We start from the raw sequence: 60,948 nt of genomic DNA, 5'->3' as shown, positions 1-60,948 counted from the left end.
TCGTATATCAGGGCATGATTCGGGTGGTTTTGAATGAGAAAGCTTGCATTAAACCCCCATAGTTCCCCTGGTGGAGTTACAACAGTGGACCTTACATTAGGAAACCACAGAAAGTGAGTGGCTGGTAAAGCAAACAGCATGTTTCAGGTTTCTTTGAGCTGTATTAACTCAGTAGAAACGTCCTATTGCACAATGTCCTGACTTCAATGAGTCACTTGGCACGTTTTACAGTAACATCCCCCAAACCAAGCCCAGCATGGGATACCACTGGGGCTGGGCAATTGTGAAGTACCGGTATCAGACCAGTGTGAAATTGATGATCCATGCCTAAACCATGGAGGTAGACTGAGTCCATCCGACCGTGCGCCCCAGCGATTGTCCTCATAAACTACTTAGAGAGAACTTTCACAGGGCAAAACGGCCACGTGCCCACATTTTTCTGAGGGCAAGGGAATTCTACGAGACGGGCATCGGGAGTGTCCATTTTGTGAATGCGTCCTTGCTCTAGGGTTGATGCAAGAACTATTGAAACACACCTTCGACGTCTGTGCAAATCTTGCAGAGTCTGCCACAATCGGTTTACTCACAACTTCTATTCCCAACTTATGACAGTTATGGTCTAACAATCCCTCCACTGTTTTTTCCACCTCATCGTATAAAATTGTTTTCGTTTTAGGTGGAATGAAATTATTTTCCCCCGTCAAAGATCCTTACAGATACTTGGAGGTTTTAAAAAAAAAGCTTGTATACTACATCCAACAAGAAGCCCGATAGAGAGAAAAAAAGGAGAACAAAATCGATGTGAACGCCATCTGCACGGTGGAAAAATTGCTAGTCGCATGAACGAGTGAAATAGATGCTTTGTACGTACTGGGCCACAGTGGTGAACGGTAACAATGCGACCAGCTTGCCCAACAATCACCCCGGCCCAGTACAACATTCACCCCGATGCTTGGTCCCTTCTCGTATCAATACCATGAGAGGCGCAATCAATATTTTTTTTACAAGCATGCAACTGAGATATACAGGATCGAGCACAATATGTGCGAGGTATAGTGCATTATAGAATCAAAAATCTTTATAAACTGTTGCCCCGGGCGTAGCTTAGTTTCGAGTATTCAATCCGCCACACGCTCTCAAACGTCTTATTTTTTTCACACACACTCACTCACACATTTGGTGAAAATTGAAAAGGGATTGGCAAGATGGACGACCGAGGGCTTTAGGTGCACTATATATTAAGAGATAAATTTCCAAAGAGGTCCGTGTGCCAACTGAAGTCTTCACACCTTCGTCAAGGTTATGTATACACAGCATACATCAAAGGTAAATTTTCTCTCCATCATCAATGGGTCGAGTTATTGAAATCCCATAATGCTTCATCAGTGCGTAATCCCAAAACGGCAGACGACAGGGGCAAGTTTTATAAAGCCAGTAAGCACAAAAACCTGCATAGCACAGGAAAATAGTGCTTAGCGAAAACAGGGGCCAGGCAACATTTCACAAGGTTTAGTTTGTTGTGACTGGTGCCCGACTTAATTTTCACCTAGCAAATAAATTTGTTAAGTAAATTTTCTGTTTAACAGCTTTATGAAATTTGGTCCAGGTGTAAAACGAGACACATGTCCCTCCCCGTGTAAAGAAATGCCCTTGAGGTGACACTGCTACTTTGTGTTCACTTTTTTGGGGGGCACTGTGTATGCCAACGAATATAGGAAGGCTGTACAGCAGGCAGTCAGATGTAGACATACCTTAAAGGAACACGTTGCCTTGGACAGGTCGAGTTGGTCTTTGAAAATCGTTTGTAACCGGTTGTTATGAAATGCATATAATTAGAAAGATATTTTAAAAGTAGAATATAAAGATCCACGCAAATATCACTCGAAATTGCGTGGTTTTCCTTTTACCTCGTCGACAAACACGGTCGATCATTTATGGGAGTCAAGTTTTTGACTCCCATAAATGGCAGACCGTGTTGGTTCGCAAAGTAAAAGGTAAATTACGCAACTTCGAGGTAAATGTGTGTTGATCACAACATTCTACTTTTAAAATATATTTTCTAATCATATGCATTTTATAACAAACGGTTACAAACGCTTTTCAAAGACCAACTCGACCGATCCAAGGCAACGCGTTCCTTTAAGGTTTTGATTGTTGATTTATAGTATTTGTTTTCGTTTGACTATAATCTGTTTCAGATTTGGTGGGACCTTGGCCATCAATCATCCTTCACCTCAGCAAAAGTACCCATCTGATTGTCAGTGAATTACAATTTAAAAATAAATAAATAAATAAATAAATAAATAATAAAATATAAATAAAACATCGACCAAATAAATCTGGTCCCGTTTCAGTGATTGCACATAATCATAACTTCGTACGCAGGAAACTAGACACAGATCCTCTTATTGTTTGCATTAGATCTAGAATGAACACGAAACAGAAAATAACTGCATTTTGGATGGTGCATTTTAAAACACGCCAGTCGCCACAAAGAGCAAGTTATATTTCCGATAGGTCATGCAAATAATGTGGTTAAAACACCAACCATGTCAGAAACACTGTTAGTGTATAACTGCATAGTTTTGCGGGCATCCTTTAACCCAAAACATGTCCATGACCCTGATAATTTTCGAGGAGACATTCCCGATTTCAGCAGTGACATTTCAGAATAATATTGAACTCTTATGGTGTTTTTAGTGTTCACTAAAGCCGTGACTTTAAACATTAACAATAGCTATCATGCAGGTGGTATGGTATACCTAAATAATACCCCACAACAAAAGAACAAACAACATCGACACAAAGCTTCATGCGTGACTTCATCAAGAAAAAAATATTGTTTAATATAATTTAAGTACTTTTTTTAACATTAAAAGTTTGACTTGCCTTGGGTCTACATAGTAACAAAAACTGGTCGTCATTTATTAATATTATTTGTAAAATAAAACCAAAATCCTATAATAATATATGCAAATACAAAATAATGTCTTTTGTAGGCCTATATAACAACTTTTAATACAATCAATTGTAACATTGCAAAATTACAATAATCGTTTTTTGTTGTAAGAATATGGAAATGGGTCATTAAAAAAGACCCGTCTTACAAAAAAGGCACCTTCTTAAGAACATTGGAAGCAAAATATATTGACAATCTCTTGTCAATTCGGAAAGTTTTGTAGGTCTATCAACATTTGGTCATTAATTAATTCACCAAAAATATACAGATAAATTTTGCCGTAATTTCATCATTTCAAAACCTCACTCACAAATTCATAAACTTTTCTATTAGTTATTTGGAAATTTGAGCCAAAAATATTGAATAACAAATATTTTGCAATAGAGCAAATCTACATTTGCTTTGAATTAAATATCCGAGTGTTCTTCCCAGATATTGTGAATATTTTAACACAATTATTTGATCGGAAGTATAGAAAGCTGAAAATGATGTGTGACACCACTTGGGAATTGAATACGAATAATTTCTAACTGAGAATTCGAATGACAAAACCCCATGATTCAACAATTGCCTTTTGAATCACCTTTAAATATTCAAATTCAATCACCATAACCCTGACATCATGTTTGAAATTTATGTGCATGCTCAATCCATGCTTCCTGCGAATGCTTCGTGTCGAAGCGAATTTTATTGCGTCACAGTTTGAAAAAAAAAAAAAAAAACGCGTACCGATTACTGCGTCACGCACAAAAACTCGCATTCGCATGAAGTATGAACCGAGCTTTTAAATGCTCAAAATGGATCGCATGTTTTTTCTCTCTCTCTCTCTCTCTCTCTAAGCGATCACCTACTTTACTTATGTATCCCCTCTTCGATTGAAAAGTAAACACAATCAGTATGGGGTAGACAAGGCCAACCGATTGTGTGTATGACATTACATGTTTATAAAGCCATTCACCAAACCACCAACTGGTCAAACACAAACACAGTCTTACATTCTGACCTAACTTTGTCTACAACATGGAGAAAGGGTTCCAGGAATTATCGTCACTGCTTATGGTTTCAGAAATTTGATATAAAATCCAGACAGAATTATGGAATTATTCGATATCGATACAACATGCATAAAGGGTTCCAGGAATTATCGTCACTGCTTATGGTAGCAGAAAGTTGATATAAAACCCAGACAAAATTATGGAAATATTTGATATTAATACACAATAAAAAATAGGTTCCAGGAATTATCGTCACTGCCAATGGTTTTAGAAAGTTGATATAAAACCCAGACAGAATTATGGAAATATTTGATATTAATACACAATAAAAAATAGGTTCCAAGAATTATCGTCACTGCCAATGGTTTTAGAAAGTTGATATAAAACCCAGACAGAATTATGGAATTATTTGATATTGATACAACATGGAATAATGATTACAGGTACTTTGTTACTGCCAATGATTTAAGAAATTTGATACAAAACCCCTGGCAGAATTATGGAAATATTTGCTCTTCAATTTTATTTTACTGCATAGTGACCTTTGTACGGTGTTTTGTTGAAAAAGCTAGACTGGATGTCTCAGGGTAACTGTCATAACTTGTTTAGCGTTTAGAGACTGTGATTATAAAACGAATTACAAAGTACATATAAAATCATTTAATACGATGTTTTCATGTTATGTGTGTAAAAAATACCTTGTCAATTCAACCAGGGTACATTTGAGCATTGGTTCAACTAGCCTGCAGAGATGGATTTTGTTTTCTTCAACAATTTTGAAAAATAAAAATCTCACACAGTTATTCAGCAATACAACTTGCTTGAATGTGTAAATAAATATAAAAATAACTAACAATTGTATCATACACCTTTTTGCATTTCGTTCATGAGACGTGAAATGGAGGGGGGGGGGGGTGGGGGTTATGCAGAATTATGATATAATAACTACAGGAAAAAGGGAGATCATCCTCTAAATATACGACGTTATGTATTCATAACTTAGTCCCAAGATATTCTTTTTTATACTAAAAAACCAGTGTGGACACTGTTATTTTAGATATCTTTCATACTATTTAAAATTATTAAAAAGTTTCAAAATTTTGAGAGAATAATTGCTGATTAAAAAAAACAAACCTAAGTTTATGCCATCTTTTAAACTGACAATTGTCGTCAATGAGTGCAGATAAGTGGTTGGGGTGACTACAAGTTGCAGGGTATTTTATGAACCATCTTTGTTAAAACCATGGAAGACATTTAAAAAAAAAAATCAATTAATGATAGGCTATTATAATATTCAGAACGGGAAATATTCATTGATACAAAACAATGTATAGGCCTAGACGTATATACATCCAAAAGTCATTATCTATAAAGAAGGACCCTGATCTTGGTGGTATGTTAGAGAACAAATCAGGGATAACAAATTAATCAATAAAAAAGGGGATATTCAAATAATTCGATTAAATTAAAAAATATAATTTGTCGTTTAAATACTGATTGTTAGATTCCGTGGCGACTGACTTATCACTGGTTATAATACGATGAATACAACATATACACATGATATAATTAATACAAGGTTATGTACAACAAAAATGGACACCACTTCTCTGTGAGTACTGTGGCGTTTCAAAGTCAAAACAACAACCACAACTTGTTTTAAACTTCGGATACATGTGAATTCATCCTACAGCATGCCTGTATGCTTCGTTTTAGGGAGGGCAGGGGCGCCTTCGAACCTTGGGAGGAAATTGTGAAATATCTACTGCCAGAGCATTTCAAGGACACCAAGGCAATGGCTCGTGGGCATGGGGGTAATCGCCTTCATTGCCTCCGTGAAGTATTAGGCCTGCTTACAGTGCATTGTTCAAACGGTTGCTCCTTTCAATAAATTGTCCAAGGTAACAAACGGTCCCCATTCACAACGACGAGAAAACAACAAACTGTCAGTTCGTAGGAACATCGAAAGTGAACAAGAAACAAAATGGCGTCGCATCTCTAGTTACAACCAAAAGTTCGGCGTTTGTACAAGCGTGGCGGGTAACAGACAGCGATTATTATACATGCAATATATAAAAAGGCCAGTGAGTCTGGTAGACGGAAGAAACCTTACACTCCTCTCTGTACAGTGTACATTGCCGTGGTGATGCGCATGCGCAGTTGGTGTCACTTGAGCTTCGTGTGGCCGTGAACTTGGCGACTTCCAGCATGGATGGATCTATACAGCTACAACCGTGGAGGAGGGTTCGTTTGCCTTTATAATTATTCTTTTTTCCTTCATTATAAAACTTTATACACAATGTCCAGTCATCATGTCCTCAAATGGCAGTGTTATGTTACAAGACAGGAGAAAAAAACAAACATCAAATCATCCGCCCATACTTTGTCAATTTTGTATAGTAATTGACAACGAATACACTTTGCTGTTCGCCAGAAATAAAATAATAAAAAAACCTTTATATACAAAGTAGATTAGTAGTTTTCATCGTGCTGTTTGATTTGACTGCAGTCATCACAGATTGTTTTGTTTTGTGGGCTGTACACAAGCTAACCATCTGATGATCCATGCAAACAAGGGTGGTAGAAAGTACGTTGAGGTACTGGGTGCGAACTCACAGTAGAAGTGCATCAATGTTTAGTAGCCTCATCGTGTCATGGCTTAGACTGCCACACAACGCGTCAATATCGCTAGGAAGATTCTTGTATCTGGTTTCAAGTGGGTGGTTTCAAAGACGAAACACACAATCACAAACACTACTCAGGGTGTGTATCTAAAGTACGTGTGGTCTTTCTTCATCAGATTGTAAGAACTGGCAGGGTATATAACCATAACCCAGCACTGTGCTGGTAACCTGCCGAGAGTTTTAGTGCATGTGGTGCGACTACAGTTTTTATGTGGTTCTTCACTGGTGGTGGCCAAAGGGTAGTCCGTTCTGGGGGGCGGGGCGATGGTCCACAATGAGGGCAGTAGAGTGCCGGCTTGGCCGACTTAAAAAAAAAAGTTTATTTATATATTTATAATATAGACACATAAAAAAAAAATGTCTGTGAGAAGAGTTTATTTCGAGATTGTGCTGTGGTCCAACTCTTTTTGTTTTTCTTCAGCGACTCACTTGTCTCTATCCCGGTTGCTTCTCTCGCTTCTCTCGTTATCTTTTTGCTGTTGCCTGTTCCTCCGCCTATCTTCCTTGGTGAGTGGCTCCACGTTCGCGTTCTCATTGGCATTGTTCAACCTTGACTCATTTTGCCGCTTATTGAACCTCTTGCACCTGCAACTCTTGACGGTACTAATGCGGTAAGTTCGCCGTTCGCCTGTCTCGCACACGAGGTGCACCCTTCTCTGGCGGACCACATCGTTCACGCATCGCCATTCCTTCGTCTTGCTGCGTGACCAGATTTTGGTAAAGTCGGCCCCCCATTCCAGCAGCTGATTAGGCACGCACTCCCCAACGCAGATAACCTCTGCAACTGGCTTGGGACTGGTACAAAATCCATCCGAGATATATCGCTTGGAGCGCAGCTCTCTACACGAAAGATCTTCTGTTGGGTTATAACACAAGAAGAAGAAGAATAAACAATCGATATATACATTTGAAGAGCAATGTACGTCGGGGTCACGTGATACTGGGAGAGGTCATTAAAAATGTTCTGGGACAAAACAAAAACTCAACTCAATGCATGGTTTTAACGGCAAACGATATTTAGGGCTGAAACATCAAACGTTAACTAGGTTTGAACAATTCCGCTTCACATACGTCAGTTTGGAGACGTCACTCTAAAAAAAGGCTCCCACCAAAATGACCTCCCTTTTTGCAATAACATTATAACACATACGTCTGCAGTACTAAAGGCCACTGTGATACGGCCAACACCTTTTCGAAATCAAGGCTTCGGCTTTGGATTCAGGCTTTGGATATGTCCTGTTTGAATGAAGCTATCTTGAGGAACCTAAACCGGAAGCCAGCCCAAGCCGTGGTTTTGAAAAGAGCCGTGGTTTTGAAAAGGTGGGGTGACAGTTTAACCCAAAGTGGATCTGAAATAATAAAAAAACATTGTGTGAAATTTCCCGAATAATAAATCAGAAATTGTAAACTTCATGCCTAAAAACACACGAATCGCCAACCAGTCTAATAATAACCTTGTACCGGGTTAGCTTGGCCATGTAAATCTGGCCAAGAAATGGATTGAGCCCAATAAATTGTAGCAGGACTTGCCGTAGGGGATTTTTAGCATATATTATAGAGCAAGGCCCTTGGTTTTCAGAAAAAAGGTCGTCAGGCTTCATATGCAACCCTTTGAGCATCTTCACAGAGGACTGAGTAGCCGCCATGCCACCATGCACACAGCAGGTCCACCAGCCTGGACACAACCTTATAAAGCCCATCGGCACATACTTCTCGCCTTAACGCGACGTTGGCACACTAAGCACTCGAATATACCTTGATCCTATTTTAAATTTGATGTACATGTACACCCTTATTCAAGTGCTCCTCGTAGAGCAAATAGATTTAAAAAAGAAAAAAAGAAAAAAAAGTTTGCGGCTGGTTTGGGATGTTTATTCATGAGCTCTGTGTGCGGCCATGGAGGGCCCCCCTCCAAACCTCTCTTGTAGTGTCGGTTTGGCGGTGCTGAGCTTTGAAACTTATACCATCGAAGATTGGTGACTGCTTAAAGGCACTGTACACATTTGGTAATTGTCAAAGACTGATATTCTCACTTGGTGCATCCCAACATAATTTATGCATATAAAATAAGAAACATGTTATTTTCTTTGCTCAACTGAAGTTGCAAGAGAATAATGACAGAAAAACACCCTTGTTGCACTACTTTGTATGCTTTCAAATGCGTAATAAAAGGATTCAGTTGAAGTCAATATTATTTGTTGGGTGATAAATTACCGCTTTCTCAAAAAACTATGTTACTTCAGAGGGAGCCGTTTCTCACAATGTCTTGTATACAGCTCATCGTCCATTGCTCGAACGTCACCAAGTAAGTTTTTATTTTAACAACTATTTTGAGTAATTACCAATAGTGTCCAGTGCCTCTTTAAGCACACCATGGTATGGCAATGGTATGTACAGAAGGTTTGTATCAGTTGACTCATGTTTTGGTATCATAACCCCGTACCCATGACCTTTTGCAGTTTGTTTTTAACCGTGTATGAAGGGAATGGCCTGGGTTCTCAGAGTTTTGTTTAAACATCACACAGGAACAAAGTTTGGTTTACGATTTCGTCGTGCACACACAAAACATAAACACACACTGTTGCACTTCCCCTGTGTTCAATATGGCGAACTTTCTCAGACAGAGCTGAGCAGGAATTTATAAAAACACAACTTTACGTCCAGTATAATAGCAGAGAGACATGGTCTTGTGTGTTTAATTTTTGGCATGACGGACAAAATGGGGGAAAGTCACCAGTTAAAAAAAACAAACCAATTTTTATTTCGAGCTTTAGTTTTTTTTACTTGATTACCATGGAGTTAATATGACACAAGGTTAAAGAGTCGTCATGGCTATGAAAAATGTACGAACGTAAATAAAATACTTGTACTGCCAAGCAAAAATGTGTGCAACCGACTTGTCATAGCTTCTCTGTTCTCTGTAGTTTTTGTTTACCTTCTTGCATAGCATTCGATCAACAACAAAATGTTTTCAAACATTTAACCTCCAATGCTTTTTCCCCCCAAGTCAGATAAGTTTGCCACAATATTAATGTTTGATGAAGTATTAGAACGAATCATTGTGTAGCCCCCCCCCCCTCCGATCACAGACCGCAATGTTTATGTGGGCCTTGTTAACTTCAGTTATTTGTCTTAGCACGCTCATTACGAAGCAATTACTGTAATCGTAAAACAAGCAAGAGCCGGTGCATAATATATGGACGAGAAAAAAAAGTGGCTTTAAACTGATAGCGGGCGTTTAACTCCTGTGTCCAAGAGCGCGCGAACACTTTCAGTGCGAAATGAACACGTGCAGCCCAGCCAAAACCTGTTAAAATGTACAGCCTGCCTAGAGTGAGACTCGGTGCAGTTTTGTCCCCCTCGTCATTCTCTCTTCTACTCTGATGGCATTCCACCCGGGCTTTGGGCTCTCTACAGTTTATATAATAATAAAGAGTGAGTGGAAAAAAAAGAGAGACCCGGGCACTGGATACGGGAGAGTGATTCCAAACACCACAGTTCTATGCTGCTGAGCAATACACGGATTTTTGTTCGGGCAGTGAATGGCGATTGTGTTGGAACACAATGGCACCGGGTATACAAGCCTGTGAGCTGCCCAGTATGAATAATTATGAATCAAATACAGTTCCTGTATTGTTGTTGAATTGCTACGCGTTCTATACCATTTCCCTCTTGGCAATTTTCTGGAACCGTGAGACTTTAAACTCTCTGGCACCTATCATGGCATGGTTTCATACGATCACGTATTACACACACGGGGACGTATACAACAAGTAGTGCGAGAATAACATCAGATCTATGGTTCACGTTTCTTGGCCAACTGTTTTTAGATTCAGTTTGCTTCTGACACTAGTTCTGATATCGAAGAGAGGCCGTAGCATTTCTTCACTTAGGTGAAATTTATGCAATTTCACGACATCAGCGCTGTGCGGTGACCACAGAATGAAGAGTGTTTGTGATTTTGAATGAAAACGACCGCAGTCCAACTAACAAGGCCTCCACCACGCCATGGGCATACGATGAGGGAACACGTTCGGCTAAAAAGTTCGCATGAAAGAACATTCTTTTGAAAGGCCAGAATATTGAATAAGCCCTTTGCCTGTATGGCCAATGGACTGCTATTGTTTACATGCCCATAGGGTGTGTGGCATGGACCATATAGCCTGTTTAGCACAAGCAGTGCATTCAAGCCTACCCTTTTTCTGTGTGTACATCATGGTTTCAAAAGAATTGGGTCCATATACCCGTATGGCAGCCTCCTTGCAACGGGCAGAGGCGTTGCTTTCGCCACCTTTCCATCAACCTACCTGGGTTGTAGGCTTCTTCATCCGTCTCAGTTGTCTGATCTACACCCCGTATAGGTCCTCCGATTGATGACCCACCATTAACATTCTGTCTCCTCTCGTTTACAATCGCCAAATCAGGCAGAGTTTCTGGTAACATTTCAGAGTGTTCATCGTCTGTGTTCACCACTAGTCCACTCGTGCTGCACAAAACCGTACTCCACAAAATCGCCGCTCCAAGCCATAACCTCCTCACCGTGATCCACATTTTGTTTCCTGCCGGAGAACTTGCGCTGACTACGGCCGGCGACTTCTGGGCTCTGTGGGTAAAGTTTCACATTAAGAAAAACTCGTCAAAAGCGCGGGAATGGACGATCATAAGCAGTGTGTTCTCAACTACAACTACATGACAATAGAAACAGAAAATACGTCTACGGGATAGATGTACTACCACTGAACACGTACTCCGTGCCCGTTTGACGATGTTGGTGCAGGGGGCGGAGCTACGTCTGTCAATTATTCAAGTGGTTAGAGTCCACCGTGACGTAGGGCTAAGTCACTTACTACATGTCACGTACCTCATTAGTCGGGGATCATGGCTGTGACAGTTTAACAAAAGGCACATAATACAAGTGGGCGGAGCGTAGATATGTCACAGTAAAATGACAAGTGACCAGCTTTTACTGAAATATTAAAAATACTCTACTTTAAAGTGGAAACACACACGCTTCAGTTTGTTTTCAAATAGGGACTCGAAGACCGAACACTACAGCCAAAAGCCTCTAAAGAAATGCAAACCATAGGTTTGCAATCGATCGCGTTTTGCACCTAAATGACATTCAAGGTATATAGATAGTTGAGACATTTTTTGCACCCCCAATCGGAACCTCAATGCAGTAGCGACACCTCCAGGTAGCAGGGTGCAAGTCGGCGGATAAGTCCTAATTAGTTGCACTGAGCTCGGGGAGGGTGACAGCTTGAATTTAACGGTAAACGCGTGGGCTTGAGAGTAAAAAAGGGCTTGATACTTTTGGTTATTTGCATTTTGGCGTTGGTGTTGGTGGGGGGGGGGGGGGGATCTCGGACCACGGGACCAGTGTTTCATTCCACTTAATTTATTAGTTCCGGTTGTCTCAACAAAATGCAAACTTAAAAGAACCCACTGAAAAGAATACCAAAAAGGAAATTTCAGCTTTTAGAATGTAAATGGGGAAAACCCCAGAGAATATGTCCAGGGAAAACTCTTGCATTCAGGTGTTTCAGGGACTGGAAACCAACTCCACAATAGTGCCACCGGTGTGATTCGAACCGGGGTTCGACAGGAGGAGGGAAAGGTAAAATACCACTACACCCAACGCAAACAACCCTTGTTTTGGAGCGTGAGGAATGGATGGGCAATGGTTGGTAGAGCCATGGCGTGAGGAATGGATGGGCATTGGATGGTACAGCCGTGGAACGGGTTTTGGTTGGGTCATGCTTGCCCATGGATCAACTGATGGAAATAAGAAAAAAAAATCACAGTTCCACCAAAATGTGAGAACTTCATGGTTGGAAACGAACTACTGGTTGATGGATCAGTGTTGGACCACTGGTTTGACCATGGTCCAACCATAATTGGAAATAGTAAGACCATGGTTTAATATTATGGATCAAGGTTCGACCACTGGTTCGACCATAGTTCGACCACGGTTTGACTATGGTTGATATGGTGACAACTATGGTTCGACCATCGGTAAACAGGGATCTTAGTTTGATCTTTTGATCCGGATTCGACCATAGTTCGACATAGGAATTGGTTGGATCTAGGTTGGAGACAGGTTCGACCATCGTTCAACCATGGTTTAAACACGATTGGGAAAAGTATGACCATGTTTCAGTTGAATCAAAGTTCGACCATTGTTCGCAAAGAAGTATTGCTTAATATGCGACCACTGGTTTTACCACGGTTCGACCACTGATTCAATCATGATTTGAATACAATTATGTCAATGGTCTGATTATTTGACAATTGATCGACATGGAGCATTGGTTGGGTCAACGTTTGACCACTGGTTTGACCATGGTTCGACATGGAGTATTGGTTGGGTAAAAGTTTGACCACTGGTTTGACCATGGTTCGACATGGAGCATTGGTTGGGTCAACGTTTGACCACTGGTTTGATGATGGTTCGACATGGAGTATTGGTTGGGTAAAAGTTTGACCACTGGTTTGACCATGGTTCGACATGGAGCATTGGTTGGGTCAACGTTTGACCACTGGTTTGATCATGGTTCGACATGGAGTATTGGTTTGGTAAAAGTTTCAACATGGTTCGACATGGAGCATTGGTTGAATTGTTAAATCGGGGTAAGCCTGAACACAAAAATGGGTCAGACTCCCTGGGATGGTGGATCGATGTCAATTCTGACCTCGTATAGGTTTTTACAGAGTGTGTTAATTGGGTTCACGGCATTGGTGCACGGTTCGACCACGGTTAGGCCATGGTCGAACCGTGCAGCAACAGTTGTACATTGGTTAGACCACGGTTCGACCATTCATTGTCCATGATGGATCAATGAAGGTCATCGCGTTCAGCTAGTTGAAGCGGGGTAAGGGCCATAGACCTTTTCGCAAATACTGGGGCGCGCGCGAAAAGCTTGGTGCATTGTGGTCTAGCTGGTATCCAAATTTGATCCACATCTATCCCACAATGCACCTCATTCAACAGTCTGCGCTTGCGCAATGGTATTTGCGAAAAGGTCTATGGTAACTTGATAAAATTATTTTACTCGACGTGGTCGCACGGGCTTGCTGGTGGGGGGGGGGGGGGGTGCTAGGGAGATGTCACTGGTAAAACCTGTTTTTTTTTCAGGCACTCTGCACAGTGCAGTAACATGCCACTAAACCGTCTGTTGAAACTAAACCTCCCCGATATATTTCCTTCCTCCATGCTTCTATATACCACAACTAGCGCATTTTAAGAAAAGGTTGTATATTTACGAGAGGAGATGCCCAAACTGCTTAAATGTGTAGCACCTTCAGAATACGCCATTACACATGTACTTGAAACTCCGTTTTACGGTGCTTGGGGGGGGGGGGAAGGGGTCAGGTGCGAAGTGCACCTGTGTAAATGACACAAGTAACTGCTACATTACCCCCCTCGATGCCGGTTCGTACATACATACATACAGCGTGTGTATTTATAGGTTTTTGAATCACCCCCAGATTGACCACATACACACGCAGGGTCAACAAGTCATTACGGAGTAAATGGGCTTATAATATTTAGGATTAATCATTTAGTACATTCCAATGCAAGCGGATGCTACCTGTCGTTATCTTTAGTACACATATCACATCCCACCCACACAAAATATCAGTTCAAAAGCAATCAGATCAATATTTATTCGTCATGAACAAGTTATGCATATTATAAAAGCACAACAAGTACCTAAACGCAACCTTACCAGAACAGGGTACGATGTCACATGTACAACTAGACTTGTGGTAAAGTCGTTAATGGTCACACGCGGTGGGATAGTCGAATTGTGGCGGTGCTCCCGCGAGATCTCTGCTCTTGCGCGAACTGCTGGTTGCCGACTTTATGTTCAACCGTTAACTAGTCACGAGAGCTGCAGTAGTCTCGCGGGGCCAGCAGTCTCGCGAGAATATCTCGTGAATCGCGGGGAGAGTCGGAACGCTATCACGCGACATACATTTAACGACTTGTACACAAGTCTGATGTTCAACTTGTGACTGCATCCTGCTCATTTCTGCTGAGCATTTAATTTTTAAGTAGCAAGTTCTGCTTATGCAGCTCTATTGAAATTAAGGTTAAAGGTATGCACTCTCCACAGCCATCGGGAAAAACGCAGTGTTGTGATATTCGTCAAACTCCTATTCCCCCCACCCCCACCCCCCACTTCATTTCCTCCGAATTTGTCGTGCGTCTGCCTATAGTCCGGTGCTTTTTTATAGGTTGTTGTTACTCGGTATAATAGGCTAAACGCATACAGGATGTTAGCATTAGGCACAAATACTAACCGTTCAAAAATAAACATAATTAGTTTAGGAGTGCATTTACTGAAGTATACCTGATGGTCGGGGGGGGGGGGGGGTCCGGGGGTAGACAAAAGTCAAATGCAAATCTCTTTGTTTTAACTTAAACTTCACTCTTGAATGGGCATTTTTCATCAGGTAAGGGGCACGTTTATGTCAAGTAAACCCAATGTCTTTGAAATTGTTTTCTAACCTTGAAAAAAAACATCATTTATCAGCACAACTCATTCTTCAGTGTTTTTATTTTTGTTACAATAGATGGGATATTCCCCGCCTCTCCCCTACCTATACCACACGCTTCGTTTTCCATTTGTGTACTCAACTTGTGTCAACACCAAAATTATCGTAAAAATAAATCCCTGCATCTGTGCATATCTAAATGATAAATAACTAAGCCTATATAACAAACAGTTTAAATTTCAATGACAATGTTGATATATGACATGCTGGTGATGTAAGTTATTGTGTACGATATGCGAATTTTTGTGTTTAAAGGTAGTGGACACTTTATTGGTACATGTAAAACTACTCAAGCAAATGGACAGCTGTTTATAGTGTATTGTCTCATATGGGATGAGGTACAAGTTTAAAAATGAGCAGCGCACTGGTAGGGCTGCAGTAAGGGTTGTTTTATTTACTAAAGGCCTATACCATCATGGCAAAATTTCGTAGATCTGCTTACGCAAAAAGTAGCTAAGCAAAACAAAATTATGCTTACCATTTTAAGGTGTTCAGCTAATATAGAATGTGACTTTCGGACTGGGCCCTATCCTGCTCATCTTTGCTAAGCAGAAAATGTGTAAGCAAATATAGTTTATTTGAATGGCGTCGATGAGCGAACGGGTGGTACGGGCCTTTCTTACACTAACCCCCCCCCCCCCCCATGTAAGCGGAAGTGCATATTATTTAGGGATGAAAAATGGTTACATGACACAGAGTCTTAAACATTCTATAATCTTTAAATCCCACGCCCCTGTCGATGACTAGTGAATGAGGGGGACCAAACGGTTCCCCAAAATGGTGACCGTGTCGCATAGTATTTAAAAGCAGAGTCACTCATTTTTGGAAATTATATAATAATATCCCAAATTGTTCGTGAAATATTGAATAAACGCACACAAAACACAGGTAAAACTATACTAGACTGAAAATTTGATCGTAAAATATAGAAAAATGAATAAACGCACACACAACACAAGTAAAAACTAATATTGACCTTTGCACCACAACTACATACAAAATATTGGACAATTGATTTTCTTTGAAAATGTAACAAAACCATTTTCAAAGGAGCGAAGGGCCCTGGCCTAAAAAATATATTATATTCCATAAAATGGAGCCTTGCCAAAAGAAAACACACAACACAAATCAATGGTTGTATTAGAAAATGGAATGACCTAGTTTTGTGTGTAGCAGTCAGCGTGACAACAAGCACAGCGATGTGTGTGTAGTAAATCGCTTACCGTGTGTTCAACCCACCACAGGTCGACTTGACATGTAGTTTGGTTGGGGTTCCTCCTCACCACGCACGATCCTGAAAGTTTTTGAAAACACCGTGGAATAGTTCTGACTTCTGTCTCAAAAGATCCAGCTACCAAACTAAAGTCAGGACTACATGCCTATTAATAATGGTATGTGACACCTCCGCTCTCTGCTCAGTTGCCACCGAACGAAGAGGGTGCAGACACGACACATTGGAAGGCAAACTGCATGAGATGGACTTGAAGTTTTTGTTGTACCACTGGTGTCACGGAGTTTCGACCCTTGTCTTTCACATAACACCTTGAGAATGTCACTGAAGAATGATCCATATACCAACCAATCCCTTGTTTTAATTAACACCAATGAAGAATATTGATGTCGTTTTTATACAATGGGGACAGATCAAAGCGTCATTCGTCAATGTACGTTGAAACACACACACAGACTGTCCGTATTGTGAGTGCAGCCGCCAGAAAGTAACAACATAGGAAAATTACTACACAATGTTTTGAAACAATACACACGTGCCTCTAGTCTGGTCTCCCACGTCCAGTGTCAATGCTCGATAATGGGTATACAGGCAGGGACAAGTCTTGTTTTATGTGATCATGACGTACACGTGCAATCTTATGGTCTACACTGCTTGCGTATAATACCTGTACAGTTCACACACCTGCGCAGAATGTGAAGTGAACCTTTGCACCTGGAGCATGATTGGGGGGGGGGGGGGGGGGGGGGGGGGCGGGGTGTGGGACTGGGGAGCTTGATAATACTGTCCAATCGCATAGCTCGAAAGTGTTTGTGGGCGGAGCTACAAGTGATGGTTCAGAATGTTCACCAGTTTTGACTTTGATATTTAAACTTAAGGGAGGGATACTTTGGTTATTCCCTTAGGCCTACTCAAAAAAATGTGTTGACCACTCGGTAAGACTAAGCATATAGCCGTTGATGGGGTCTAACATTTTGAGAAACAATTAATTTCCTTTTCAAAAGTAATGTGGTTTCAGAGAAAGGGATTCAAAAACAATTTTATAGTAGACTAAAACGTTTCTGCATGAAACGGTTCTCCAATATTGTGTACTGCAATGGTAGATTATTCTTCGTGGGCTGACAAAACCGCTCCAGATATTTTGCCGTTCAACGCGCCTCACATTGGGCCATAAGATATTTTTAAGATTAAAATCCTTCTCAGCTCCCTACAGCCTGGGAAGTTTAAAAAGTCGGGCTTCCGTCCAAACACAAGTGTCATGGACGGGATTCCAACCTCAGCTCCCTATGGAGTATACAACCTCCGAACAAATGCCTTTTGATATTATTGTCAACAACCCTCGCAGGTACCCATTTATACCCATTTATACCCATTACACTAGTATCGTGACCGGGATTCGAACCCATACTCAGATGACTTAACCACCAGAACTTAAAGGAACACGTTGCCTTGGATCGGTCGAGTTGGTCTATAAAAAAGCGTTTGTAACCGTTTGTTATAAAATGCATATGGTTGGAAAGATAATTTTAAAAGTAGAATACAATGATCCACACAAGTTTGCCTCTAAATTGCGTGGTTTTCCTTTTACCTCGACCGATCCAAGGCAACGTGTTCATTTAAACTCGGTGCTCTAAACCACTCGGCCATGACACCCATAACGGAATTCGGAATAAACTAAATTTACACAAACCTGAATAAAACTCAAAATGATCACTTCCATGCTGGCTCTGATCTGAACTTACAATATTCCTCGATAAGCAAAAAAAAAAAAAAAAAAAAAAAGAAATATTCGAATAAAATTATACGGAAATTCGATATATTTCAAATTGAGTTAAAATAGAACAGCAAAGCATCGTTAAAAATGGCGACCGAACTTACCCTTAGTTATAAAATGTGTTCTGAAAATCCCCATCATGTCATGGAGACTGAAGAGGTCCCAGTATTAAGTGCATGGCATGACCGGTGTCTGGGCAGACGTGAAACAGTAGCTTGGAGAAGGACTGATAGCCGGACATGTTCCTGTCGTTTAAAGACAAATAAAGATCGGTGTAGAATTAATGGCTTCCTGGATCAAATAGCTTTGACGAGGAAGTGACGTCTGTGGAACGAAAGCCAGCCAGCACACAATTATTTCATTACTCTTTAAAGTTAGAGGCAGGTAACAACTATGATTGTAAAAAAACAGGGCCCGATTTCTTAAGCTATTTAGCAAATATACTGCACAGCAAATTATTTCTTTTCTGAGCAAGAAAAGAGTTGGGCATCGGTGGCAACAGTATAAATCTATTAATGTTGGCTTTTAACCTGTTACTGCTAAGCAACATTTGTCTGTGCTCAGCAAGATTTTGTGCTTACACTTACAGGCTTGATGAAACTGGGCTCTGCATGGTAAATCTTACAGACCTGTGAAAATTTGGCTCGATTGGTCATCGAAGAAAATAAGGAAAAGGCTAGAACACCCGTTTTTCTACCTGCTGCCCAGGTAGTATTTAAAAAAGAAGTAGAGTCTTTTCAGAACTGAGAAGTCTCCCGAAAATTGGAAAATCTACATCCGGTAGTAACACTATGTAGCAAGACAGTTCTGTATATAGCAACATCTACCCAGCAAGTAGACACACACACACACACAGTCATGGTGTTACCGCAAACCAAATATATATTGTTACCTCACCATGCAATGCCTTAAATCCCATGTTATGTATAAGAACACCATATTGTTGCATGAATGTTTTACTTTCAGACGCATGGGAAAGGCTTCATCCCTGAAACTGTTTTTCATATTCAAATTGGGTATGGGGGGGGGGGGGTGAACATCACCTCTTTCTCAAAACCACCTCAAAGATGAGACTATATTGAAGTTCACTCATGGTTTTTGTTTTCGATTCGCTCTTAATTCCAACCCTGTTTGTCATGATTGCGAGAAAAGTAAATCTTTCCCCGGAGAAAATTAAGACTAGAACATGTTTAGAAGATTAACATTCCCCGTATTATTAAAAGGGTTCGTAACCAATTTTAACAGTAGCCGACATCACAGGAAAGAAATAATAATCTGATTAGAGGATTGCTAAACGAATATAATTTTGTTTAGTCCGAAATGACATCACAGGAAACAGGCGCAGATTAAGACATTATAGTGTGATTGCAACATGAAAACATAGATTATAGCACTTTACCTATAGATTACCTCCTTAAAAACCCCCAGAACAAAACAAAACCAGAAAAACAAAACTGCATGACCAAGTTGGCCTAATGGTGCTTCTGCTTTCATTGTTCATAACCCCTTTTCACACGAGGGCAATCAAGCAAGGGACTCTCCCTTGCTAAATTGTAGTATCATGGGTGGTACATTACAAAATGTACCTCGTGTGAAAGGACATCATTGTTTCTACTGTCCAAGTTCTCTTGCAAAATCTTGTCTAACATCGTTAAATTGTACACCAATGCTAAAATTAAACAAGGGATCCCAGTTAAATATATGTCGTGTGAATAGCACTTATGGAAACTTCATTGTTAAATTTGTAGTTTAGTGCGGCACTAAAGAAAGAGCAAGAATATCTCAGTGGTGGGGATAGGGTGCAAACTTTCACCAGAGATTGTCGTCCATTTCATGCTTTCCAAATCTCGTGGGAATATTTGCCATAACCACTTTCATGCAAAAACACAATTTACGTCACAGAATATGGGTCATAAAGCCCATTCACACGACAGCAATTAAACAAGGGTCCCTTGTGTTCGTGAAATTTTACCGAATGCAACTCGTGTGAAAGGAAAACAATGTTTTTACTGTCCGAAGATTTTTAGAATTTTATACTGTCCGTGAATTTTTTGAAATTTCACCAGGGACCCAGTCCAATTTTTTGTGGTACTTGCACATGAAGTGTAACCATGCTCAAAATTAAACAAGGGACCTCTGCTAAATTGATGTCGTGTGAAATGGGCTTATACTATACAGGGCGATGTTTACCAGTGTTTCAAATTTAACTTCCGGTAAAAATGTCACAACAGGCTGAAACACCCTGCGAATATAGTGACCTGATTTGGGTTCTTCTTTGTGTTGAATGAGTAAATTCCTATCTGAAAAAAAAGTAAAATTCCAAAAAATAAAAATACGAAGAAGAAACAAAAACGAGAAAACAAAGTCTCGAAGAATTTTGAGGTGGAACTTATTATAGAAATGTTGATGGTCGTAAGGAATCAACATCAATAAAGGTAAATTGACCCATTGTATAAATGTTAGCAAATTAACCATTGAACAGTCCCTTTAAAAATATTTACTTTTTCGTCACCTAGCAGTTAGACGTTCCCGCGCATATAGCCATGCAGAACTTGTCCTCTGAGTTCATTTCCCACGCCAGTGTTTTATTTTTCCTCAGGATGTACTTTATTACTATCCAAAAAAGGCATAATGTGACACCATGAAGGACTCGTGATCGCGGAATTATTTTGTATTATTGACAGCAAGATTTCACGTAGAGCAAAACGGACATGCCGCGTCGAGAAGAAGAACAAAAAAACATTACCTCAACAATATTTTGATTTAACCTCGCACCCCGATGTCGAGAGGCCTTGGTGTTTTGTAAACGGAAGAGATTTCAGCAAACCAAAATATTTCCACAGTTCTGATGGGTATTTTGGAAAACAAAACATTCCCGCTTCTTGGTAAAAAAAACAAAATCAATTTGGGAAAAACAAAAGTGGTTCCACACGGATGATGACCCGTATTGTAAGAGACCCTGATCTGAGTGAACTAGGTCTGAAAATTAACCCCACTTTGGGGTCCATGACAGCCTCGGGGCGAATTGGTGAACCGGACTCATCCGGTGTCTATAGGTCATCAGATTGAGGGTTCGAATCCCGGCCACACACTTGTGTCATTTTAAAGCAATACATTGTGTCATTAAGGACAAGACATTCTCGTCACCCAGGGCTAAAGTTCTGGGCCCAATTTCATGGAGCTGCTTAAGCACAAAATTTTGCTTAAGCAAAAAAACCCTTGCATAGTAAAATCAGATTACCGGCCAAGACTCCACTAAATTGTTATGCTAAGTAAACAACAGCTAAATACCAGTCATAAGCAATGTGTATGGCATGACATTTTGGCCTGTTACATGTGTAAATTAAACGAGCTATTTTCGTGCTTAAGCAAATTTTTTGCTTAAGCAGCTCTATGAAATTGACCCCTGGTGGCTATAAGTCATTAGGGGTGGGTTCAAATCCCGGCCACACACTATAGTTTTGTTTCCTCGAGCAACTATAAAGGCATCTTGTCATCCAGAGCTCAAGTTCTGAACTAAGTCATCGGGATGGGGTTCGAATCCCGGTCATGACATTTGTGCCATTGAGATAAACAATTGACTACAATGGCTTCTTGTTGCACAGGGTTTAATTTATGATGGCTAAGTCGACAGGGTATGGTTCAAATCCAAGTCACGACACTTGTGTCCTTGAGCAAGACACTTGTATAATTGCTCAGGTGCTGTTGGCTACGTCAACAGGGTTTTGGTTCCAATCCTGGCCATACACTAATTTGTGTCTTTGAGCAAGACACTGAACTACTGCCTCTCGTCATTCAGAGCTAAAGTTCTGCTGGCTAAGTTATCAGGGTGTGGGTTCGAATCCCAGCAACACACCTGTGTCATTGAGGAAGACTTAACTTAAACGGCCTCTCGACATCCAGGGTCTCAAGTTCTGGTGGCTAAGTTATCAGGATTATTGTGGACAAAATTAAATATGAACAATAACTCTCAAGACGCAATCAATGAAAAGCAAATTTAAGTCTTGAGTGTACATCCCCAGCCCCGCCATAAAATACATAATAAACTTTCAAAGTTGCATAAGAAGCCAAAACGAAACACACACAAACAAACAACAAAGTGAACACAAAATCTGCGATAGGATTTTTTTCAAAGGAAACAATTCAGATTGTAAAAAATGAAAAAAAAAAAAAAAAACCAAAACAAAACACAACAACAACAGTGTTTGCATTGTACTATACTTCCATCATTTATAATCTTTCAAAAATAACTTTTTGCAACAACAGATTTTTTTTTTTTTATTTTTTTTTAGAGTCAACCCTTCATAAATTTCATTACAAAAACAATCTTTGTTTTTAAAATAATGACAAGTGGTCAACAAATAAATAACGACGAAAAAAAACCTTGTGGTTCAAATATAGAATTCTCATGCTTTCTGTTTACACTTGTTTCTTTTGCTTTTCATCTTAAAGGAAGGGTATTATACCTTTGGTAAAATTATTGAATATCACCATACACCTTGTAAGAAGCAATATACCCGTTGATGCATGTGTTACACTTTGAGAGACAACTACCTTGAAAGCAATAATATTGTTTTAACAAGAAGGATTCAAAAACATTTCAACTTGAGAAACGTTTCTGCATGAAACGATTCTCATGTTGTACGAATTTGGAATGATTCTTCCTGTGTGGACGTTACCGCCCCATTTCGGCAAAACACGTTACCGTATTCGAAATAAAATTTTCACCGGTTTGTTTTCGTGTGTCCTTAAGCAAGACACTTAACCACTGCTTCGTCATTCGAAAAGAACGTAAAGCCGTTGGTCCCGTGTTGCGTAAAATAACCCAGTGCACTAGGTTCGCGAAAAGAGAAGGGCGGTGTTCCTGGCCGGATTGGTAATATATTGCGCCACATCACCTTGTAGACCATTACATGGTGCTATGTAAATAAAGTAGATATCATAACTCAACCATAGTCCAGAACCTGGCACAAATTACGGTGTGTTTAAGCGCTTTTAGACGCCCTTCTTCATATATATATATATATAGCATTCAAAGAATTGAACAGTTTCAAATGTACATTTTCCCTTTAAAGACACCACAAGCAACTTCTGCTGTGAGAGTTCCTAAAAATGTTGACAGGAAAAACGAAACCAGATAAACAAATAACAAACTCAGACAATAGTAAACCTCTGATATAATTTTCAAACAGCTCTTGGTGGATCCGAAAGCGTGGCGAAAAATGAAAATACAACATTTCTTTTTGATGAGAATTGTCAGAAATATTTGTTTTCAATTCCACAGGAATTTATTTCGGTTTAAAGCACAACACATTGTCGGTAGCATTACCGGGGACATACTAAAATGACATATGGGTAAAAACCAAAAATTAATATTAACATCTATTAAAATGACATCTTTGCAAAATTAAACAATTCTACAAAACTCATGCAAAAGCTGGACCAGCCAAATGTTAGGATAAAAGGTTTCAATACATCAATATTCCTAATTTGGTATAAAATAACAAACCTGTGAGATTTTAAAACTAAATTGGTCATCGAGGTTGCGAGAGAGTAATGGAAGAAAAAAAACCCTTGTCCACAAGTTGTGTTCTTTCAGATGCTTGAATTCCAGACCTCGCCTGAGGTCTCGAGTTCAGTTAAAATCTTTGTGTGTGAGAACTCACTTCTTTCGCAAAAACTGTGTTACGTCACAGGGATCCGTTTCTCACAATGTTTTATACCATCAACAGCTATCCTTTGCCCATTACCAAGAACAACGCCAATATATTTTAGGTAATGAACAGACAACCATTTCAAAGCGCAATTTCTTAAAATCTTTGACAGGGTTGGGATAGACATAACTGATTCACTATGAATTCTGTGTTATCTGATGTAAGTGTTGTACCCCTTTCAATCGATTGGAATTAGCAAAAAATTAACGACATGTCCTTTGAATGTAAACATCATTAATGTTTGATCCCTCTTCAAGGTGTTGTACGACATGATGTTTGTACCCCCCTCATACATGGTGTGTGGCGCACGCTTTTGGAGTAACGGGCATCACACGACTAGAAAGATATATTGATGTTTAAAGGTGCTGCGTGCCCACTTAAAATACCCCCCAAACAATTAAATTCTAAGGAGAAGTAACAATAACAGAACATTTTTTTACAACTTTGTCCTTAGCTGGTTTGATTGATCGAGGAAAAGAATACGAACATCTCACAACATCTCATAATACAAACAGATTTTATGCTGAAAATTGACGATGAGTTACTATTATTATCATCAATATTTTTGTTACATTAACGGCAGCCATTTTATTTGTCTTCCATTCAAAAACGTGACGTGGGACCACGTGTATATTTTTTCCACACATTCACGTAATGGAGGGTTTCCAAAGACGCCGCTATGCTTTCCAAGATATCCAGACTATTGTAAAAAACTTCACAAAGGCTTGATTTTGCTTCATGATAAGCATTCATATGACAACTTGCTACTTTCAACTTAGAGCAGGCATGGTTAAGACGCCATATCACCTCGCACTCAATTTGTTAATATATATATTTTGGTATGCCTTTCACCAATTAATGCTATATACAATCAGAGATACATGCCTATATAAGACCATTTTATGACAGGTAGATATATATATATATATATAGATAGAGAGATAGCTAGATATATTGTTTATTCAAAAACTTACCTCTCACCACAAAGGGCTGAATTACAAACAAAATACAATAATTTACAGAAAATTACAATTGGAATTAAATAGGAGGCACATTGGTTGCACATTAAAATTAAATTAATTTAACTCAAATTTTAATATAAAAGGCTAAGGGGATTTCAGAAAATAAGGAATATCAAACTCTACATGACCTTTACATAATTATATAAATAATAAATACTATTTGTATCACCTCTTTAAAGATTGTAAACAAGTCGATCCACGTGTACAGCGCTCGACCAATGGGTCTCTTAACAATCCAAACGAGCGTCAACCATTGACTATGTATAGTTAGACGAGCAACAAGTCGATCGAGCTTAAAATGAATAATTAATTGACGTCAATAGGTGTAAAGTGCTGTACAGTGTGTTAGGCCTCTACGTCGTTATTGAAGTGTTTATACTCGGTTAGTTTAAAGGTCTATAGACACGATTGGTTATTGTTAAGGACCAGTATTTTCGTGTATCCCAACATCTGTTTTTGGTCATCAAAGTCGTTAAAAAATATTGAAAGAAAAAACTAGCCACTGGACACTTTTGGTAATTGTGCAAAATAGTTTTCATCATAAAACCTCATTTGGTAACGAGTAATGGGGAGAGGTTGATAGTATAAAACATTGTGAGAAACGGCTCCCTTTGAAGTGACGAAGTTTTCGAGAAAGAAGTAGTTTTCCACAAACTTGATTTCGAGACCTCAAGTTTAGAGCACACAACTTCGTGTGACAAGGGTATTTTTATTTCCATATCGAAACTCCGACGACCAATCAGGCTCAAGTCACAGGTTTTTTTTATAAAGCATATTATGTTGAGATACACCAAGTGAGAAGACTGGTCTTTGACAATTACCAATAGTGTCCATTGTCTTTAAAAAAGGGTTTCAGCCCTGATGTTTTTTTAATTTATTTGAGTGAGAAATTCTTTCTCAAAAACTACGTTGCTTCAGAGGGACTGTTTCTCACAATGTGTTAAACTACCAAAAGCTCCCCCACTCTCGTTACCCAAGTATGTGTATGCTATAATTATTTTGAGTAATTACCAAACGTATCTAGCGCCTTTAAGTTATGGCGGAGTGGTCCTTTTGCTAATCGTTCTACTCGATATTATTGGAGATGCTCTGTGGAGGATCATCTGAATAATTGATCAGATTTCAGAGAAAGCCCCAACCCTATGAACAACACTTTTAGATGGTACACTAACAACAAATGGACGAATGTGAGAATAGAAGGGGACCCGAGAATATTGGGTTTGTATAATAAACACCAGTCTTAAAACCTTCATCTAAAGAATGGTGAATCAGCTAAACCTGCCGTTAGACGTTTCAGATGTATCAATTTCGAAGTATTGTGTTCAAGTTTTATCATGGTGTGGTTGAATAAATTGTGATCGTCTTCTCCTGAAGACGAGCAGAGTATGCTCTTTTCAGAGCCAACACTCCTACAAAAGAGATTTATACATGGTTGTACCCGCAAGTTTACAATTTATTTATAGTTTCTTCCTATATGTATCAATGGTTCTGAAGCCCAGGATTTTCAGAAAGGCAAACTTAAAGGCACTGAGCACTATGTTGGCAATTACTCATAATAATTTTTAGCATCTAAACCTACTTGGTAACAAGCAATGGGGAGCTGTTGATTGTATAAAACATTGTGAGAAACGGCTCCCTTTTCAGTTTTCGAGAAAATAATTAATTTTCCACTAAAATATTTGAATTTGATTTCGATACCTCAGATTAGATTCTGAGGTTCCGAAATCAAGCATCTGCAGCACGCAACTTCGTATGACAAGGGTGTTTTTTCTTTCCCTTATTATCTCGAAAACTTGGACGACCAATTGAGTCAAATTCTCACAGTTTTTTAAAGTTTTATGCATATGTTGGGATACACCAAGTGAGAAGACTGTTTCCTTGACAATATTACCAAAGGTGTTCAGTGCATTTAAATAACTATGTAAAACAAGTAAAGTCTGTCCCGGGCCAATATAGATCATCAGGTGTTTTTAACCAGTTTCCTTGTCATTTTAAATGAATGATAACTATGTAAAACAAGTAAAGTCTGTCCCGGGCCAATATAGATCATCAGGTGTTTTTAACCAGTTTCCTTGTCATTTTAAATGAATGATAACTATGTAAAACAAGTAAAGTCTGTCCCGGGCCAATATAGCTCATCGGGTGTTTTTAACCAGTTTCCTTGTCATTTTAAACGAATGATAATAGTCCATCGCATGCAGGTTTGACCCCAGCTCTCATCGGTACCATACTCCTGGGCGGAGAGAAGCATTTTTCCAGAGGACACTCTACTAGCCAAGCAACTCCATGGAGAGAAGACAAGGAACGAATGTGATATAAAAACCCCATAATATATAATAATACTCCGTAAATAAACCCACGCAAACAGGTAGGTACTGAAATTCCAAATCCACACAATGGGCCGTATAAAAAAAATAGCTATTGCTTTTTCTAGGTTTTTGCTTAGATGTTTATACAGATGTATGTATAAAGATGTAAGCAAAAGCCTTGACAAGCAAATGCTATTTTTTTAATGAATACGGCCAAATTGCCCTGAATGGATTCGAATCGGGATCCTACAGGTGGTGAAATGCAAGGAGAGAAACTATAACAACTGTGAAGAGAGATCCATGCAGTATAATCAATATAATATCTAATGGGAAAATACCCCTTTCTCATAGAAAGTCAATGTTTTGGGGGGTTGAACAAAGAATTGACTAGAGTGGGATTTGAACCAACGACCTCCGGATTAACGTGCCGGCACTCTACCAACTGGGCTATCTAGCCCTATGTTGGCGGTGTCCCTATTTTGTCAATATCTTTGTTCGGGGTGCCAGTCAAAAGCCATGCAACCATTAACTGCCGTATAAGTAAATGTAGACTTCAATGTAAGATTCAACACACTTAGTTGTTGGTGTTTACCAAACGATCAGAAGTCATCTCGGATCCAGGCTATAAATAAAGTCTGGTTACAGGGTTTTGTTTTCCTGAACTTAAACCGAAATCCACACGAGGCCCAGCGCCCGGAACCAGACACGGGGTGTGGTGTGTGTATGGGCGCAGCTTCGTCCGGCTTCCACAAGAGAAAACAAGAAGTTATCAATTACATATCATCCAGTGTGGGAATGGTTTATGACGAATGAAGATGGAACCTTCGGTAATTAAGAATCATCCGCAGGATCTGACCTATAGGGCATGTCACTTGAGGCAATCTACAGGCAACCGGTACCAGGGTATTCTCAAAGAAGAAAACGCACTCACCTTTCAACGTTACGCAATATAAATGAATATGATATATTTTTGGTGTAAAGGCCTTGCCACGCAGGACAACTTGGAGGCAACGACATGCACTGCATGCAAACGCAAGGGGAGCAGGGGATGCTGATATTTAACTCAGGGCAAGAGCGGTGTTTGTTCAGATGATAAATCCGTCGAGGGATAAACAAAAAGCTGGTTTAACGGACAAATAATGAAATTGTGATTCAGTGATGACAATACTTATTCATAGTCACTGTGAAATCAGCGGTAAGCTTGGTAGGATTCGAACCCACAACCTTGTGATTGCAAGTCCTGCAGTCAAACAACTTGACTACGGTGACACACAGGGGAATAAAACGTAAGATGGCTGGAAGGTAAGGCAACACATTTATATAGATGCGCAGGAAACATTTTTACATGAGAAACCGACGGGATGCATCAATTAAAAACATACAAGAATCACACTGAGCACGGAACATACAAGTCTGCGGCCAAATCAAACACAGCATGTATTATTGACTGTTTAACCGCTACAAAAATATTTATGTTTTATCTGCAAGGGGAAACAGCTTTGAGCCAACATTGGTTGGTGACGTCACTAAACTTGAAAACTCGAGAGGTGTGTCAATAAACTCGCTTCCGCGGACCGGAGTTGTGTTGTTTAGATATAGGAATTGAAGAAGAAAACTTCCGCAGTTTAAATTATGTCCCATCCGAAAGACAAATAAATCATGACAAGGACACAAATGCCACGACCGAGTGCATGGTTAAGAGCATGGAATTCCGGTCATACAATTTGTGTCATTGAGCAAGACACTGTAAATGCTTCTCTTGACTCGGGGGGTAAATGGGTACCTATGCTGTGAGGTATTAAGGAATGAAATAAGTGGCTCAGTGACCAGCAGCCGATTTCACGAAACGCTTGGAATTAATGCTTTCTCGAGTTATGACAAGTTAACCTGCCCTGACTTAGGACGGGTTCAATGCTTCTTAATGTCTATGGATACGGAACTGAACTCGTCCAAAGTCCTAAGATTAACCCTAAGTTAGGAAAAGTTTGGTGAAATCGACGGCTGGGGGTAATAATGTACGATTGCCATGAGCCTCACTGAGTAACGGATATGGGCGCCACAAGTGAGCGCCACTATAAGAAGTCACTGTCATTATTGAGTGCCCAAACTGGGAGTCGAACCTACCTCTGCTGATTAGAAACATCACACGAGAGATAGCGTACAGGCTAATGAGAGAATCTTAAACTTCCACTTGCCCATTTTGACTGCACAAATTAATCAATCGCCAATGAACACAACCTTGAAGGAAAAACAAACTTTGCATACCGGTCATTAATAAACCCCTGAGGAAGTCCATTAGCTCATCTGTCTTCTCGTGTGGAATGTAACTTCCGATTAGAAACTAAATTGACTCTCTAAACAGCAAAAAAGAAAAATTGATTCCTCGATCACAGTTTTGGTTTTGTTTTACCCATTAACAATAAACGAGAGACATTGTGCAAAGTTAAGTTTTCACTCAACACGGTAACCGACCCTGACCACCCACACTTAATAACTTTTATTATAATGACTATGCGATATCCTGAACATGAATGAAAACCTCGTGTTCATGGTGGGAGCTATTAATAATAAAAAAAATATTAAAGTCAGAGTATCTTTGCTGCTCTTAACCGCAGGATGCCATATGAACCTCAAATCATGGGGACAAAAACCCCTCCATTTGTGGCCACCATCCTTGCATGCTGCCGGGTCGGTCTACCAGACCACGCTCACTGGGGAATACAACAAGTCCGGAAGGGTTTCAGATTTTTTTTTATTGAAACATATCCAGTGAATAATGGCCTAGTAACTCTTATAATACAAATCTTAAACACGACCAAGGTTACAATTTCTTAGAAGGTTGCCAGTTGGACGAAAATATTGTTCAAACATGTATTTGTGGTGTTTTTGTTATTATTGTTAAGCCTAACAACGTCAAGAGTGGAAATATTTTGTTTTTGCGCAATAAAAAAATAATAAAAAGTTTTTAAAATAATATTAAATAATAGTTATAACATAATGTACTACTATACTACTGGTGTTAAGTATTAACACTTATTTCAGCCAATACAATTACTTTTGTGCTATTTTGAAGGTTGATTCTTACTAAGGTATCTTATCTGACAACAGCCACGAAGTCATTTTTTAAAACGCCAGATTTTCCAGTGCAGTGTGTGTCCGTCCTACATTCCCAAAAAGTTGCATATGAGAGATGAGATGCAATGTTGCTGTACTAGGTAAAGCAATCGCTTTTTTTTTTTTTATTTTTTTTTTTGCACTCCCCGCGCATTGTGATTGTGTGCGTCGCTGGTTGTCATTGGCATTTTGATGAACCCACTTTGAGTAAAACGTATCGCAGTTACGTGTAATTTCGGCAGATCGTAATGGAACCCTTTCCTAACTTGAATAGCCTACCCCCTTAATTGATATAATGAACGCTGAACAAAGTTGACTTTAAATTCTGTAACAGTTCTTAATCAAAATTCGCCCACACCATCATTCACCTATCAGGCCCAGGGCTCAATTTCATAGAGCTGCTAAGCACGAAAATTTGCTTAGCATGAAATGTCTCCCTTGTTAAAAACAGGATTACCAAAAAAATTATACATTTGTTGATTATTACTTGGTACTTGTATTCAGCTGTTGTTTGATTATCCTGAAAATCACGAGGAAATTTGGTTGAGAAATCCTTTTTTTTTCAAGGCAAAATTTCATGCTAAGTAATTTTTTTATGTTTAGCAGCTCTATGAAATTGGGCCCTGGTTTTCCCCTCTTGCAATTCCCTGGACCAAGTATACGATTTGTCGTTAAATAGTTGTTTTCTGTACACGCCAGAGGGATATACCTTGCAAACAAAGACGTTCAAAAGTTTAGATTTCCTGCTAAAAACACCATAAATCATAAAAAACAACCGAAATGTCAAACCGGAGTGTCTATCAGTCAATAACAGCCATATGGGGTCAACGGACGACATTGTGCGTAGTCGTTCACTCACTGCCAATAATAAAAAAAACTCTCTTATTTTTGTTTCTATTGTTGACGTCAATGTCGGGTTTTTCGGGGGATATAAATTACACGGGAGGTTGTTCAAAAGGCAAAGTTTTCGATGCAAGTTCGTGTTTTTGTTAAAGTTTGTTTGAGGGTGGGCGTGGCCGGGGGCGTCTCGACCCTTTTATGTCTCAGGGCACTGCTCTGTACAATAATCAAAGCGAATAAAAGGTAAACATGCTCAAACTATTTACACACTGTTACCAAATCTTTTTTTTTTTTTTTTTTTTTTTTTTAAGTATGATGCTTTCACGTTAGGTTTAACATTACTCAGGCAGTGTACGTCATTGACTTTGGAATTTAAATCCATCACTAGTTTTTGAAGAAACATGCAACAACTGATGCAATTCTTGCACTAGAATATAATTATATGTCGAGGAAAAGGAGTAAAACTCAAACTTGCGTATGTTTGTTGATGTTTTTTTTGTGCCAAGGTGAGTTTTTGTTTAGCGTCATTTCATTTGATTTATTACGTTTGTGTAGTCAATGACTCTCGGCCAAGCAAAGTTAGTCATCATACTAGACGGGAAACCAAATGGAGAGAAGACAGAGAAGGAACTTTCAGTTTCAGATGTGGGAGGAAAACCACAGAGCTATATTGCGGAGGAAAACCACGCAAAAGTTGGTCTGAAAACCCAATCCACATAATAAGTGCCTTGGTGTGATTAGAACCGGGTACCACTTGGTGTTCGAACCGGGGTCCTAGCCTAGCAAAGCAATACAATTCATCGCAAGACACATTTCACATCACCATAGTGATTTGTATTGTAATATCACATTTTACTTAGCAACTACGATTGATTTGCAGTTACGATCAATCTTAGATCTTTGTGAACTCGGCCCCTGGTGTGTTCGAACCGGGGTCCTATGAGGTGGAAAGTCGGGAATGACACCACGTTGTCAACCAGGGTCCAATTTCATAGAGCTGCTAAGCACAACAATTTGCTTAGCATAATCTTTCTTCCTTGATACAAACAAGATTACCAACCAAATGTCCACGTGATTTTCAGAATAAGCAAACAACAGCTGAATAACAGTAACAAGCAAGATGCAACACATGAAAGTTTGGTTGGTAATCCTTTTTTTTTTTTTTTATCAAAGGTAGAAAACTATTGTGCATAGCATCTCTATGATATTGGCCCGTGACCACCCATAAACCTTTCCAAACTTCTATGAACTTTCAACATTTCAAGAGGACACATTATTTTCTAGGAATGAATGATAAATCATTTTTGTTGTTGACACATTATAAACTATGGAATGTTAGAAATATTATCTTTGTGAAAAATGGAAATCTGAAGCTCTTGAGGATAGGTTAGTCATAATGTGAAAATAGCTTCAGGACACCACCAACTTGGCACACGACCAATTCAATATTTTTTTCACAATATCATATCAATATGATTCTCAGCCAACTTTTTTGCTTTTGTTGTGAAACTGCTCTGCCTTTTTGTTTTTCGTTCAAACGAAAGTGAGGATAACAAAACCGCAAAAAATTTAAAACACTTTTAGTCGACAAATAATTTACACAATAAAAGTGCAATCATATTTTGTTGTATAGCTTTCGTTAGAAATAATAATAATAAATCAGGCATTGACTGCACTGCACGTAATGCAATATGCTCTTCTGAGACGGAAAATGTGTCAACATCGCCTGCGATTTATAAGACTAAGAACATCACAAATACAACTTCTTTCCTCGCACAATAAAAGACTGGGATGAGCTTCCTCAAGACATCATCGAGCTGCCCACCTTGGAGCAGTTCAAGGAGGCCACCAGATGCGAGTAAGCATCAAGAGTCATAGTTTACTTGCATTTTTTTCAATTTGTGTATAATTATAGTGTGATGGGCCACTCAATGAGTAGGCTAAACAAACCGTCCACCAACGGTATAGCCGCCCCCTTGTCTAGATGCTAAAACTGCTTTGACAAGTAGCTGAAAAGATGCAGATAAATTGCGTCGTGCCGTCGCCAATCGATTGTGCTGTCGCCCGTCGCGACATGCGTCACCGTCGTGCCGTCGCGTCATGCCGTCGCCCGTCGCGTAGCCTGTTTTCCATGAGTGGTTTAGGCTTTTGTCTTCCGTTGCATCTTGCCGTCGCATTGTGCCCTCGCGTCGTCCATCGCGGCGTCCGCCACGTCGTGCTGTCTTCCGCGCGGCGTCGTGTCGTTGTCCATGACGCCGTACCGACGCCCGAATCGTCGTAACCTGTCGAGTCGACTGTCGCGTTTCTCATCTTCTAATCAGTTTTAAAAACTCGTTTCTCTCTCTCGACACACAGAGAGAAGCTTAATAATTGACAACATTTTAAAAGCCTTTTGAACACTTGAGTGCGGTAATGTAAAGACCTATTATGTTTTACTTTGTTTGTCCTTCGAAACAGCCTATTCATAGTGCATTTGAGCCCCACCAAATACCATCAAAACTGTTTTGGTGGTCACACTATGGTCTTTTCTAAGAACATGGATGATTACACTCTCCCCTCTTGAAACATAATACAGAGTAAATGTAATAAGAATGAAATATTAATATCAAAGTATTCATTTAATATTCATAAGGGGCTAACAAAATGTGTTACTGCGTTATTGATGTTTAATCTATTTTCAAAGGTATTTTTCACTTTCTCAATATTGCCTAATTCCCCTTGTTGTACAAATCACTTGAGTTTCTTTGACAACAGACAAAATGACACAACCTACGTAGTAATCAGACACTGTGCCAATGATTGTAGAATTTCTAGGAAAATCTTATTCACCCATAGAGCGATTGCTCCATGATTCAACACATTGTTACTTAAGTGCTGGGCCCAATTTCATAGAGCTGCTTAAGCACAAAGTTCTGCTTAAGCAAAATAATCAATGCTTAGTCAAATCAGAATACCGGCCAAGACTCCACTCAATTGTTATGCTAAGTAAACAATAGCTCAACACCAGTCACAAGCAATGTATATGGCATGAAACTTTGGCCAGTAGCATGTGTAAACTATAAGCAAGCTATTTTCGAATTTTTCGCTTAAGCAGCTCTATGAAATTGGCCCCTGTTACTCTAGGGAGACTACAACGCCTTCTACCTTTAAACATTTTAACGAACGTCCATAGGACACTTGACAATTGTTATTATTTCAGTCTTTCATCACAGGATAAGTGTGATTTCCTAAGGACTCTAATACACCATGGTCTGGAATGTCAAATCTGGAAGATGTTTTTCCCCCTGCAAAAGAGCAGACAACAATTGGCTATTGTTCATGTGTTAGGCGGACTGTTACACTCTTTGTCTCGTCAGGAATTCGCTAATCCGAGCTTAGTTCCACCCATGTGGGTTTTTTTGACGGACTTTTATTTTTAGTAGCTATGATGGGATTAGGAACTTAATCTCGATTTCAATAAAAGGAAACGTCATCGTCAGCTGTTTTGACGAGAGAGAAGTGGAATTTTTACCATGAATAACCAAATCCACTGTTGGTATTCTGTTTTGCCTTGCTAGCTATTAGGGGAATTTTAAGAACGTGGAAGTGTTCCTTTGTGCTGTGTTTAACAAACAATGCACAGGAACACGTCAAGTGATTATGGTCGATAGCCGGGAATTGTATAGGAAGACATTGTCCAATATTGGTCAGTGAGAAAACAATGCACAAAAATGCGTGTAATACCCGTTTATAGACTTTGTTACACACGTGGTACTGATTTTATTGTTTACGGATCAACCAAGATGGCACAAAATACAATAAATTGACAGGAAAAACCACAACATTCCTCTATATAAAGCGTCTTCTTTTGTTAGGGAAATCCTCTACTTCCTTTACGATATCATACAAAAATGTTAATTGTAAAAGTTATCAATCTTGGACCTAAAAGCACGGTTGTACTTTAAGAGATTTTTAAAGGCAGTGGACACTATTGGTAATTACTCAACATAATTATTAGCATAACAACTTATTTGGTAACGAGTAATTGGGAGAGGTTGGTAGTGTACAACATTGTGAGAAACGGCTCCCTCTGAAGTAGCGTAGTTTTCGAGGACGAAGTAATTTTCAACGAATTTGATTTCGAGATCTCAGATTTAGAACTTAGGTCTCGAAACCAAGCATCTGAAAGCACACAACTTCGTGTGACAAGGGTGATTTTTCTTTCAATATTATCTCGCAACTTCGATGACCGATTGAGCTCAAATTTTCACAGGTTTGTTATTTTGTGCATATGTTGAGATACACCAAGTGAGAAGACTGGTCTTTGACAATTACCAATAGTGTCCGGTGCCTTTAAAGCTATCAGAACAAAGTTTTGAATCGAGAATTGACTATGAATAATCTTAGACCATTGAACTAAAAGCAGGGTTGTTTTTTGAGAGAGTTGCAATAAATTGCGATATAAAGATATTTGGTGTCTCACGGACGAACAAAGGGTACCAGACTAAACTGTGCATCCGGTTTTGTTGCATAACCGGGTGTTGCATTTGGACGGAAAAAAGTGCCCAGGAATCATTTTTTCAGTACATCAAAAATGTCATTCTCGATCAATATTGTCCTTTTTTTAAAGGACTTTATTTTGTGAATCGATTTTTTTTAAATAAAAAAGCACTTACGACAGTGGCAATTTTGATGTAAAGGAAAACAATTGTGCCCAGGAATCACGTGACTAAAGTAAACTGGTCCCCCTCTATTATAACACTCTCAATAGGCATCACCATGACTTATAACTGCAAAAATTGAAGAGACAAGATAATGAAACAATATCCGGGGTCAATTTGTTCAGTGAAGAAATAAACTGATTTTTCGGTATTCTTTAAACACGAGATTCAACAAACCTACCTAATTTATGTCAATTTATATTGGTTTACGTTCATTTGCCTCAAAATATAAACTTCAAACTGACAAATAAATGACTTTATATTCATACAAACTTTCGGAAGCCGGGCCACCTGGTGTACAAAGGAGATCGAGTCCCAACTACAGCCTTCAGTTTGTTTATTACCATTCATCTGCATCGCGAAGAGCTGCATGAATGACTGCCACTAACGACAAAATAGGGTACAATGCTTCCGAAATCAGAAAATCTGAACAGTGTTAATCTTTTAATCTTACAAGTGATTTGAATTGTACTTTCCCGGACGAGTTAATCTGTAAGCAAGTCCCTCAGTTCCAAAATCTTACAAACAACTCTCAGAACTCAACCATTAAATCGAGAAACATTAACTTTATTGTCAAAATACCTTCTTATCTATTCATCGCGTCCTTGCCGGGAACAATGTCTTGATCTTTAAACCCACACTCGATTGAGCATGAAGAGCCTTAACCCGGTGTCTTGTGCTGGATGATATAGCTCCGAAGTACTAGCTAGAAAATACTGCTTGTCCAGTTTCCTTGCCAATAATCTAAACAAATGTTCCAAATAAACTGGTTGAAGTATTAGTGAAGAGGGTTTCCAAAATCGTAGTAGTGCTGCATGCTCTTCCAAGCAAAGCTTCTTAACTTCTGAAGGAGTTGTCGGCATGTCAAAGTGGACGATCGTCTTTTTAAGAATTGCTCACGCTGAAATGTTCAAGACAACATTGTCATCTTGATTGATTAATAACTCAATATCGTCCTATCTTCCAGAAACCCCTTATACGTGGGAGAGGAGTATAACTCATTCTGACTGAAGAACAAACAAATTGAACGCAACCAACCATGCCAGAAACCTCGGGGCGAACCCCGTCTCTTCCGGATCTGAATATATAATCTCAACGCTCTAGAGCCAAACGAGAAGAGAAGATGACGAAGAAATTTCAGTTTTTAGCTGTGGGAGGAAAACCCCATCAGTCAATTATTCAAGGGAAAACCCAGGCAGTGTAGGGACTGAAAACCCCAATCCCCATGGTGCACCGGTGGGATTTCAACCGCGGTCCCATAGGTGGAAGGCGAGGCAAGACACCACTACACCAACCCGACTGCCCTCTTAAAGGCAGTGGACACTATTGGTAACTACTCAAAACAATTATTAGCAAAAAAAAACTTACTTTAATAGTAACGAGTAATGGGGAGAGGTTGGTAGTAAAAAACATTGTGAGAAACGGCTCCCTCTGAAGTGGAGTAGTTTTCGAGAAAGAAGTAATTTTCTACGAATTTGATTTCGAGACCTCAGATTTAGAATTTGAGGTCTCGAATCAAGTACACAACTCCGTGTGACAAGGGTGTATTTTCTTCCATTATTATCTTGCAACTTCGACAACCAAATGAGCTCAATTTTTCACAGGTTTGAGCATGTGTTGAAATACACAGTGTGAGGACTGGTCTTTGGCAATTACCAATAGTGTCCAGTGTCTTTAAAGATCTACTGAAACGAAAATGGCAACAAGTGATCTTTGCTGAAAGGAATCAATAAGGATATTGTGTTGAAATGTGATTAAACTGATTTTATTTGTGCTAAAAAAACATCACTTTGGTTCATCCTTCTCTGGTGCTTTTTAGACAATTTTCCCGGAAAGTTATGTAACGTCATCACTCATGTACGTCATACGTATGGTGTGGCTCCGCTTTGAACAATTTGTTTATAGTTTAAGTGCATATTCAATCAGCACAGTAAACACACTGAACGTCTGTACGATTTTACGTCCCGTCCGAAGGACGAACCGACAAGATCGGGACTCGAACCCACACTCTGAACTTTGAACCATGAAAACTTGAAAAACTTTGTTTTGTATAAAATAAATATATGCTCCTTTAGGATTTGAATGTTCGCACTGTGAGAAACGATCTATAAGTTTGGGTAGTGCCATATCTACAGTAATGAGTAGAGAATGTTCAAACCACTCGACGTTTCGATAAAGATGCTGTGATTGTCTTTATGCCAAGCCTCACATCAACAAGGGGCGTATCCATGCATTAAAAAACAATACACTCTTCAATATCTTCCACTGAGAGTTATTTCTGTCCCACTTTCAGTCATTTTCCTAAGAGATTTACCAGTGTATTCCATCCATAGACTGATACAATGGACCACTCATACCAGTCACCCATCATAATGTACAGAACCTCTCAGTAATATAGTATGACAACGCACCATTGTTAAAATCCTCCCGTCGAATTAATTTTACCAACCAAACAATGCAGTCCCACACAATGCGGACTTCCGTACACCCATTGTTGTATTTAAAGCAAACTTTAAGTTTACCCCAGTGGGTTGCCACAGCAAGAAGCCGATGTGGGGCTTCGTGGTTACCCATCCCCCCCTCTCCATTTTACCTCTTTGCAAGTGGCATCTCTTAGAACCCAATCCTCTTTGAACACCCTCTCCATTCAAGGAGTCAACCACGGAAGAATGACGCTGGCAGACACCCAAATGATTCACTCTTTAAAAAGTCAGATTTGTTGCAAAGAGTATCATCCATCGGACCGTCTAAACCCTTCTATTAATTCGGCACGAGCTTCGGCAAATCAGCTGAACTCTTGTCCTCCTCTTTCCCCTTTTTTCTCGCTAATACCTCTTTCCACTAATGCGGCTCCACGATTTACCTTTAAAATCCCCAAGGAAAGTTCTCTTTGTTTCTTTTCTGCGTGTCTCCTTTGAGGATTTAAATAGGACCTGACGTTTGTATTCAGAGCTTTAAATCAGGTTGAAAAAGAGACGCTTCGAATGAACTCTGCGCTGACTGCTCAATATGTTAAACCGGAGGGTGTAACTGTTTTGGGACTTTTAGAACTGCGAAATTGAGTAACACCGATACTGCTGACGACAATGCAAAAAAACTGGGGTGCTGAAACTGACACCATGCATGGCTGTTGTCACATATATTTATACCAAATAGAGAGTCAAAATTTACAACATAGTGGCGAATAGCACGTGTAATTTATTTTAAAAAGTTGACGGTTAAAATTTGCCCTTTGAAAATGGTAGGCTACATTATTAAGTACAATCATCGTCTATTCTGACAAGAAACGCAATACCCATGTGGCATTCGAATTGCAATTTTACAGAATTTATATTTTGCAACCACATGTGTATAGTTTTATAATTCAGTGTTTTTATTTTTTGTAGAATGACTTGCTTCTTTGCATCTTTTTGTTTGCTTTTGTTTGCTATCCAGTAACAAAAAAATCAGTTATCTTAAAATGAATTACAATCACGACCCCTCCCAAGTTAACCTAAGAAAATGTGAATGGAACAGTGTACGTTAATTTCAGAAAAGAATGGGGAAAAATCACAAGAAACAAAAACAATTAAAGAAAACATTGACGTAATCATACGTTAAAGAGAAAACCATTTTAGTCCAGGAGCAGTTCAGAAAATAGAAAGGTGCGATTTTATAAATTCAGTTAAAACAAGTCATATTTTACTTTCAACATTGTACATGTATTCGGATGTCGTCAGTCATAATAACTTTTTAAATTTTAGTTTCATGAATTTCCTTGTGTCTCTAATATTAATTTTCTATGTATTAATGCTTTTATTTTGTATTAACTTTTTTTTTTTAACCTGCCACGTTTACACCATGCCACCAAACCGCAAAATACCACCGGACAAAACAAAAAATTACTATTTATAGAAGTGTTCCCCGGAATTCGGCCGTTACACCTGGGCCTGCGGATAAGCCGGCCGTTCCGCTAAACCAGTGCCTCGAATCTCAAATGAGATTAAATCAGAGGGGGAAAAAGGGACTTGAGACCATGTTGAAGACTTAAGTATAATTCCTTTTCACGCTCTGCTGTGTGACGAAATACCCCAATCTCTGTTGTTGTTGTTGCTATTGCAAAAGGTTGGCTCAACATACTTCAATATTGTACCGGAATATTTCTCCTCGACACAAAAAGAGTGTTAGTGGGGAATTAACTAGTACCATGGTTTGTGCTTGTTTTTTGACTTGTAAAATCCTCGTTTTCTGAGCAGGCTTATTTTGATTACGGGTGTCCAGTGTGTGGTTGAGTCGTGTACACTTTATTCGGCTTTGACAAATCGTATTACCACTCTGCATGTACATAGACCAGAGCCTTTTCAAGCCTACGTACTACTTGTGGATGTTGGTTCATGCATTATTCATAAGGAGGTCGGACCATTTTTGTTATGGGTGGAGCTTTTCGGCTAAGTGGGTGGGGCTTATACTACAGAGGGCATAATAGTGTGCGTGCATAGCGAATTATACATGTGTTAAAGAGGTGATGGTAAAATGTATTGTGCTGTATGTTTTTACGAAGGTAGACTTTTTCTCATTGATGTACGGTGAGTGTAATTTTTTTAACGGAAACTTATAAAAGGAAATGGTAAAGAACATTTTGTATCCTGCTTCTATTTGATTGCTGTTTGAAATGTGCTTTATAACCCCAATTCTTTATAAAGATTTGCCAATGGTGTCCTTCCTTTTAAAACAATTTTGATTGTGTAATATGTTAAAAATGTTTTTACTGATACAGTATTTATACTGAGGACCTTCATGGAAAGCAGTGCTGGGTGCCGATCGGAGTTTACCCTCATTAAAGGATCATTACGAAATTGGTTTTGCTAACAAAACAGTAGCTGGCAGTGTAAGCACATAAATTGAAAAACCTGTAGAAGTTCGAGATCGATCGGCCATCTGGGTCGCAGGAAAATAGTGAAAAACTGATTACGAATTTTGCATTGCGTCGATGCCCCCCCCCCAAAAAAAAAAATTAAAAAATCTTTAAACAAAGATGATGTAAAAAAATAAAAAATTTAAAATAATAATTTTAAATTAGAAAAAGAAACATAAATCATCAGAACGTGGTATTTGCTTTGATTAGCGGCATAAATTGGGAAATGATGAATCCTGCTCAAACAGTGCATATGTAGGCAGACACCCCATTGTAAACAAAATGTTCAGTGTCATAATTATGTCCTGCAATGTTATTCAATTATGAACACCTACTTCTCAATAAAGTTATCAACTGCTGAAATTTTTTGGAAACTATAAAGAAGTATTTATAAAAATGGACTCAGACGGACTCCTACATCAATTACAATCAGTCTGTTCGATATAAAGTCATGTACAGATCCTCTCCCAGTTTGTTGATGTCGGTGTTGTGATCTGTCTGTAAAAATAGATAATACATTTTGTAATCACAAAACAAAAAACAACCCCCAAAACAGCCAATAAAAACATACTGTGAAAAATTTACTGTCTTGTATATTAAAGGTCCTTGTGTAAAACAGGAAGATTTTTGACACATTCCGCCAAGACCTACCTCGATAATACCGTAAAAAATCATACGAACTAAGTCACTTAAACTTAAAGAACGACAAATTTATTTAGACATGTTGGAGAATATTGTGTTGACTTGTATAACTGTTCCGGGTTATGAAATCGTGTATTGTACATCGCTTTTGTCGGTGTTGACAGACTTGCCCCAGGTGTTCTGTTTCATTTACCTACGCAATATCAATACATTTATCGCAAGCAAATATCATACACAGTTAGTTTCAAACAGGATGAGCAGTTTGCATACCAGATTGACCAGTTTACTTACCATATTTCCAAAATGTAAAAGCATATAGTAAAAGTTAGTCCGAGCTAGCTATTTTTTTTTTGACGGACACCGGGCTGCCAGTAAAACTCAAGAACGGACCGCCAAGGCGGTTTATAATTTCCATGTTTATGTGATGGACAAAGAATTGAAGAGTGTGCGAGAAAAAAAAACAACACAAAGGTGTTGGGGCGTATTGATGAGTGTAACAACGCACAGGAATGCAGTTACCTGCGAGGCAAGAGGGGATTTTAACACATGTTAAGTGGTCAACTCGCACCTGCGGATGCCAAGATTTCAATGACTAGTTATCGGTCGGTATGCCGCTATTCTTATACCGCTTGTCCATCACAGCGAGCGGCAGGGGTAAATGAAGGCTCCCTAACCATTCTCGTCCGTGTATCTTCGATCACTCTCTCTCTCTCTGTTTCTCTCACTATCCATCAGCAATTCAATAACTGTTGAGGAGAAGAAAAAAAGAGACTTTATTGAATGGCCAGTGTTTGCTTTGTTTTTGTCTGGAGCGTGTGACAGTTGTCGAAATCTTTTCTTGTGCCAAGAATACTGTGGGTGTCCAGCAGGACAGGTAAAGAAAGGGGAACCTCCAGCGTGATGGCTGTCACTCATCCCGTTAGGTTTGGAGGGGAACAATAAGCCGAAGGAACGGGCGCCGATTGACTTGTTGCCTTGCCCAGCCCTCTCTTTCAAAAGCCTGGATTTTACGCTCAGATGAGCTGGGATTGAAGCTTGGCTTGATGGATGTGAACGCACAAAACAATACCCACCTCCAACCCCTTGTCATTGTTCGCCAAAACGTCTTAGTGAACGTCACTCACACATTGAGCTCATAATAAACGGAACAGTAAAATGATCATGCACCCCACGGGACCAACAAAAGACCCCGGGCCGCTGACCGTGAGATTCCCTAAAAAAAGAAATAACGAAGTGTAATTCTTATCAAATATCGACCCCGATTTCCCTCGAAGAAAAAATCCTTCAAAATCTCGTATTAGGGTAGTCCGAGAGATACAGTACCTCACCTGGGAAGAGAATTACCTAAAACGACCCTGAAGGGACCATGGGGGGAAGACAACAGGGACATTGAACCCCTCTGACACTATTTTTTTTTTTTTTACAGTAGATTTTGTTTTCCATTCATCAAAAACTACTGTACGTTTTTATTCATTGGTAGGGTTAGTGACGTCTGAACTCAGGTGCACGACCGTTGCCTTCGTTACCTCGCTCTGTGGGTTGTATATAGGCCTAGGATTTGGTTTCCTTCATCCGTAGTTTGATCATAGATGGACGACTGGGAATGGATGGGGGGGGGGGGGGTAGAGGACAGCAGAAACTGTGACATATATGATGGGGGATGGCCGGGGGGGGGGTGTGATCGTCAATTTGAACTGCCCTCTGCCCTATCATGAAGAGAAAATGTAACTTTAAAATGTCAGGGATGGATTTTACAAATAAAAAAGGCCCGGTCACACAGGCCCCGATAATGAGAACGAAAACGATAACGATAAAAATGCACGCCCTCGATTGGTTGAATGAGCGTGGGCGTATTCTGCGTGGAGCAGTTCAACCAATCGCGAGCGTGCATTTTTATCGTTCTCGTTTTCGTTCTCGTTTTCGTTCTCGTTTTCGTTCTCGTTATCGGGGCCTGTGTGACCGGGCCTTAAGACTAGTCTTATCTCGAGTTAGGACCTAACTTAGGACAGCCTTAAGTTAGGAGGACTAGTCCATACTCTGCGTGCAATCGACCCCAAATTCATAAAATAATTTGATTGCAGTGCAGTGTAAATTTTGAGTCTTCGGTTTTTTTAAACTCACACACCTACCATGAACCTTTGATCCCTGCTTCGTTCCAACTCCTTCTAATTCTACCTCCATGCACCTACCGATTCTTGGGTATGGAATGCAATGTATAGGCCTTAATCCCTACGACCAAATACTGACACAGGTGTCCTCGAGTTTCTCAGATTTGACCGACATTGTCCGTCACCTTGCTCCGAAATTCTCAAACGGTCGAGAAGTATATTTGTCGGTTCTTTTGATAGTTACGGAGCGACTGTGTACTAAACCTATTAAGGGGACATTCCAATATAGAGATGCATGTTCCAATGTGGAGGAACTGGACACGAGTTACCGGTTTACTGTTTGACTGTGAAATGGAGATCTCGACGATGCGATCATCTTTATTAATTAGTATCAGGAAGTGATTTCTGTCTAGTAACTCTCACGGCTCAGGGCAAAGAAAAACAACAAATGATGTTTTCTGCTGTATCAAAATATTCCAGTGGACACTATTGGTATAGTACTTAAAACAATTATTAGCATAAAACATTACTTGGTAACGAGTAATGGGGAGAGGTTGATAGTACAGTATGCAAAACATTGTGAGAAACGGCTCCCGCTATAGTAACGTAGTTTTCGAGAAAGAAGTAATTTTCCACGAACTTGACTTACGAGACCACAGATTTAGAATTTGAGGTCTCGAAATCAAGCATCTGAGAGCACATAACTCCGTGTGAAAAGTTTTTTTTTCCATTATTATCTCGCAACTTCGACGACTGATTGAGCTCAAATGTTTAAGAGTGTTGAGTTACACCGAGTGAGAAGACTGGTATTTGACAATTACCAATAGTGTCCAGTGTCTTTAAAAGCTAATACTGTTTATTAAGATCACTTCACGTGAATGAAAAAAAAAATAAAATAATTGCGAACGATATTTATTGAATATCTGCTGATGACTGCATTATGTTGTTAAGGTTCAGGGCTGTGTAGTTCAGTTGGTCAACGCCAGTACAAGAGGTTGCAATCCAGCCTAAAGACATTGGACAACTTTGGTAGTTGTCAAAGACCAGTCTTCTTACTTGGTGTATCTCAACACATAAAACAAACAAACCAGGCCCTGTGAAAATTTGAACTCAATCGGTCGTCGAGGTTGAGATAATAATGGAAGAAAAATACACCCCACATCAAGCTGTGTGCTTACAGATGCTTGATTTCAGGACATCAAATTCTAATTCTGAGGTCTCGAAATCGAATTCAAATATTTAGTGAAAAATTACTTCTTTCTCGAAAACTACGTTACTTCAGAGCATGGAGGTAGAAATAGCCTCCATGTTCAGAGGGAGCCGTTTCTCACAAGTTTTATACTATCAACATTGCGTGTTACCAAGTAAGTTTTTGAGCTTAGATGTATTCCCTATACCTTTTGATTCTGGATGACTTCCCACTCATTCTAGATGATCTGACCCATTTTGGGTCAATGTGACATAAAGTTCGTATCATACTGACCCATGTCGGGTTGCGTCAAAAGACGTCGTGCTCTGAAACTCAGAATCTGGTTCGCATAATCATTCATATAGTTATTAACTTTGTTTCAAATTCATAAGTTTGATACGAACCATCGACCATAGTTTGTGGTTAAAAAGATACGTTAGAGGTCAAGCCCGGTCGGTTTCACAAATAGTTAGGACTGCCCTAGTTCATGTAGATATTAAAAACCTAATGCTAGTCCTAAGTTAGGAAGGGTATACTCGTCCTAACTTTAAATACGACTATTCTTAACTCCTTGTGAAATCCATCCCAGTTGTTTTATGGGGTAAACTGTGTCTGCTGTGAATGCTGGTAAGAATGGACTAGGAATGTAGTGTGTACATAGGTCGAGTGGCTGAAACTTTAGAGTACAGACAACAAAAATGCGAAGTTAACGCACTTAACACTTGCCATAATGAGGTGACGTTTTAAACGGAGACAATTTAATAGCGAATATAAAGAGAAAAGTTGATGGGCACGCTGTCCCCCTAAGTTATTTTTATTATGAAGAAAGTCCTTGCGAGAAATTCGAAAACATGTGCATTGTTAATGGTGTGATGATGATGGGGGCCGGACCCAAACGTGATGGAGTTGTGTACCCTTCGGATCAGCGCTAAGCACGGCAGGTATTTCAAGAGGGGTGAGGACGGCGTGGCTCGGTGATTTGATGGAGCCCGGGGAGAAAACAGGCGGGTTTTTGCCCGTCGGCGTCTGGGGACAACACGGCAGCATCCTTCGGTGTTTCTACGGAGCCCCTGGGTCTCCCCTCCCCTACCACCAACTTATCTTGAGATTTTTTAATCCCCTGTTTAAGTGGCGGATGGAGATTTGGAGGTAGTCCTTGTGGAAGACGAGCACATTCATAGATGTGTAATCTATTGTGTTTTCATTTTGGGGGAGATGGTCATGTCAACACTTGAAGTTAGACTTAATATGTTATAATATGTTGCGCAATCATATGAACTTAAAGGCCTTGTAATGAGGAGAAGTGACACAACACTATATGGATGGAATTTACTGGACACAACAGACTTTGCAAGTTTACAAAAATTTCTATTTTCAAAATTTTCTATTTTTTAAAATAAATTTTGAAGTAAAGTTTTAGGGGTAACTTAAAGGAACACGTTGCCTTGGATCGGTCGAGTTGGTCTTTGAAAAGCGTTTTGTGACCGTTTGTTATAAAATGCATATGGTTAGAAAGATGATGTAAAAGTAGAATACAATGATCCACACAAATATGCCTCAAAATTGCATGGTTTTCTTGTTACCTCGTCCAATAACACGGTCGGCCATTTATGGGAGTCAAAATTTTGACTCCCATAAATGGCCGACCGTGATAGTTCGCAACGTAAAAAGAAAACCGTGCAACTTTGAGTGTTACTTGTGTGGATCATTATATTCTACTTTTAAAACATCTTTCTAATCATATACATTTCATAACAAACGGTTTCAAACGCTTTCTATATACCAACTCGTCCGATCCAAGGCAACGTGTTCCTTTAAAGGGAAGGTACACGTTTGGTATTTACTCAAAGCAAATATTAACTTAAAAACTGACTTGGTAACGAGCGTTGGAGAGCTGTTGATAGTATAAAACATTGTGAGAAGCGGCTCCCGCTGAAGTAGCATTGACTTTGAAGTAGAGGTCATTTCTCACTTAAATAATAAAAGACTTCTAGCTAGAAGTCTTTTATTCCTATATCTGAAAGCACACAACTTCGTCCAACAAGGGTGTTTTTTCTTTCATCATTTTCTCCCAACTCCGATGACAAATTGAGCTCAAATTTTCACAGGTTTGTTATTTTATGCATACGTTGAGATACAACAAGTGAGAACAATGGTCTTTAGCAATTACCAATAGTGTACCTTACCTTTAAACAAATATTACGGTTATAAAAACCAATAGCGTACAATTGGCTTTTATAACCATTAATTGTTTGTATCCTATTATTATGCATGTAGATAATGTATAAATTAAGCTAACCTTTGACAACTTCATGTCAAAAGGTGGTAGCGCTTTTGAGATATCCGGTGCGGTTATGTCCACGCATACAGGCAGAACATTCCGTAATTGCCGTACACATAATTGCCATGTACATCAGCGAATAGTCTACGAGGTGTTGGTTCTGGTTTTTCGCACTCTCCATAGCACAGCACCAACCTACCTTAACAAGAGATAAACCGAACCGACGCCTTCGCTCCTCTGACACGAACCTTCTTCGAGTATACCCCTCTCTCATCACTCCTGTGGAAACCGCTCTGTCTCTTGGTCTGTAAGTAATTGTCTTATCTCCCATTATGGCCTAATAGAGCCACACTCGGTAATTAATTTTTTTTTTTATGCAAGCAAGGTAATACCAACATAGTATTGCTATAGCAACAAACGTGAATAGGTAACTGAAATACAAATAAACTTTACTCTTTTGGGTTTCTAAAAAAAAAAAAAAAAAAAAAAAGGGGAGGTGGAAGACACACCAGAATTCTCTGTATTCTTCGTCACCTTGTACCTACTCTTAATGGAGAACAAGGACACTGAAACAGACTTCGATTTATCTGCTTTTCTGAGTAACAGCCTTTCACCGTTGACAATATTGGAGGGACCCCGAGCCCAATTACTATAAACCATAATATAATTGATGTCATTGAGACATTGTCATGAATCGGCATTAATTATAGATTAACAATGAACGATGGATTCGTTCCCCGTTAGCGACAAAAGAGGAACACAAAACGTAAACGACCTCGTTAGAACAAGAAATTAAATATTTATATAGAACGATCAAGTCAACTTCAGCTGATCATTATTATTTTTTTTTCCCCGGAGACAATTCGCGTCTCTTCAATAAAGTTCTAACCGTCCAGAAACCCGCCACAATCATTATTTTGTTTTGTCTGTTTGAGCTGAGGGCACTACTGCACCAAGAGTCCAACGATTTGGTAGTGGAGGTACCAAAAGTATCTTACAATCGCTCAAACTTCGCAACATTCGTCGTGTCCTCGTAAGCGTTGGAAACAAATTCGGTACGTGCTCAAGTCAATCTCCACCTCCTTACGAAGATCGGTCACTTTATGATGCTCCCACAAGGCGAATATTTGCGAATATGCTAACGGAAGGACAGATTTGACAATCTCTCAAACGTCGCAACATTCGCCATGTCTTCGTATGCGTTGGTAACAAATTCGGAACGTTCACAAATTATTCCCCACCTCCTTACGAAGATCGCTCAATTTAGAAACCGGTTTCTAATTTTCAGCGAATGTTGTGAAGTAGGTTCGACTTTCGTAAGCATCAGTAACATGGTAAAGCGTGCGTAAGCTTTGGTAAATTTCGTAAAGGCATTAGCAAGCGTTTGTAAGCATTCGTAATATATTCGTAAGATATTGGTAAGGAGAGGGCCGACCGAGGGCGATCGAGGGGTGCGAGGAGCTACCGCCGTTTCGGACGTACGCAATTCGACATTTAAATATTCATTATATCGCCCAAGTGTGAGAGTAGCATAAGAGTTAGGCAGTGCCTGGTATGTGACAGGTGTATACGGAGCGCTGCTGCTTTTCAACTGTACGGAAGCCCTTTAGTGCGTACAGAAAATTTAAGCAACTATTACAGATTGTGAATCCATTATTACGGTTTCATAATTTCTTATTTTACAGATTCTTAACCCACAGATCAAACTTTTTTTTAATCGCTCCCTTGATTTATCTCCCTCTCTCCATCGGTGAGATATCCCCCCCCCAAAAAAAAATGTCTTGAACACGGAAAGGTGTTTCCCCCTTCCAAGCCTATTTAATCCCGTTTCTAATCTGGGCTCAATTTCAGAAAAAACTGTTTGACAGTTTTCTTTTCTTAGCAAATATCGAGTGGGACACCAGTCACAACAATATAAACCTGATTACCTGATATAAACCTGACTTTGGCTGGTTACCTGCTTCTGTTAGGATATACTGATCTGTGCTCAGGAAGTTTCTGTGCTTCTGACTTTATGAAAGTGGACCCTGTCCCGGTCGCGCGTCGCGGTTGCCATCCAGTGAAGATTTGAGACAACCTTGGCCCAATTTCGTCGAGCTGCTCATCAGCACAAAAATTTGCTTAGCATGAAATTTCTTCCTTGATAAAAGCAGGATTACCAAACAAAATCTCCATTTGTTGCATATTGCCTGTCACTGGTATTCACCTGTAGTTTGCTTATCCTATAAATCACGAGGAAATTTTGTTGGCATTCCTGTTTTTTTTTTCTTCAGGGAAGAAATGTCATGCTAAGCAAATGTGTGTGCTAAGCAGCTCTATGAAATCGGTCAATGGATACCAGTCCGGCTACACATCATCCACGGTCTATCCACAAACAATGAACCATCGATTTTTGTTATTATTTTTTTTATGCAAGTCGCCTGACACACAAGGCCTGAAGGCCACTTCAAGGTGTGGGCTACAATTTTTTCTTTTTCCAGAGGCCGTTGCCACCAACTCCTAGGGCTGAAACTGGGTTACCCCTTTCACAGTTCATACAAATGTAGGCTTGGGTATCATCACGATGCTGGCACCCAGCCAACCCTCCCCCTATAATCAGTGTATACACCTTTTAAAATTTTTATTGAGTAATTAAACCGAGACGTAATAATACTTAAAATTCCTGGACTAAACCACTTTATCATTTTAAATCCGTCGGAGGAAGAATGGAAAGGTAAACCCGTCTGAAAGAATACGCAAATAAATTTCGAGGTTTGTCCAAATAAATTCCGAGGTTCGTCGACTATTGGTTGAAGGGAGCCGTCAGTTAGGCTGGGATGGGGGAGAAAATACGGCGCCACGGCCCACTACAGGATCCACATCATGGAAGTGAGAAGTCTGATCCTTGTAGTCAACTTTATTGACGGTAGGACCGGTGGTATCTTTATTTTGGCATTTCTCGAAGATGCCAATACATGATTAGACTTGTGGACAAGTCGTTTTGGGTACCTTTTTTGAACGACACAAAATACAAACGTCCACAGATTAAACTTAATTATTACTATTACCTAAACTATAGAAAACCGGGATTTTGAATGGAACCATTGCCAGACCAAATTTCTAGGTCACTTTGACACAGATTCCGGGAGACATATGACTAGGAACCTGTGCCATTCCCATTACAGGACCCCGGATCAGGATCATTTCTGACATGGGAGTTGTTTATGAGTGCGCTAAAATTTAGTGACACTGGTTTAAAGGCACTGGACGCGTTTGGTTATTGTCAAAGAGGAGGAAGAACGCCACTGTTATCTGTGGAGGGAACTTTGAACCCATTGCCCCCTTTTTGTGTACGGGATTAACATCACAGACGAGGCCCTGTGTGTGTGTATGATGATACAACTTCTTGGGTGATAACAGACGACCAAAAGTTGTGCATCTTGGGGCCCGATAAGTTTAAAGGGACACACCGGCTCACCGTTAACGCAATTTAGGGGTGTAGAATCATAAATAATGTTTTTATAGATGGTTGCTGTAAAAAAAAATCATCAAAATGTCACGTATTTAGCGAAAAATGAAAAAAAAAAAGAACGGCCATATAACAAGCTTCCGTTACACGGACTCTTTGAATGTGAATCTTACGTTAGATTTTTCACCATTATTTACATTTTGTAGCGATAATTTAAATACATGATCTTTTTCGTCAATTATTCGTAAATAATTTTGTAAAAAAAGATTTAAATTTGGTTAAGTAAGTTACTTTTAGACGGCTGAAAGTAAAACTAGCCTGGAAGGTCACGTGATTGTTTGTACCACTTTTTGGCTAGAACAATCACGCAACCTGCGTTTTTGTCTTAAAATGCTCAAAAACGGCTAAATTTGATGTTTTTTTTAACGACTGTTCTTCTTCATTCCTGGAAGACCGTTAATGTCATATCTTAGTCTATTTTGTAGCCCAAACAGCCCAATTCGGCCGGTGTGTCCCTTTAATAACACTATCGCAAGAAACCTCTGCTGTTGGTCAATACACTTAGGGTTTATGCTCTCCAAAACCACTCATCATTACGGCTTTGTCTCTCTATTCTTTCGTGGACTCAAGCGCGACTGCCGTTGATCTATTTGCACCCAAATCGCTGATCAAGCACAACTTTCAATGCGGTCTCTAAGTATGGGTAAACACGGAGTGGAGTGGACCGGCGCGCCGGCGGCTGGAAGGCCCCATCCACCGGGGGAGGGAGACGCTAGCTCACGGTGAGGAGTCTCAGCTCCAAGATGCAATGACATTTTTGGATAGTCTTATTTATTGGGGAGATTTTTTTGTGAGAATGCCGGCGTCTTCTTGGGAGTCTGGGGTTTGAATAATACTGTCCAAACAGTTCGTGTTGGTGCTCCAATGATCAAATGATGTCATAACACAATACAATATAGTGTCCCTCTTTTCTCTCCAGAAGACGATCAGAGCATACTGATCGAAACGTCAAAGTGAAACCCACGGTTGTTTTCAGAACCACCCACTTAGAGATGAATATCATCACACGGTGTTACCGCAAACCTTACTATATATATATGAAATAGATACGCAAACATATTCGTTTGAAGAATCTGCAAAACGTATCATCAATATTAGACATCAAGTTTAAAAAAGGGGAAAGGGAACCAACCCACCCCTTCCTAAAAGAAATATTTCACATACATCTTTGAATCTAACTTGAGTGTTAAATCCACCGCCAATGTTCTCGAGGCAGTTTTGATATATCTCTATGATATGACAGCCGTACAATGTATTTTTATAAAACCTAAACACCAATGCCTTTAGCCGGTTAATCACGACAGGTTTTTCTGAACATAGGGTTATCGGAACAAATGGCTTTCGGAACATGTGTCGGAACATGTTATGGCTTACGGAACGTAGGGTGTCTGAACATAGCGTTCTAGGGGTATCGGACCATGGCTTACGCAACATATAGGGTGTCGGAACATAGCGTTATCTGAACAATCTGGATTATGGTTAACGGAAGATAGGGTTGTCGGAACATAATGGCTTACGGAACATAGGGGTGTCTGAACATAGAGTTTCTGAACTAGGAGTATCGGACCGTATGGCTATAGGAACATTGGGGTTTCGGAACATTTTCGGCACAGAACCGTGTTTAGCTACTCCTATGCATTCGGAACAGCGCATAATTCAATATTATAGCCTGACACAACAAAAGATGTTGCCATCCCAGACAAAGTTTACTGCTCATTGAAAAGCTAACAAAAACTGCCTCTGTTTTGATCCCACACCAATAAGGACATTGCCCTTTACCCGAAACCCAATCCCCAAAATAACGGTCATTGATTGGCCACTTAGTGCCCCAACGTCACGCCATTGTTTTGCAGCACACCATAAGGGGGATTTGGGCCCGGGTTGTATAATCCAGTGCAACCGATCGGTCCCCTAGATGAATGAATCAAATCTTCCCAACTTTTGTCCCCACTTTCTTAAGAGGGTGCGATTAGGACTTGAAGAGAAATCGATCGTAAGATGAAGAAGAAGAAGAAGAGAAATCCACCCCTGGACACGCTGCGTTTTCTTTTTCTATAATAGGAAAGTGATTCGCAATGATGGAAGAACACGAGAAGATAATGGGTTCTGAGGGGTTCAATAATGAAGAATCATGTTTTTAGCACAAGACGTTCTCAACAAATCTTATTTTAGCCTCTGATTTTATCTCCTTTAACGACCCGTGGAAAAGCGTTCTCAACAAATCTTATTTTAGCCTCTGATTTTATCTCCTTTAACGACCCGTGGAAAAGCTTTTTTTTTTAAATTTATTTATTAGGAAAGTGATTCGCAATGATGGAAGAACACAAAGAGAGATTGAGTTGTGAGGGGTTCAGTTTTAGTTATATAATGAAATATCTTGTTTTTAGCATAAAATGTTCTCAACAAATCTTATTTTAGCCTCTGATTTTATCTCCTTTCAAGAAAACGACCCGTGGACAAGCTGTGTTTTTCTACAGGAAAGTGATTCGCAATGATGGAAGACGAGAATAGAGTTAGTTCTGATGTGGTTCAGTTTAAGCTACATTGAAGTACCATGCTTTTTAGCATAATATGTTCTCAACAAATCTTGGTTTAACCTCTGATTTTATACCCACCCATGGACAAGCTACTACTTTCTTCGTCTTCTATTTACAGGAAAGTGATTCGCTATAAGAAGGAAAAGCAAATTTAAAAGAAGAGAATGAACTCTAAGGTGTTGAGAAGTTACAATAAAGCACACGGTTTTGAACCAAAAAAGCTCTCAAACAAAATAGTGTTTTAGCCTCTGATATCTCCCCACCCAAACCACATCATGGATTCCTTTTTCACTCCATTTTTCTCCACAGATATTCTCTTTAAACCTGCCTAGTCCTTCAGAAGCACCAAAGGCAACTTAAAGAGTACGAAGGTATAGACATTGGTCGGGTGTCCCATCTTCCTGCCATGCTACATGTGGGGAAAAACATCCATTGATAGTAAACCGTTCTACACAAAAGGTATCAGACTATTTAACCCTCAGGCCTCCATGTGGAAGTGGAAAAAAACTCATACGACAAAACATTAGTTAAGGTGAATATTTGAAACTTGTTTTCCCTCAACGATTTATACTTTGTATTATGATGATTAGTTTTTGTTCTTAAAAGCGGGTCCACTTTTTAACACTGACTTGGCTGACCTTGGGTAAATAAAGGAGTTAAATAAATGTAGAATCAAAACTCGACATTTTGTAAGATACACACAAATAAATACCAATGAGGAAGTGTGACATTCTATAAGAAAGTCCATTTCACCGCTTAGTCGTTAACAGTCGCAATGAAGAGCTAAATCTGCCTGCGGTGAGTTTGCCACAATTTAAAAATCTATTTAAAAACATAAAAAAGGTATAAAAAAGGAGAAGCTAAAGCTTCTGCACCATTCTATTAAGGGTAGACAATAAGATAAATATTTTGGTAACTTTGTTCTGAACAAAGCGAAGCCTGTCAAACTGTCACCCGTGGCGACTATAGATGGACAAACCATCGTAAACCCTGCCATTATTTCATGACATTAGTGATACATGACCAGGATTCTTAAAGGATTAGGGCTGAAAAAAAACCTTACACCAATGCAAGGAAATTCCTCACGGGTAGAAAAAGTCGAGTGTTTGGAAACACCGTAAAAATATAAAAAAAATATCAGTAAAAGGGAGATAAACTAAGTATGTAGTCACGTTGGCTGTGCATCGTCGTTAGGGTCGAACTTCACTCATGGTTTCGTATCGATCCCAAAGTTAAGGACTTAAAGTTAAAAACAGAACAAGACAATGTTTGTAGAAGAACAAGAACAAGAATAGAAAGGGAACAATTCTAAAGGCCCCTGGATTCAAAAACATCAATAAAGCAACAGGCGGCCGTGTGAAAAGATACATGTGGGTTATATAGACGCGTGTGTACGATTGGCACAAATCCTGCGTGGGAAATGCACAGATATCAATTTTTCCATTGTGACAGGATGATTGGTACACGGGAATTATCCTGGGAACATTGAGGAAAAAGGGGGGGGAGGGGAGGGGGTTAACAAAATAATTTAAAGGTAGTGTCATGTTGGTAATGCGTGTGATACTAAATTGGCAATGTTTTCATAAGTAGCTGCGCGGAGCTTTCGTCATCTTTGTGTCAGATTTTGTAATTTATAATTTTTTTTAACTACATCAAAAGTTCGCCCCCAAACAAGACTTAAAGTCACGATTGGTAAATGAACTACACAAGAAAAAAAATAATCTACATAACAATCATATCAAAGGAAAGCTGAAGGTATATGACCTGATAAAATATCCTCTTAAAATCGTCAAGATTTTAGGATGGAGGGAAACATGCACCAGGCAATGCGTTTGAAAGAGATACAGTACGTGGAATTTCCTCCACGTGAATAAAGCTTCAGCAAAGCAAGGGTGTATGGATGAGACGAAGCAGGAAGCCTGCTTTTGCACTAAAACACACTAATATTATAAAAGAGCAACTATAGGTAGGACACACTAGTTGCACATTTTACCATGAAAATATCTATGCAAAACACAGAGCCATGGCTACAGACCGCTAAGTTCGTTGGCTCCCAAACCATCGATGTACCATCTAGCCTAACCGGTAGACAACAAATTTGAGGCATATACTTATTAAAAAAAAACATTATCCCCATTAAACACAGTGGACACTGTTGGTAATTGTCAAAGACGAGCCTTCACAGTTGGTATATCTCAACATATGCATAAAATAACTAACCTGTGAAAATTTGAGCTCAATCGGTCATCGAAGTTGCGAGATAATAATGAAAGAAACACACGCCCGTGTCACACAAAGTTGTGTGCGTTTAGATGGTTGATTTCGAGACCTCAAGTTCTAATCTAAATCTAAGGTCTCGAAATCAAATTCGTGGAAAATTACTTCTTTTTCGAAAACGATGGCACTTCAGAGGGAGCCGTTTCTCACAATGTTTTATACCATCAACCTCTCCTTATTGCTCATCACCAAGAAAGGTTATATGCTAATAATTATTTTGAGTAATTACCAATAGTGTCCACTACCTTTAACTACTAGGTCTCGAATTAAAAATTGCTGTGATGCGCCCTGTACTTTTGCTGTGGTGCTCTTTGCAAGAATCCAACACAAATTTACTTTTTCCTCATAGAAGTGACCCATACCAGAGGAGAAATTGCTGTGCCGCTTCAAGAGCGAAATTCAAGGCCTGAATAACTGCCACTATAGTGAACTGTTTCTTGAGTAATTTTAAAGCTCCGTTACTTCTCCTAAAGCTGACAAACTGAAAGGTTGACGTACTGTCAGCCATTGACCCTAAAACCCAACCGTGTGACAGTAAAGGTGAAGACGTCACTCTCCACAAACTAGGCAGGCTGCTATTTTAAATAATAATTTCGGTTTGAGTTGAGAAACACGATTGTTTATTTTTTATTTGAGTCCACTATGCATCATTTGCATGGCCCATCACATAAACTTTTTTTTGTAGAAATACCTAATTAGCCTACATGTCCACTCCAACCAAACAAAATAATAAACTCGATTAAGTCAGCCATTATTATTATTGACCCAACGCCCCCTGTAATCCCCTTGTAAACCCATGGATTACAAGGTTTAAATTGTAAGGAAAGAATAGGGAGTAAGTGAATGGAACACAATGGAAGAATTGATCTTCGGTTCTTATCCTATGATAATTAGGCTAACAGTGTTTGCTTAATCTGAGCTTGAGCCTTTCTTAAGCGCGGGAGCCTTCCAAGAAAGTGAATGGGTCTAATATATTGGTCAATGGAAGGATTTAGCATATCCATAGTATTTAAACTATAGTTGCTGTTAATACGCAAATTACCTACTCAAATTGATGTACGTGTATCTTGTATACATGAAGTTCACACTGGGGGTTGCACCACACTTAAAGACAGTGGACACTATTGGTAATTACTCATAACAATTTGTAAGCATAAAACTTGGTAACGAGTAATGGGGAGAGGTTGGTGGTATAAAACCTTGTGAGAAACGGCTCCCTCTGAAGTGACGTAGTTTTTGAGCAAGAAGTAATTTTCCACAACATTTTATGTCGAGACCTCAGATTTAGAATTTGATGTCTCAAAATCAAGCATCTGAAAGCACACAACTTCGTTTGACTAGGGTGTTTTTTTCTTTCATTATCATCTCGCAACTGTGACCACCAAGCTAAAATTGTCACTGGTTTGTTATTTCAAGCATTATGTTCTGTGCTTTAACTTTTGAGGAGATTTGATAATGGTAGGCTTTGAAGTTTGTACTATTTGGCTTGGAAATGGAATGAATCCCTCATGGAAAGTGGCAGCGAGTCTTTTTTTTCTCTAGGGTAATTATTAATCATTCTAAACGGCTGACGACCCGACCTACCAAACATTGACAAGAAATTTATTTGTGTGAAAATATTTGATTGGTTTTCAAGGAGTCAGAGAGACTCTAAATATTTGTTGAGTATTTTTGGCTATGCATTATTTTTTTAGCATTGGTTACTAGGCCAATTATGTGAACTTATTAAGTGTGGTGGTGCACCCAATGGGGATTCGAAGTGCGCCCTCACCGTTCTTAGGCATTATTAAAATAGTATCAATAAAAACACGAATTTCTTTTTGTGATTTGTAAAGTGTGTGTCTGTTTCGTTTGGAGTGCTATTTTTCCGTTAGGCTTTCAGTAGGGATCAAGTGCACCTTCTAATTTTCCTAAAAATGGATAAATGTACAGGGATTATCAAAAGAATGAAATGAAATGTGATCATTTTCATTCGAATTCAAGTTTGTCAGACCTTTTGCTGGTGTGGCAGGATATTCTGTCCCCGGAGATTCTGTACCCAATACGGCGAGCTGTGTTTATGATATGTATTTTGTTTAACTATTTCAGGTCAGTACGCCAGGTGACTTAAAAAAAGGTACACAAGACAACTGAAACTAGATAAAATGATACACATCTCCCACCTTTTACATGTACATGTATATCAAACGATACGGCGTGTACGTAAAGCTTCACCAATTTATTTCAACAGAGGGCGCTATGATGACTTACCAAGCAAACGTGAACACGGAGGAGGCGATAGTTGTTCGTTTCAAAGCAAGGGCCGTTTCCAAACCTCGACCTTGGCTCTCCGGCTTCGGCTTGGACTTCGTCGCCAGTTTCATGGCAGGGTACATTTTACACGTTGTTTCCATGATCAAATGGAGACCTGGCCGGTGCTGGAGCCATAGCCTGGCCGAGGTTTAGAAAAACCTTCAGGTGTCCAGATTGCAGCTCTACCAGCCATTAGGTGTCTGTCAACTGCTATTTCTAGTCATTCTAGCACTGTGCTGATTATTTTTTAGCAGCACATTTTTGTTCTCTCTTTCGTGCTTTTGTTCTTACAACTCATAGAACACATTTAATGTAAATACTTGCACTTGGACCGCTAAACATCCACTAGTTTTGGATGAAAAAAGTATAAAAAAGTAGCCTATGACACGACTTGTACGTGGTATAGTAATAATTGGGTCTCAGAATTCATCACTGCAATAACCTATCTTTCTGAAAGTTTGTATATACTCAGCGCCTTGAGTACCTTGTTTGGTAGATACGTGCGCTATATAAGACTTCGATATTATAGTGGGTTCTTCACCGAGAAAGCTTTTTGTCAAGAAACTGTCTTATAATAAATTTTTAAGTCGCTATCATCAACACTCCGATCTAAAACACTGCCCCAAAGCCATGCCTTCACAACAAAATAAAAATAGAAACAAAATGTTGTCTTATCAATATAAAAAGATAACGACACTGTACACAAAATGACCTTTGCACTGCATTCATTAGACCCACGTAAAGCACGACTCACACACAAAGTGGCAGAACACGAAAAATGGTTCTCGCGAAACAAAATGCACCATCTGATTCCAGTTTTGATTCGTAAAAACAATATTCCGTGACTTTACTTATCAATTTGCCATTCATGGAGACTGGTGTATCTTTGAGATACCCTTCTGGACAGAAAAGCTTTCCTTTGTGGATGGTCAAAGGCATTGTGGCTGATGAAGGGATTCAAAACTGAAATAACAGAAGAAAACACCGAACACGGGACTCCTGCAAGTTTATTTCTAGTAGGTGATTTATATTATTGTCAAAATGGCTACACCTCGGATGAAAGCTCTGGAAGCCAAGGTGGTTGTCTTAGGAAGAGAAGGTAAAGTGTAAAATTAATATGTTTTATTTAATTTTATAGTAATTTCTTTAAAACAAAATCCAATCTTTATGTTTTATGCTTTGATTTCCTCGTGAGTATCACTTTTGTTCTGTTGCATTGATCAAGAAGATTTGACAACTCCTGCCCCAAAATACAAAATGTTAAGGAAGTTTGGCTGTTGGGATCGGTAGCTCATTTTAAATATGTTGTGAATACTTAGCTGACTTTAATAAGCTATAGCAGTAAAAAACGACAACAACATAAACAACGGCATCGACAACGAATGCGACAGCGGTAGCGACAGAGACAGAGACAGCAACATCAACAAAGACAGCAATGGCAACAACGACAGCGTAAGCGACAGGGACAGTGACAGGGATAGTGCCAGGGACAGCGACAGGATATCCACAAAGGTAGAGTTGGCATAGTAGCATACATATACAGAGGGACAGGGACAGCGGACAGTGATATCGAAAGCAACAGTGACAGTCAGCGACATCAACAACAACAACAACAACGTCGACAACAACGTCGACAACAACAACAACAACAACAACAACAACAACAACGACAACGACAACGACAACGACAACGACAACGACAACGACAACGACAACGACAACGACAACGACAACGACAACGGCGACGACGACGGCGGCAGCAACAGCAACAGCAACAGCAACAAAAACAACAACAACAACAACAATAGCAGTAGCACCAACACTGGCAACAACAACAAGAACAACATCGTCAAAAACAACATTCAAATAAAAGGTCGACAATCTAAAAACAAAAGCAAATGCTCATCTAATGCGATTAAAACGGCTTCTGTGGGTGACCATTGACATTAACCACTTAAGTTGACTTGTTGGTCGAGTCAATGTTGGCAATTTCGCGGGGAAAAGCACAACCAATGACAAGGTGGTTTAAGGGAACTAAGTTTGGATTCAATAATCTCTTGTGATTCTCGCGGTTTGTCACGATTTAAAATGCCATGGCGTGGCAGGGGTAGGGTTTTCTGGGTTCATTTCGTAATGATAAGAATGAGGTTCAAAGTTAGTGGACTTACCATTCCAACGCGAAGTATAATAGTCCACTGGCAGCAACCAGGCCCCGATTTCATAGAGCTGCCTAGGCAGAAAATATTACTTAATAATTATCTGCTAAGCAGAAATAAGCAGGATACCAGTCACAATTTCTACATGTGACAGGATATTTTGGCTGGTAACCCTATTCTGGTAAGCATAATTTTGTTGTGCTTGGCTACTTTGTTTGCTTTAAGGAACACGTTGCCTTGGGTCGGTCGAGTTGGTCTTTGAAAAGCGTTTGTAACCGTTTCTTATAAAATGAATTATATAGAAAGATATTTTTTAAGTTGAGTAAATGAGCAAGGAAATTGGGCCTTTGACACCCGTTATCTTATCACTGTTACCACGGTGCGCACAGACATTAAGCAAACATTATTATACTTGTTGCATGTTGAAGGTGAACATCTATGTCAGTGTAAAGGTCAAAAGGTTAGAGGCTATCAGTACATCGTCATTGTGACGTCATGGTCATTACGATACCGGTCAAGTAAATTGGTTAATTAAACATGGCGTCATTTTCAAATACCACATCCTCCAAAGAGCAATAGTGAAGACACGAGTAAGTAAAGTCAAACACAACCATTTTTTTTTATGGAAAATAAGCAGAAATTTTCTCACCACTGTTTTACTTTTATGGTGAAAAATATTGGTAACGACAACAATACAAAGATCAAATTAATTTCCTCCCGTGGTACAGAGTGATACGAGGTCAGAGTTCTTTTCAGTTTAGCAAAGATTGGGATTTCTGTACCATAATAATAATGCTTGGGTGTTGAGGGCATTGCTCATTTTGTTTGTTTGTTATTTTTTCTTCATTTGAATTCGGATGCGAACTAGTCTTGACCCAATACGTCAGTAGTCGCAGTCATGTCGGTTGATACGATACTGGGCGTAGTGCACTATCTATCGATCACTAACGTCTTGGTCCAAGACTAGACGCGAATGAGCTCCCTTCCTGCCTTATAATGTACATTTCATAAAAGCTCTAACAAAAATAATTCTTTGTTTAGATTAAACCTTATACTTGATAATTACTTTCCTTCGACCGTCAGGTGTTGGTAAAACAAGTATTGTAGTGAGGTACGTGGGGAAAATATTCAGCAGAAATGTGAGTCCAACAGTCGGCGCT

The 60,948-nt window shown here is 39.4% G+C and overlaps 2 protein-coding genes across 3 annotated transcripts in view; one reads left to right on the top strand and one right to left on the bottom strand.

Annotated features, from left to right (window-relative positions):
• Positions 1-3,781: 3,781 nt before the first annotated feature.
• Positions 3,782-16,844, bottom strand: LOC139937548 (sclerostin domain-containing protein 1-like). Of its 2 annotated transcripts, XM_071932748.1 has the most exons (3): positions 16,424-16,844; positions 10,946-11,241; positions 3,782-7,494 (listed from the first exon to the last, which is right to left on the bottom strand). In XM_071932748.1, exons 2-3 carry the CDS (start codon positions 11,187-11,189, stop codon positions 7,064-7,066), a joined length of 675 nt encoding a protein of 224 aa, XP_071788849.1. In that variant the 5' UTR covers positions 11,190-11,241; positions 16,424-16,844; the 3' UTR covers positions 3,782-7,063. The 2 variants fall into 2 exon arrangements, with proteins under 2 accessions (XP_071788849.1, XP_071788848.1); XM_071932747.1 differs by lacking the exon at positions 16,424-16,844 and having other exon boundaries at positions 10,946-11,585.
• A 41,532-nt stretch (positions 16,845-58,376) lies between these two features.
• The window catches only part of LOC139937546 (ras-related protein Rab-22A-like), a 7,899-nt gene continuing 5,327 nt past the window's right edge, over positions 58,377-60,948 (top strand). The window contains exons 1-2 of the mRNA XM_071932746.1: positions 58,377-58,731; positions 60,872-60,948. The exon at positions 60,872-60,948 is cut by the window's right edge and continues 20 nt beyond it. Coding sequence (XP_071788847.1) covers positions 58,674-58,731; positions 60,872-60,948 — 135 coding nt within the window. The 5' untranslated portion in view covers positions 58,377-58,673. The remainder of the gene's footprint in view (positions 58,732-60,871) is intronic.

This window comes from Asterias amurensis, chromosome 5, assembly GCF_032118995.1.
Source record: "Asterias amurensis chromosome 5, ASM3211899v1".
In the NCBI taxonomy this organism is placed as follows: Eukaryota; Metazoa; Echinodermata; class Asteroidea; order Forcipulatida; family Asteriidae; genus Asterias; species Asterias amurensis.
This window is presented reverse-complemented; position numbering and strand designations above follow the sequence as displayed.

Bases quoted from the DNA above. Each gene is read 5' to 3' on its own strand.
- LOC139937548 (XM_071932748.1), bottom strand. From the start codon at position 11,189: ATGTGGATCACGGTGAGGAGGTTATGGCTTGGAGCGGCGATTTTGTGG. The intron at 7,495-10,945 runs GTAGGTTGATGG...ATAACCCAACAG, and splicing joins TGAAGAAGCCTACAACCCAG to AAGATCTTTCGTGTAGAGAG.